At 43.7% G+C, this 69,512-nt stretch overlaps 5 protein-coding genes across 8 annotated transcripts; 3 read left to right on the plus strand and 2 right to left on the minus strand.

The window, feature by feature from the left end:
- Positions 1-4,094: 4,094 nt before the first annotated feature.
- Positions 4,095-9,126, minus strand: C3H1orf131 (chromosome 3 C1orf131 homolog; the record flags this gene model as incomplete). Its single annotated transcript, XM_035320699.1, has 6 exons — positions 4,095-4,423; positions 5,213-5,265; positions 6,251-6,337; positions 6,965-7,060; positions 8,141-8,197; positions 9,088-9,126. Coding segments are annotated over 6 exons (462 nt in total), but the record flags the coding sequence as incomplete, so codon positions are not given.
- A 203-nt stretch (positions 9,127-9,329) lies between these two features.
- On the plus strand, positions 9,330-30,282 carry GNPAT (glyceronephosphate O-acyltransferase). 4 transcript variants are annotated; one of them, XM_035320549.1, is made up of 17 exons: positions 9,330-9,342; positions 9,840-9,909; positions 12,354-12,545; positions 14,374-14,550; positions 16,031-16,160; positions 18,573-18,700; positions 19,147-19,222; positions 19,801-19,952; positions 20,042-20,172; positions 20,837-21,060; positions 23,349-23,594; positions 24,578-24,657; positions 26,994-27,134; positions 28,084-28,183; positions 28,291-28,384; positions 29,552-29,613; positions 29,786-30,282. In XM_035320549.1, the coding sequence occupies exons 2-17, from the start codon at positions 9,853-9,855 to the stop codon at positions 29,827-29,829; spliced, it is 2,034 nt and encodes a 677-aa protein (XP_035176440.1). In that variant the 5' UTR covers positions 9,330-9,342; positions 9,840-9,852; the 3' UTR covers positions 29,830-30,282. The 4 variants fall into 4 exon arrangements, with proteins under 4 accessions (XP_035176440.1, XP_035176441.1, XP_035176438.1 ...); XM_035320550.1 differs by having other exon boundaries at positions 12,357-12,545; XM_035320547.1 differs by lacking the exon at positions 9,330-9,342 and having other exon boundaries at positions 9,565-9,909.
- Positions 30,283-30,489: 207 nt separating this feature from the next.
- Positions 30,490-35,659, plus strand: PDCD2 (programmed cell death 2). The gene is made up of 6 exons (XM_035320551.1): positions 30,490-30,823; positions 30,908-31,156; positions 32,183-32,368; positions 33,376-33,491; positions 34,401-34,517; positions 35,236-35,659. The coding sequence occupies exons 1-6, from the start codon at positions 30,526-30,528 to the stop codon at positions 35,413-35,415; spliced, it is 1,146 nt and encodes a 381-aa protein (XP_035176442.1). The 5' UTR covers positions 30,490-30,525; the 3' UTR covers positions 35,416-35,659.
- Positions 35,660-36,601: 942 nt separating this feature from the next.
- On the minus strand, positions 36,602-46,399 carry TBP (TATA-box binding protein). Its single transcript, XM_035320552.1, has 8 exons — positions 46,272-46,399; positions 44,774-45,015; positions 43,785-44,116; positions 42,580-42,667; positions 40,489-40,580; positions 39,113-39,280; positions 38,722-38,816; positions 36,602-37,785 (listed from the first exon to the last, which is right to left on the minus strand). The coding sequence occupies exons 2-8, from the start codon at positions 44,825-44,827 to the stop codon at positions 37,706-37,708; spliced, it is 909 nt and encodes a 302-aa protein (XP_035176443.1). The 5' UTR covers positions 44,828-45,015; positions 46,272-46,399; the 3' UTR covers positions 36,602-37,705.
- A 63-nt stretch (positions 46,400-46,462) lies between these two features.
- Positions 46,463-52,740, plus strand: PSMB1 (proteasome 20S subunit beta 1). The gene is made up of 6 exons (XM_035320553.1): positions 46,463-46,591; positions 47,432-47,539; positions 48,887-48,968; positions 49,405-49,534; positions 51,027-51,133; positions 52,455-52,740. The coding sequence occupies exons 1-6, from the start codon at positions 46,485-46,487 to the stop codon at positions 52,638-52,640; spliced, it is 720 nt and encodes a 239-aa protein (XP_035176444.1). The 5' UTR covers positions 46,463-46,484; the 3' UTR covers positions 52,641-52,740.
- The last annotated feature ends 16,772 nt before the right edge of the window (positions 52,741-69,512 follow it).

Here is a 69,512-nt window from a genome sequence, read left to right on the forward strand (position 1 = left end):
TCACGTAAGTGTAAAGGTCAGACTGGGCGGGAAAGTTAAAACCTTGTAACACGGTTTATAATTACCTATCACACTGGTGCGGCACACCTCTATCAGGCAGACAGACACCTTGAGAAGGCCTGAACACTGCTACGGAGGTAGCACACTCAGACCCTCCAAAAAGGCACTCGTTTAAGCTACACAACCTCAGTGAGCACCTGTTAATAAAGAAGAAAGCATAGTGACACAGTAAGAGCAACGCTGAGGAAAGAAACAAAAGCCTGGCCACGACAAACAATTGGGAGTAAGCACAGACGAGTGTGCAGACACCATCCGTCACAGTGGTAGTGTGGCTTGGTTCAGCGTATGTGGAAAAAGCAGTAACACGGTCACAGTAAAGGGCATAAGAAGGAGCAGATAAGAAAAATGCAAAGACTTCTCCTTTTCTCCCTCATTCTGCTATCCGACCGCAGATAACAGGCAAAAATCAAATGGTCCTTGCTCTTCCTTGCCTGTAACAAATCTGTTATTTGGTCAATACTGACTTTCATGCATCAGTACATGCCCCCAAAACAACTGTTTGCTGGTTGAACATCCTAAATAACAAAGCATGTAAGTGTAACACATTCTAGTCCAGAGAAACATTAAGTGCATAAAAATAAAAGGTTCTCAACAGTTTAGTTAGCCAAATGTCAGTCATTATCATTTTTGTTAACGTGTCCAGTAACAAAATTGGACTAAAACTATATTTTACTGAGAACACGATGCTGAAAGTAGGTAGCATGGCCAACTTAAGTCACCTTGATAAGGTGATATTAAAAAGCAACGTAGCACCCTGTAACAGCAACTTTTTGTAATGCATCCAATGCATTACATGCTTACAGGTGTGAGAAAACAACACCCTGAATAAGCTTTTACTTTTTTCTAAGGTTTGATGTTCCATTGTCAGCTTGGCATTTTCCTTCACCTCTTCTTTAACAGCACTTAGAAAACCCGAGACCAGGACTGCATTAATTAGACATTCCATTCTGACCAAAGTTCTCCCCTAAAAACCTTTTGCGAGCTGTGAAGGTAGAAAGTGAACCCTTTAAATTATCTAGGCTGAGTCAAGACACAAGATTCCAAATAAACTAGACCCAAAGCCAGATAAACAGCACTTTATCTAGAAGTGGGCACTGTAAAACCAAGCTCAAGGATCAACCAGAAATTAAAAGATACAGGCTATTCTGTAACATCCAAAGCACATCTTCTGCCTCAGCAAGTCTGGATGCTCTCTGTTCAATCCTGCTCGGTGATTACACCTTCACATGAAATCACGACTTGGTATTTCCCCAGTCTGCATATTCAGTAACCAGATGGGATTATTAATTCCACTTTGAATTTGCAGCCAATACCGAACAGGAAGAAATCCAATTAAGCTATTATCAAACATGATAACAGTGTTTAGCAATCCAGCTCTGGAGCCGTGTGGGAAGGGGAAGGGTGTGCAGAAACACTCCCTTCCTCTTTTTATCTTGCTCTATTTTCCCTCTAGGCTTGCTCCTTCCCTCTTTCTAGTCCTCTCTGTTGGCACAGCATTATCTCCAGGACTTGAAGGTAAGGTGGAAGGTACGGGGAAGAGAATCACAGAATCACAGAATTTCTAGGTTGGAAGAGACCTCAAGATCATCGAGTCCAACCTCTAACCTAACAGTCCCCACTAAACCATATCCCTAAGCTCTACATCTAAACGTCTTTTGAAGACTTCCAGGGATGGTGACTCCACCACCTCCCTGGGCAGCCTGTTCCAATGCCTCACAACCCTTTCAGTAAAGAAGCTCTTCCTAACATCTAACCTAAAACTCCCCTGGCGCAACTTTAGCCCATTCCCCCTCGTCCTGTCACCAGGCACGTGGGAGAACAGGCCAACCCCCACCTCTCTACAGCCTCCTTTAAGGTATCTGTAGAGAGCGATAAGGTCGCCCCTGAGCCTCCTCTTCTCCAGGCTGAATAAGCCCAGCTCCTTCAGCCGCTCCTCGTAGGACTTGTTCTCCAGGCCCCTCACCAGCTTCGTCGCCCTTCTTTGGACCCGCTCAAGCACCTCGATGTCCTTCTTGTAGCGAGGGGCCCAAAACTGAACACAGTACTCGAGGTGCGTCCTCACCAGAGCCGAGTACAGGGGGACGATCACCTCCCTAGCCCTGCTGGTCACACTATTTCTGATACAAGCCAGGATGCCGTTGGCCTTCTTGGCCACCTGAGCACACTGCTGGCTCATATTCAGCCGACTGTCCACTATCACTCCCAGGTCCTTCTCTGCCTGGCAGCTCTCCAACCACTCATCTCCCAGCCTGTAGCTCTGCTTGGGATTATTACGCCCCAGGTGCAGGACCCGGCACTTGGCCTTGTTAAACTTCATGCAGTTGACCCCAGCCCATCGGTGCAGCCTCTCCAGATCCTCCTGCAGAGCCTTCCTACCCTTGAGCAGATCGACACACGCACCTAACTTGGTGTCATCTGCAAACTTACTGAGGGTGCACTCAATGCCCTCGTCCAGATCATTGATGAAGATGTTAAAGAGGACCGGCCCCAGCACCGAGCCCTGGGGGACGCCACTAGTGACTGGCCTCCAACTGGATTTGACTCCATTTACCACAACTCTCTGGGCCCAGCTATCCAGCCAGTTTCTAACCCAACGAAGCGTGCGCCAGTCCAAGCCAAGAGCAGCCAGTTTCTTGAGGAGAATGCAGTGGGAGACAGTGTCAAAAGCCTTGCTGAAGTCAAGGTAGACCACATCCACAGCCTTTCCCTCGTCCACCCAGCGCGACACTTTGTCATAGAAGGAGATCAGGTTCATCAAGCAGGACCTGCCTTCCATAAACCCATGCTGACTGGGCCTGATCGCCTGCTTGCCCTTCAAGTGCCGCATGATGACTCCCAAGAGAATCTGCTCCATGAGCTTCCCTGGTACTGAGGTCAAACTGACAGGCCTGTAGTTCCCCGGGTCAGCCCTCCGGCCCTTCTTGTAGATGGGCGTCACATTCGCTAGCCGCCAGTCAGCTGGGACCTCCCCCGATAGCCAGGACTGCTGATAAATGATGGATAGTGGCTTGGCCAGCTCCTCTGCCAGTTCTCTCAGTACCCTTGGGTACTGAATGTGAGAAAGCATCCCTTTCTGTGCTGTAGATCTCCCCACCTCAGGATAATTTCTTATCTTGGGAAGGGAGCAGCCTCTGGTGCTGCTGTTCTCGTGCTAACTGTAAGCTGGCTCAGACATCATCACTTGCTAAGGTCAGAGCTCACCTTATTCAGGCTCCTGGGAGGCAGCTAGGAAGCAAGCTTCCCAAACCCTCCTGGATAAGCTGAAACTCAGTGAATAACAAATCAATTTCCAATGGAATCACAACCTTCAGAAACAAACAATACACCCACAACAACAAAAACAAAGCTAGAGAGGGCAAAATTGTTTCAGACAGACCAAATTGCTGAAATCCAAATAGCACAGAAACTTCAGTTTTGACAAAGATTTCATGGAAAAACCTTATGAGGCACGTGAACACTGATCAAAACAAACATGAGATAACCGCGAACGATCAGGAGCTACTGGGTGTCTATGCCTCATCTGGCATTTGGCTCAGGGCTTGAATCTTGTCTGGTTTTGTACACTCTCTTACATCACTACCACCCCCAAAACCACCATCTGAAACAGTGACTATTTGGAGTTCTCTGGAGATATACAAGTTGAGTTTCTAACTCTTACCTGGAACAAAACTTCAGAAAAAGCTCATTTTCGTTCTCAAGAAGGTAATTTTGAAGCCTTAAAAGGCTTTGCTGGGCAGGAGAACTGTCTATTGTGCAGCTTCTCTACCCGCTAACAATTCAGATAAGCGGAAACAGATGTATGCCTCTGAAGTGTTTAAACACATAAGAACACCTACTTCATGTTCACAACATAAAAGTTACTGTTTTTGTCATATTCCTTCCAGATGAAAGCAAAGAGCTATATATTTTAATTCATTAACTAATGGATTAAATTAATATTCTGCTTAGAGCCAATAAGCTGATTCTAGAAAGTGAAATGAAGTAATGTTTTCTTTAGCATGTATTGACTAATAAAAATAGCCTGTGCAACCTTCTTAATTATTAAAAAGTCTTATTTTTATTTACAAAATGGTAAATTCTCATATTCCCCCTAAGAACAAATGGAAGACAGAAAAACCTGCAACAAAAAATAAGGTACAAGAATTACAACACGTTGACAGGGCAAGGGGCTATGTTTTGGTGGCAGTGTGAATTCCGTCATGGCTTTTGTCCATTTTGTTCTATATCATAAGTTCATTTGATAACTTTAGATGATTTAATTTTCTTTATGTCACCACTTTGTAGAATTAAGGTTCCATCTCTGAATTTTCCAACTTGTCCTGCAGGCCAAATGCTAGGCACTGATTTTTTCCCCTTGGCCTTCCTGAAATATGAGGGGAGGAAGAAATTAATCAAGAGAATCACAGAATCACACAGAATCACAGAATTTCTAGGTTGGAGGAGACCTCAAGATCATCAAGTCCAACCTCTGACCTAACACTAACAGTCCCCACTAAACCATATCCCTAAGCTCTACATCTAACCTAAGCTCTACATCTAAACATGTAGAAGAAACAGCAGAAACTCATGAAAATGCTCAACTAGGTGAAAAACATCACTTATATGTGCAGTCAGTGTTGGTATTATGGAATACCAAATCAGAGCAGGTAGCAACCCCAGAACACTGATTACCATTTGCCATCCAAACCTGTAGCACATTACAAAATGAACTACATTAAAACAAGAGTTTAAAACCACAAAGACTTTCAGATAGACAAAGGAGATAAAGAGTTTCCCATGTCAGTGAGCCTGCTGCACTATAATTAAGGTTGTCACTTTGCCTTCCAAGCCTCTCTGTGTTGTAGCTTGTGTTTTGCAAAAATTATTTCTCAGTGACATATTGTAGGTCCCCACACAGGGATTTCCATCCATGCCACCTCCAGCTGCAGTCTTAAACATGCTGGAGCAGAACTGACACATTTTCAATTAAGCTGCATACCTAAAGCCTCTGGAGCTGCTAGACATGGATCAAGGTCATCATTTTGCAACAAAGAGTTCTGCAGTTTGAGAAATTTGTGTGTGACTTGTGGTATAAGACCGTGAATAGTTACACGGGGGCAATACACTGGGAAAGCTGTATGAAATAAATTTACCAGTCTTAAAAATGTCTCACCTCTCCTTCAGGTCTTTCTTCTTCTTCTTCTTCAGAGAATCTCCTTTGTGTTCCTGTGTTTAAAGATACATATTTTAATGGCAAAGGAACTGAGCATCTTGGCTAAACAACTCTCTGCACAAACACCACACAGCTCTTTTTGCTTCACAGGGCAGAATACATTAAAACAGGCTGGGAGACCTGACAGGACAAGTGATGCAATGCATCTGGAGGCACCATGCCCAGAGCCCTTCCGTCTTCTTGTGGAAAGCACAGCCCCCTCATGGCCAAAATGCTGCCCCTGCCACGTGAGGCCGTGCAGATCCGGCTACATGAGGGGAGACCTGCCTTTCGGGTTTGTGATAGATCTTCGGGTCAAAATGTCTACTTGTTAGCAGGCAAAAACACCCAGCTGCCTGCCTGAGTGTACCTGTCAGACAAGAGGGCTCGCCTGTGTTTGGCTGTGCACTGGGTTGTGCTTTAAGCCATGTGACAGAGGAGGAGAAGTAGGTCCCCTGGAAAAGAAGGTGGCAGGAGACAGGCTGGTGGAGCAGAAACCTGCCCTGCAGCCTGCTCCCACCTACAGCAGAGGCAGGGAACAGGCTTGGGGCCAGACAGGCCATGCTAGGGGATGGACGCAACAGAAACCTCACCCTTGCTTTAAATAGTGAGCAGGATCCTAGATGGAACTGTGCTGATACAAAACCAGCTGAAGATCTGGCTTTCTGTGGTTATTCAATATGCAACAAATGCTATTTGGAGGCAATTATTTTTTCTCTTGAGAGGCATGAAAAAATAAATAGCTGCTGATTTCATGTCATCAGTCTACCAGCCTCCAAAGATGAAGTCCACCACAGCGCTGACCAAGTTCTGCACCTTCCATACTGCCCACAGCCAACTTTGACTGATGAGGTGAGTCCTGCTGGAGTCAGGAACCCACTCCATGGGGAGCAGCACGTGCCAAGCCCAGGCACTCCTCCTGTGCCCAAGGCATTATCTGTCAGGCTCTTGGGCTAGCTCTTACACGCTGAATTGTTGAAGACAAAATTTCACACAAACCTTTCCCTTATCATCCTCCTTCGCTGCTTTTTTCTCTTTCATTTTCTCTTGATATGTCTTGTAGTTGATGTGTTCCTTTTTGGGGGGCTGCAGAAAAGATTGCGAGCAATACCACTGATGAAATTTTCAAATAGGTTCAAAAAATATTCACATTTGCATGGAAATGATTTTTCAGGTGGTGAGGAAAACAGAAGACATGGTTTATTTCATTTTGGATAAGAGGAAATGACTTAGGGTAGATACACAGGAACATAAGTTTCTTGGCAGAGAGGGATGTTTATGCTATGTAGCAGACCTACAGAGCTTCCACAGTAACACCAAGCCTGAAAAAAACTATAGTCCCTTCCCCACTCCCAAAGACCTAAGAAAACTGTTAACTCATTGGGAGAGAGAGGCTTTAAAAAGCTTCAGAAGAACAAGTTCCCCCTCCAGCCATTTAGTTTTGAATGGTTTGATTAAAAATTAGTAAGTGGTGTTTTCCATCCCAATCCTATTTCACCTAAACATCTCTGATAACACAAGCATACCAATATTCCAGATGTCTATAGAAAACAGACAAGACTGAACAGAAAACGTAAAGTCAGCATGAGGTGGGAGAAGGGGCACGGGATGGAATCTGGTGTTTTAAAGTAGTGCCAAAACCCCACAGTGTTTATCACCTTCCTGCATTGTAAGAGCTGGGTCACCTCCAAGCAAAAAACAAGCAAGAATTACCTTGGCTCCCAGCATGATAGCCCGTTCCCGTTCCCATAAACGTTGCTCTTGCTTCTCGTAGCCAGTGATTCCAAACCTGTGCACTTCCAAGCGAGCCTAAAACATCATAAAAATATTGTAAGCATTTTGTAATTGTCCGACCCGTTGTAAAATAATACTTGACAGACCACAACAAAGTCACGCTCCCAGAGAAACCTTGGCTAAAACCTGAACTCAGCACTCTATAAAATAATAAGGAGTTTTGAATTATACTGCAGAACACTTAACTGCTGTCCATCTAGGACAGTAAGGACTAGCAGAGGGTCAGCATTTGATTCTCACTTCACACAGAACTGGACACATGGGAAGGACCTACTTGATATAAAAGTGAATCATGTCGTGCTGTACAGATGTGAGCAATAGAACATGCTACCCACAGCACCCAGCAATTGCAGAGCGCTCCCATTCCTTGGCTGCAGAGCACTTGATCAGTGAGCAACACAGATGGACATATGGTGCAGTGGTTCAGCTACGTAAATATACGTACACATTTGACACTACACCAGAACTCCTTGGCAAAACCAGCAGTGAATTCATAACCTTTATAGAGGTAGTAGTTAAAGCCCCAGTGTTTCCAGCAGTACCACACTCCACGCAGAATCTCCACTGGAAGAGAGCACGACCCTGGGCAGAGATCGGGCATACAAAACAACTTGCACAAATCTGCAAACAAATCTGTAGCTAAGAAGGCCTGTGCTAGTTACACTTATAGAATAAGAACAAAAAGACCAGTGGAAAAAGGTAATCTGTTATTTCAAAAATGGAGGCCAATCTGCTTTTTTTTTTTCTCTCTGTTTCCATATGGGATCAGAAATGCAAATTTAACACCATGTGCCTAAAACAGCATATGCTACACATTATGGGTACTCACATAGTTTTACACTGCTGATGTACAGTGCACCTCCTCAAATTATCAGGGAAAGATCAGAAAGAAAGGACACGGAGTTGTAACGTGCCTCTCTCTATACAGAGCTGTCCGCACACTCCTCCTCCAGCACAGCACACAACCGAAGTAACATGAAAAGATAACCTTTTCTAGCAGCGTTTCTCCTTGGTCCTACTGTAGCTTTCCCAAGCATATAAATACACACACATGCACAATAAAGCGCTGAGATTTGATGCACCCTGGTGACTTACTTTTTCAAAGTTAAATTCTTGCTTGTTCGCACTTTTCTTTTCAGCCACAGCTTTGGTCTATTAGCAAAATAAAACATTTTCATTTAAGATAATAAGTAAAATTAATTTAAAAGCTGATTATGATAGTACTTTAGAAAGCAGTGAAATGCTAAAATGGGTGGTAGTGGTATCTTTTTCTGGCTTTACTACCTTGAGTTATTAAAAGACAAGTCTCAATGGTATTTTAATATGCAGATACTGTAGGGTCTTTCTGGAATAGCCTTGCACAATTTGCGGGGTACCATTATAGCCCAGAGCATACAGCTTTGTGCTGCACTTTTCACCTAGACCATCTGCTAAAGCTTTCAAACAGCTTCATAAGTCAGAGAAACAGTCAAATGAATAGCTTCAATTCATTTTTATAACTTCAAGTTGAAATTACATTTTTAAAACCGCCACTTGTGAGCTATGCATCACGCACGCCTTCATTTCAAAACCCGTACCAAAGGTGCTAAGGCATGAACTTTAAGTCATTAACGCAAAGAAAAACGTCTCCAAAGGAAGCAGTATCTACAAAAGGTAGGTCCCATTAGAACCACCTCAACATCTTTAGAGCACACTTGTTCAAAGCGAGCCCGGCTCTCGGTGCCCCACGGGCTACGGGCCTTTCCACCCTTAGGGGAGAAGTTGCCACCTTCGGTACCGAGCCTTTCAGAGATGCTTCGGCTCGCACAAAGCACACAGGGATAGCTCTGAGGATCTAACGAGAAGCCACCTTTGTTTCTCCTACTTTTTAAAGTCTAAAGCCACGTGTGTCCCAGGCCTGAACCCGGGGAGCAGGTGCTGGGCCTTCTCCCCGAGGTGGTCCTGGGGCGGCTCCGGAGTGCGCAGGTATAAAAAAAAAAAAAAAAAAAAAAAGTAAGAAAAAAAAAGAAATACACGCTTCAGGATCCGTGCCCTGGGCCTACCTGGGGGCCGCTCTCGGGGCCCGGCCGCCCCTTCTCCCCCTCCTTCCCCCTCCTCTTCCTCCCGCGGAACACCACCACCTCCACGGGCTGCGGCTGCGAGGCGGGGGGCGGCGGGGGGCCGGCGGCGCGGAGCTCGTCCCGCAGCCCCACGAAGAAGCCGCGGGCGCCCCGCTGCCCCCCGGCCGGTCTTCTTCTTCTTCTTCCTCCTCCTCCTCCTCCTCCTCCTCCTCCTCCTCGTGCTGCTGCTGCTGCCGCCTCCGCCGGCTCCTGGCTCTCCTCCTCCTCCGCCGCCTCCTCCTCCTCGCCCCCGTTGCCGGGCTCTTCACCTGCGCGGGGGAGCCCCCGGTCAGCCGTCATTCCGCTCCCGAGTGAACACCCCCCGCCCCCCAGTCCCTCATTTCGGGGAGCCCCCGGCCGCCCCCCGCTCACCCACCCAGGTCGTAGAGGGCGCCGAGCACCGCCTCCAGCCGCCGGCAGGGCTCCCTCGCCCCCATGGCCGCTGCCTTCCGCGGCGGGGCGGGCGGAGGCGCCGCTTGGTCCCGAGCGGCTGCCGTCAGCCCTAAGATGGCGCCGCCCATGGCGCGGCTCCTCCGCCCTCCCCCGCGCCCGCCCCAGCGCTGCGGGCAGCCGGGCCGGGACCGGGGCCGGGGCAGGGACCGGGGCCGGGGCCGGGGCACCGCGGGGCCATGGGGGCCGCAGCCGCAGCGGCGGGGTAGGGCGGGCGAGCGGGGCGCGGCGAGGCGCGGCGGCGGCGTTCCTGGCACCATGGCGGCAGCGGCGGCGGTGCCCGGGCGGGCGCGGCGAGGGACGCCCATGTACTCGGTAGGCTGCCCGCGGGGGGCTGCTCGCCTCGCCCCCTCGCCTAACCCGGCCGTGTTCACTCTGAAGCGGAGTGACGGCCCCCGGCGGCGCAGGGGGGGCTTTGGGGATGGCTGCAGGGGCCGGGCGCCCCTTCGGGTTCCTGTCCCTGGTGGGATTGGGGTGAGGGGGCTGGAGAAAGGGGGGCGAGTCCTGGTGTCCGCAGCGATCCCCGAGCTTTGCTTCTGTGTCCCCTGGTGCCACACCGCTGCATCCCGAATGCTCCCGGTTTATTGTTTTGGAAGGCAGAGGCGTTCCTGGCTCCCACCGCCTCGTTTCGGTACTCTCCCGGTGCCCCCGTAGCCACCTGCCCCGCTGGGCTCTCCGGCTGGAGGTTCCCGGTTGTGGTTTCTCTCAAGGAGCTCTCAGCCCACGCTGGGAGCCCACGCAGCGCCGTGGCTGTGGAGCACGGAAGGAGCGATGCTCTTCTTCAGTCGTTAGCTCCCTCAGTGCTTCGTCAGGCCAGGACACGAAAATAACCCTTGCTGCGGGAAGAAATCCGTGGCAGGTCAAACCTAGAAATATGACATGGAGACGAGTGGCAGGGAGGTGACTTTTCCTTTGGCCGTGGCCTTGGTGAAGCCCCACTCACCGGGGACGCGTTGTGGAGCGGCTGTAGCAGTGCAGCGGCTGCCGATGTGGCTGCCGATACCGGGGCTGAGGGCTGGGTTTCTTCCTTCTTTGTTGTTTTATTTTTTGTGTGTGTGTTCTTCTACATGGGTTTGCACGTTGTAGGATTTAAACTTTGGCGATTCCAAGAAACGTGGCTTAGATTTTCTGAGTAACGTCTTGCCACGTACTGATCTAAGCAGCTGCATGCTTAGAGCCGACCAGTATTTGCTGAGGCTATTTTGAGCTATCTTTTTTACTATTACAAGGCATAAGTGTTTTTTTTTTTCCCTGTTTTATTTTTAATCAGGAGGGTTGATATAAGGTATCAAGGCAACAGATGACTAATACAAACTAATTCCAGTCTCCTTGTCAGTTTGTGGCTTACATGGCTCTTGCAAAATATCAGCCAGGTGAAAACTATGGAAGAAGACAGATTGAGAACTGTAATACTAAACTTCCACAGTATCTTGTGCTGATGAATGGACGGGAGCTAAATGTTTGCTCTGTCCTCACTTCAAATGTCAGCTGCTTTCGATAATGTTGCTGATGTGGCTGCGGTCAGCCAGCACTGAAAGCTGACTCCCTCTCCTGAGGCTGAAAACCTGGCTGCTGCTGCTGGGCATTTTGCTTATCTGTTCCTGGTGTTCTCCTGGGCGTTTGCCAGCCAGGCTTTCATCTTGAGGCCAGAGAAGGTCACTCTGACAGCCCGTGAAGCAATGTGTTCTCTCCTTCACTTTCAGGCTGGTTCTGCACAGGTTGTATAGAGGGAGAGAAGACAAAATGAGTGGAAGGGGAGCCTGTGCTGCCCTTCAAGTTGTGCTGAAGAGGAAGACATGGGCATTTTTATCTTAGTGCCTTCTTCTAATAAATGTGCTTAATCATAATCATTTCCTTTACGTTTGTGTTGAACTGAGCGTTGCTTGTCTGATGACTGCTGTTCTGAAGTTTGGAGGAGTATGATTTAAAGACTAAGGGGTCATTCACGTGATCTGTGCTGTGAGAGGAGATAATAGGAGACATCTCTCTCTGGCACACGGGATGCACACTGACTCAAGGAGAAGAGTTTTGTCACTGAGATTTCTTCAGTGGGATGGATCCTCAGCTAGCTCTGGATGCACTGCTAGCTTTCCTGCTTACTAGAGATGTTGGTCACTCAGGGACTGCACTCTCTTTATAACTCTTTGCGCACCATGTTGCGTTTTTGGTCTTCGTGTGTCTGGTCGTAGTTTTTTGGTTCTGTTCCTACCCCGCTGTGTTTTCTGTAGTTTATGTCCAAGCCTGGTGAAATCCAGCAGTGATCACCAAGGTCCCAGATGCAACTTAAAGCGGTAGGGATTAGTTCTGGTGTTGATGATTGTGTTTTTATAATGTCATGCATGTTATTGCCTTCATGCAGCTGCAAGAGTAGGGATCAAAGCTGTTTCAGTTAATACCTCTTAATCACGAGGAGGCTGGAGGCAAGGCATTTTAGCTTTAAAGCTTAGGTGTTTCCTCAGCCTCTTCCTGTTGGACAGAATTAAGTAATGTGGCATGTGGTGATCTGGGGACCTTTGCAGGGGGAAATGGTTGTTTTTGTCTTTGCTTTCTTTTGTTTTTAGTTTCTAATTGCAGCATTGTTCCAAGCAGGCAGTATTTATTCATGCACTCAGAGCATGGAATGGAGACGTTACAGAAAGCTTAACAAAAAAACCCCACCACATTGCAAAAGTTTTGCACGCTATTATTTTACCGTAGTAGTCAAGCAGATCACTGAATCACGCGAGACAGTATCTCATTCTTTATTTGTATGTTCCCAGCAGAAAGAGCTCACGTCAAAGAAAAGGGATGAGTTTGAAGATATCTTGGAGGAAAGGCGATTGTCCAGTGACTTGAGATACGCAATGAAATGTTATACTCCTGTGATCTACAAAGGACTTTCACCTTGCAAGCCAAGTGCTATTAAAACTGCTGTTCTCCAGTCAGAGCAAGTTCAGTATGTTATCAAGCAGGTGAGTCTGAACACTGAGCTGTAAGACAAAGTAGATTGAACAGAGCCAAATTTTGTGTGGCAACAGGAGAAAAAAAAAATATTGCTGGTCTCGTCAAACACCAGAGCTGTAGTTTGAAAGTAACTCCAATAAATCAGTAACTAGGGAGCCACCCTCTTCTGGCAGGAAGAACAAATACTGGTTTAGTACTACAAAAAGTTGCCACTGAAGCTGTTGTGTCGCAGTGTTTTTATTTTCTGTATATGACACTTTACATTCAACTTAACCAATGTGCTTGACTTCTTTTTTTTCTTTTTCCCCCTCCACTGTCCTTGATACAGAGCAGCATTTTACTTAGTAGAGGTTTTTGTATTTTGAGGATGTTTTGTAGCAATTTTATAGGCTAGTGATGTATAGATGAGTCAGTCATTGATACATTCCCTAAAATGAGAGTTACATTTCATACAGAATTCCTTGAATTAGAAATACTAAGATGGAACCATACTTTTGTTTTAGGAGGAGGGGCAGCTGCTACTTCAAATGAACAGTATGTTTTCTATTCAAAGTAATATTTTGCATTGTGTTGAAGTGGCTGAAATAAGAATGAATTAAAGAGTACATGTTTTCAGTATTTAGGAAAAAAAAAAAATAATCCAGGCCAATGGAAGTCTGTAAGGTGTTTCTGCTAGTGGGTGGCTGCCATGATGTGTGCATATATGGAAAGAGTCTGTGTTCAGTGTGATATATCAAATCTTGTTATGATGTAACGAACTGAATTGTGATCTACACGTTTCAGTCTTATGGCCATCATGAATTAAGATTAAATTAAAAAAAAAATAACCTGTCAACTAAAGCATTTTCTGAAAGGATATGTTTTACAGAAAATTTGTCAGAAAGATGTTTTCTTCTGAAGTGCTGCTTTTCTGATGGAAAATGATTTTGATATAAATTTTTCAGACAATTTTCAAGTGGTTAACGGGTGTTAGTCTTGCCATTGCAGTTGAGTTCTCAGCTTTGGACTAGAAATTACTGAAAGTATTGCTGACCTCTAAACTGAGCTGTGCTGTTTGGGAAGCTTTTTCTTCTGTCACTCTTCCTCTTTCTTCTTACTCCATGTTCTGTAAAAGTCATGTTCCTCATTCCATAACAGCAAAAAACCAAACTTTTCAGCTAAATATTTCTGTATTTAGGAGAGAATATAAATCTCTCCTCCTATATAAATAGAAGAGATGACCATTATTTAAGTCCGTTTTAAGAAACTTCAAAAGGGAATGTGTGTAAGAACAGAAAAAAGAACATTGATATGCAAAGCTGGTAGAGACAGTGCTTTGTATGCATTTCAGCTAGCAATTGCTACAGTAACACATTACAAAGAAAATCAAGCTTGACAGGGCTGAGGTTCTTCAGCCAAGTCTGAAAATCCAATCCAAATGCACTTCAGAGATTTAAATATCTCTGCAAACATAAGTTTTATTTTACTAGATAAAGAAAATCGCACAGGCTTCTTTAGACCAATAATCTATGAAATATTCTTAGAACTGAACCTCCTCCAAAGATGCTACGGGCTAAAACATTCAGATGGTGTGTTTGGGGTGGGGGGAGGAATGTTGCTCCCCACCCCACGTTGACAGCTAAGCTCAATTGATTTTGAACGGCTTTAACTTGACTTTTGCTTGCTGGTTAACAACAAACAGATTCTGTGAGATTAGATGTATGCCTGTCCCATAAAATAAAATCTTGCTGGCTATTGCATTAGTGTTGGCATAATTGCTGTGGCACATTGAACAATGTGCACGGGCAAGGAGAAGGGAATCACATCTGACTGCTCTTTTGTTTGTTTTCTCTTTAGTTAGCAAAAGAGATGGGAGAATCACCCGATATCATTCAAGAAGAAGCCACAGAAATCCTGGATGAGATGGGTCACAGTATGCAATTAGGAGCTGTCAGATTTTTTGCCTTTACTCTGAGCAAAATATTTAAACAGCTTTTCCAGAAAGTTTGTGTGAATGAAGAAGGAATGCAGAGAGTGAGTACTGTTGGGGAAAAAAAAAAAAAGCTGTAATATTTTCATGCTGGTTGCTTAGGCGAAGACTCCAATCTTCACTTCCATTTAAAAAAAAAAAAAAAAAAAAAAGAACTCAAAAAATTTTTTTTTTAAAAAAAAAAAAAGTCTGCACTTGTGTTTATTGCAGCTTTTCTGAATAAGGGGGTGGGGGGGGTAGACAGATGGACAGATGACATGTAAGCTTTTGAGTCAAACAGTCAGAAACTTTTTTTGTACACTTTTCCAAATGCTTCCTGTGGTAAGGAGATGTTTTGCATAAAGCATCGTGCAGCTTTTGCAGAGATTATACAGGCCTTCACTTGGGATACATTTGGCAATGAGGAATATACGATCTGTAAGATTTAAATATATATATATATATTGCTTGTGCCATGTATTCTGATGCTTAGAAGGAATCAGCTTAAAACTTCTTAGTAGGGTAAGAGTGATGATGATCTTGCAAAAGTGAACTGTTCACATTCTTTGTTTGCATTTTTTTCAAGAGGGTTGTCATTAAAGGTAAATAGTTGTGAAAAGAAGACACGTGACTGTCATCCTCTCTCTCTTGTTGCTTTTTGTCACTTCTGTAATTGTTTTGCCAGCTCTTCAGGAATTTGAATTCCTTTTTTTTTTCTTTATAAAAAAGAAAAAGAAAAAGTTCTCTGTATGACTAATTTTGATCAAGTGATTTATGAGATGTAAGAGATGAGAAACCTTTATTTAACAGTTTTGTTTTGAGAATACTTTGACTTCTTTTCTTTTAGCTTGATTTGCCTTTTAAAATGGCCATTAATACAGTACATCCTGGAAGCAATTTCTATGTGGGGCAGAACATGACAATAGCTACTTGAGCAGTAGATAAATAGAAATGCTGGAACTGTTTTTGGAGAGGAAGTATGGTATGTGTCCAAGAATATAAAAAGAAAAAGTTAGAGTAAGTTTTTTATCGCCTAATTTTATGTGGCTGAGTGAATTGGCTGTTCTGCAAAACCTTCATACAGCTAAGATCCATGAAACACTGTGTACCACTTGAAGATGTCTTAAGTTTGCCCCAGTCCGGTGGGGATTTGTTGTCCCCTGTTTCACTGCAGATTGTCACCCCTCTGGAGGAAGGTACAGTCCATGTCCTGCAAAACTTAACAATGTCAACCCTTACAGCCCCTACTGGGCTTCCTGTTCCCATCAAAAGGGATTTGGATTGTGCCATCATGTAATGAGGTGGCCCTGCCTTTTGAGTCCTGTGGTGCCTACAAATCACAGGTTGCTGTTCTGGAAACTACTGCTCAAATTTCCTATGGCTCCATGCTGAAAAAGATATAAAGTATGTGGACAGAGAAACCACCCTCATCAACAGATCAGCTTTTGTTTGTCTGAAGCTGTGTGAAGGTTTGTATTTGCAAATTTCAACAGTTGTTCCGCAAACATTGGAGCAATATTGTTTGTTCTGGTTTTCTTTTTTCAGCTGCAGCATGCCATTCAAGAGCACCCAGTTGTACTTCTGCCCAGTCACCGAAGCTACGTAGACTTTTTGATGCTGTCTTACTTGCTATACACATATGACTTGGCTTTGCCTGTCATTGCTGCAGGAATAGGCAAGTATGTTGTTTGAACGGTGTTTGCAGGATTCAGAGTGTTGGTAGCAATTGGTCTGGTATCTGTTGCTATAAATACTTGTGTTTAACTTCTGTTCCAAAAACATCTTGTGAAAACCCCCTTGGATTAGATATTTGCAGTGTACATGCCTCTCCTCTGTACTGAGTGCCATCAAAAGTGATTTTTTTCATGGCAAGTGCAACCAGAAGCACCTCACCTGCAGACCCAAGGCTGGGCAAAGAGATGTTTGAAGCAGACTTTGATATTACTTTCCTCGCACAGAAACAAGCAAAGACTTGGCCATGAGCTCCTGTGTACACAGAAGGTTTTGCAATACCTGATACAGTTCTAAGCACAGTCATAGTAGCCAGATATGAAGTGCCAATCACCTGTTGCTAGTTGGTGGTGTGACCGACTCCCTTGAAAGCACTGGCAGAACTTCATTATGCGAAGTGCTGCGAGCAGAGCTGGCTGAGGAGCAGAAGTCCATGTCAGAGGGAAAACTGTGAAGATTTTGAACATAGTTCAAAAGCAATTGAAGCTGATTTTATTTGTGAGAAACGGTTATTGAAAACTAGCCGTCAGTATCTTCTCAGTCAATGTGCTTTTTGAAACCCCTGTCTCTATGGCAGCATTTAACCAAGAAGCCTGATCTTGGAAGTCAGGAGTGTCAACCAAATCTTCTAAGCAGTCAGGTCTTCTAAACAGGCAAGCTAGCAAAGATCTGGGAACCCAGTACTCTAGTTTACTAGATCATCTCTTGTAAAGACTGGGGAATGAATGAGCCTAGAATAAACAGATAAGATGCTCCTACCCCATGTCATTTTTGTCAGATGAACAAATTTTGCAGTGCTTTCAATGGAAAAATATGTGAAAACGCTCCCATCAACCTAAACTGCTTTCCATTTTCAGATGATGATGTTTGATATCAGGAACTTTGTTTTGAGCCTCTCACATAAAAGGTGTCAGATTTTTGGAATTGTGTTTTATTAAGTAAGCATCTGCAATGGTGAGAATTTGCGGATATTTTTTTCAGGTCCGTATTATGCTTACCTTTCATCCCATTAGAAATAATGGGGGCAGGGGTGATTTATGCCATTTTCTGAAAAATTTCACCTACCGTTCTTCTGATGCTGTAATATAGATTGGACCAGATGGCAATCTTTCAAGGGTGCAGGCTAGATCCTTACTGTCTTTTCCAATTGGGAGATTAAGAATACCGGTAAAAAATCAGTGGAAGCTGGGAGAATAGTGAAGATGAGGTTCTGCTGATCTGTGAAGTAGGGGTATCTTTCCTTCTGTGTGATGCAGGTTAGCTTCCGGTGAATTGGGAATTTGATGTCTCATAGCTGCCTTTATCAAGGTGCTACAGCTACTTACCTGTCACGTATTATTCTGAAACCGCTCACATGCTGATGTAGGTATTGGTGTAGTGCTTTGTTAACTTTTGGATTAGACCCACTTTAAGTTTGGGGCCTCAAAGCGGTATCTACAAATACTAGTACTAAAAAAGGTATTGCATGTGTGTATTATTTTAAGTTCCTCAGGTGAAAATATATTTCTCTGATTGTAGTCATGTGTACAATGTGTTGTTAGAGGTTCACAAGATGGGGTACACAAACTAACTCAAGGTGGCTGTGCTGAGTCTCCTGATTGAGGAATAAGTGCCTCTGCCTTGTTGTCATTTGGTTTCATGTAGCATACACCTAGATCTGTGGGGATTTGCTGCTATTGCCACCCAGGGTCCTGTAGCCAATTTCCTTTTATCTATTTCTCATAGTGAGTGAATCTCCATTCTGAAATGTTTCATTGATTGAGGTAGCAAGAAGGCTGAAGCAGCAAATGGCTGGCTGCTGTGTAGGCTCAGTTTACATGCCTCATGAATAAATTTAAGCATTTCCTAGTTTTGGCAAGTTAAACACTGGTTATGATTGCTTGAAACTGGAAAATTACCTAAAATTTTAGCTGATGTAGTCTACCATTCCTAAATTGATGAGTCAGGCTCTCAAATGGTATAATGTAACATAATTGGTCAGTTAATTTCCATGGTTAATTTATGTGTCTTCTGGGATACATTCAATGGTAACTGAAGATGAGTCAGACAATGTACTTTATATATATATATATATATATATACACAGTCTTCAATATGGCTGAAATCTGGGCATCTAAATTATCGAAACAAATTGCTCTGAGTGCTCTTTCCAAAAATAAAATATAAAACATTGAAAGCATCTTATAACTTGACAATCACATCCTCCAAGTATTTGCAATAACAGAATCCTTGAAAGAGATCTCCTTTATCCTGGTAATTGAATCAGTTTATTACAGAAATTGTTTGATTCTGCTGAAAGATATTAATCAATAAGTTTTGTGTTTGTGGTTTTGTCTCTTGTTGGATTGTTTTTCAGATTTCCTAGGAATGAAAATAGTTGGTGAGCTGCTGAGAAGGGCAGGTGCCTTTTTCATGCGGCGTTCCTTTGGTGGGAACAGGCTCTATTGGGCAGTTTTTGCTGAATATGTAAAAACTATGTTAAGGGTAAGTGAATTACTGAACTCTCAAAGTGCATGCTTAAGAAATACTGTATTGCAGTGATTCATGTTAAATATGCATGACACAGGCAGGAGATTGAAAGTCTTCACTGAGATCTGAGGAAATGGATTTTACCTCAGAATTCATGTAGATGAAGAGCATGTTTGCAGTCTCTTCCTGCAGTTCATCAGTGGGCGATAAACTGCCAATCTTCAGTTGCTTTGGCTCATGTGCCCATAACTCATAACAGACATATTCTTATTAACATAGCTGTATGTTGTGGCAAATACAGTAGATGAATACAGGCTTTGAAATGACTGAAGTTAGAGATGCATGACTTCCATTAAAAAAATGCTTACGATTTAAGTATTTAAAATTGTTTGTGGGCAGTAAAGATGAAATGTTTTTATGTTTCTGACAAGCTTTTTTGTTTGCTTCTTTTACTTTTGTAGAATGGTTATGCCCCAATTGAGTTTTTTCTTGAAGGGACAAGAAGCCGCACTGCCAAGACTCTGACTCCAAAGTTTGGTAGGTTTGTTGAAAACTTGGAATTTTTTATTATTAATAATGTTTTTCGTAGTTATTCCAAAGTTCCTTGTCTAGGAAGGGATGTTGAAGTGGTGGGAAATTGGTGAAGTCTGTCAGAGTAGTGGAAAACACTACAGTTTGATTTCCAAGGCCAAATAAAGAAGGGCAATTCATTCCTCTTGCACTCTCCTGCTTTCTTTCCCATTGTGTATCTAATTGCATAACTCTTCCCTCTTTCCTTTCTAGAAAGTAGGCTTCCCCTTATCTGCACAGAAGTATTTTAAGCTGTTTGTAAAATATATGGGGAATCTTTAGGAACATGATGATGAGCAAGTGCAGAGAAATGCTATTGAAAAGAGCACAAACAGCTGTCCAAATGCATTGCTTACATTTACCTTCTGTTAAAGCTTGGACAGTGTCTTCTGCTTCTGCTTAGTGAAAGAGAGAACAAACACAGTGTTCACCTATTTACAGTTTCTAAAACTTATTTAACTTTGAAAAAGGTATCTTGCAGCTGCTTTTCCCTTTTTGAAAAAGACAAATGTTTCACTTTTTTTTTTTTTTAATCCAATTTGCAGGTCTTCTCAGTATTGTGATGGAACCATTTTTTAAACGTGAAGTCTTTGACACGTACCTTGTTCCCATCAGCATCAGCTATGAGAGGATATTAGAAGAATCTCTCTATGCATATGAACTCCTAGGAGTCCCAAAGCCCAAAGAATCTACATCTGTGTGTAAATTCCTTAAGAACAGAATATAGGTGAATGTATACATATCTTGCAGCACTAAAATTTTATTTTTGCTCCTCCCGTTCTTTAGGGGTTGTTAAAGGCCAGAAGGATCCTCAGTGACAATTTTGGTACCATACACATCTACGTTGGCCAGCCCGTATCACTTAGAACATTGGCTTCTGGGAGAATCAATCTCTGCCCATATAACTTGGTTCCCAGGTACCACATCTTTCCATGATTTATGCACAGGAAAAACATTTGTTTAGTCCTAACCAATGTAAAAATAATTTAAAAGTTCTTTTTTAACTTTGGTTTTGATTTCTCTCCTCTGCCCTCCTTTTGACCACTGTAGATGTTTTGTCTGTGCTCATAGCTATCATGCTTGTGACCGGCTGAAACAGGTTGTTAACTTCCATTGCTTTGTTCTAGGTTGAGAACATGCCATTTTAAAAGTTTATGATGATGTATCAGTCAGGCGAGGCTTTGTTTTCTGAGAATTCAGTGGTTTTGTTACTTAAAAATTCTACTTTCTTTCCCTTCTTGCTTTATTACTGCAAACAGTTTTGTGATCGTGTACCAAGAAGATGCAGCTATGGCTGGATTGGGTGGGTTTGCAATTTGATATATGAAATTATAACTCTTTTGAATGTTTTTGAGGATAGCAAGTGTATAACATCGATACAAAGTTCTGTTTCAAATATTGTTGTGAATCTACTGATGTTTTTCTCTGTACTATGTAGTACATAGGTAGAATCACCCTCCAGACATTTGGTGCTGTAAAGTAGTTATGGATTTTGGAGCAATACAGAAGAAATCTGTAATATAAATCACACTCTTCCCTATTTTGGAGCTTTTTAACTTTGAACTGCATGGTTCTTTTCAGACATCTTCCACAAAAGCCATCTGAGGATATCCAAGAATTTGTCAGTGATGTGGCGTATAAAATGGAGCTCCTGCAAATCGAAAACATGGTTTTGAGCCCGTGGGTGCTAGTTGCTGCCGTCCTGCTCCAGAATTTGCCAGCTATGGAATTGGAACTTCTAATAGAGAAGACCCTGTGGCTGAAAGGCTTAACACAGATTTTTGGAGGTTTCATTGAATGGCCTGGTATGCACAGAATGTATTATTTCTATTTCTTTTTTTTGTTTACGGAGTATAAATTATCTTTATGTGGTAGCAGTGTGTAGTGACACCTTTACAAATTGTTTTTGTAAGTGCTGAGTCATAAATGGATTTTAGGAAGTGCCAAAAATGATGCTAAAGTAGAAGGTGTTTTGCTTTGGGGCTGTAAAAATGCTATTCTGAAAAACAGTTAGGTTGAGACAGGACAGGTATTTTACTGTTATTTCCTGAAGTGTGGAATGAGGGAGAAATTACAGGCTGTTTATAATGTCTTCCTTCAGGCTAAGTCCCAGGCAGTTAATTATCCAGTCTGCAACAGTACCTTGCTAAAATGCTACATTTGTTGCTTGATATTGACTGTGAGTAGGTACTGTGATAAAGAACTAGCCTAAACAAATGTGTGAAATAAATAAAACCAAAACTATACTTTGACTATTTATTTTTAAATTTGACTTCATCCTTTTGGGGATGCAGTGATGACTTTTGAGGTAATGGCTTCTGTGTTTTTATATTATACACAGACATACATAAAAATATATATATGTGTGGAAAGGTTGATTCTTCCTCCTCTTCTGAACAATTGTTTTAAGCATCTCTCTCTGAGCCAAGGTGACACAGGTAACTTGTGTTGGAGCCTCAGGACATAAGTGGATAAGCGGGCAAAGAAAAATAGTGTGTGGTGCAAATACCTTTTCACTGCAGGTGTGTTTAAACTATGGATCTTTGCTTTTGTAGTCATGCATATAATCAAGGATCACTCTCAGTATTGCAACAGAGAAATATGAGCAGGCCAAAGTTATAACAGAACTCTCATTTCTGGAAAAATACCACTTCTCCTTTCAGGTATCTTCACCGTAGTAAATACGGAGGCGGTCTGCTCCTGCCAGACTGTAAAAGGAAAAATGTCATGGTGGTGCTTAAACGTCATTTAGAATCTTACTGCACAGTAAACTGAAGAATATACTGCATTTGGGTTTGCTTACTTATTTTGTTTTCTTAGTAACAATGAATAAACTTTTGCTTTAGTAGAGTTGCAGTCAGAGAACGGAATATAGGCAAGGTATTGAGATAGAGGAACGGCTTTTGTTTGAGTGCATTGGCCCTGCACTAGGTGTCATTTGCATAGAAACAGAGTTTGTTGTTTGTTTGGTTTGAATTGTCCGTAATTTGAAAGAATAAATATCTTAAAGGTTAGTTTGGAGACGTCACCATGTCAGCAGCTACATGCATCCTGTCCGTGCTGTTTCTACTGCTACCATGCCGGTTGGTTGTTACAAGCAGAACTTTTGCTTAGGTATTAGAAATCTTATATTAAAAACAGGAAATGAAAAATGACTTGCTCACACTTCTTATTATTACACTGAGAAACTTATGAAAACATTGGCAAAGCTGGAATACAGTAGGCTGAAGGAGCAAATAAGGTGCGAGGAGGTTCTACGTGAAAGCTAGCGTAAGGGGAAAATATGTTTTTGTTTTCCAGTCAGTCTGCATTGATTTGATATGTTTGTGTTGCTCTGGTCATGTAAATGGTATTTTCATGTTCGGTTAACAGTTTTTATTGCTTCTTTCCTTGCTTGCTAAAGAGTTCACAATGCAGGGAATTTTGGTAGTGATTAAAGCCCAAGATATTCTAAAAAGATGACTGTATTTCTAGACTTGAGATGCTGTTCTTCATCTGCCTAAAGTTCTTTGAAGGACTTCTTTATAAAAAATAACAAACCGTAAAACCACCCAGTTCCTTGCTTTAGACTTTGTAAAAGGATTTTAATGAAACAACAATATACTTGGGTTTAAGTGAAAGCTATTTCTTTTTTGAGCAGGTATATTATGCACTGACCCCTCTGTTGGGATTTTCTTAAACTTATGATGAGGAGTTCCTTGTTTATGAGAATTGAGGAGAAAAACTTGTGCATCTGATTCAAAAATTACAAAAATTACAATGTCAGAAATTCCTAAGTCTAAGTGTTTCCTTAATGACGACTGTTTCCATCAAATAGTTCTAGCCTCTTTTATTTGGAGGCGCAGAATCTTTGTTCCAGAGACAAAGGAGTTATTGTTATTGTTAGCAACTGGAAGAATTTGACAGAAATGTCTGAAATTTGTTATCTCCACGGCATACAATGCCTGGGCCAAGAACATTTTTCTAACCAAGTGATTGATGTAATAATTGGTCCTAAAAAATAAAGCTTGATGAAATACTAGCACATTTTAAACAGGTTCAGCAGAGGCATATTCTCTTTTGCATTTTCCTGAGTCTTACATTTTCTTGCTAGATAACCTTTGTGCCAAAAAAGCAGTTATGTCTGCCCTTGCCCTGCATTCCAACATTGCTCACCTCATCAACGGCCATGTGGTCCTCAATGACAAAGGAGAGGAAGATGGAGCCATAGGGGAGATTGTCTTTAAGCGAGCTTTGGCCATCCTCATGTGTGGTACCTACAGAAACCAGTTGCTGAATGTCTTTGTGCGTCCATCTCTGGTGGCACTTGCCTTGCAAATGACGCGCAGCTTCAGGAAAGGTACGTTTGGGTAGCTTGGGGAGCCCTCTGGCTTTGCTCCCTGTCACGTCCTCCGTGAGAGGAGCAGGAGGTTCCTGACATTGATGGTGGGAGCTACTTGACAGTGGTGTGCCAGGACTCTGAATAAGGTCCTGTGGCATAAATTGGATGTGCTGGGCGGGGGACGACTTTTTTTTTTTTCTGCCTTTTTTATTTACCCCGTAATAGTTTTGAAAGGAGGCATATTCTGGTGAGACAGCAGACATGAGGTGAGTCCAGTTCTTGTTTACACTGTTCTGCAGCCCACAAGTAGTTGAGTTTAGAAGAATATATTTGGGAGTGCTTAGGTTGCTTCCCTTGCAGTATACATTATGAAACTGACAGAGGGTGAAATGGCCCCAAAAGTGGCAAAAATCACCTCTTGTATTTCAGCTGTTAAATAAAACTATGCTTGGAAGTATCTCCTGCCTCTCTAGCAAGGCTTCATTTCACGACAATGTAAAATAACCTACAACCATTAAGTTTCTTGTTTTGATGGCATTTAGCAGACCTGCTTTTTAGGTTACACACAGCTCACATTCACATACAGTGCAGCCAGTTCTCAGCCTTTTTTTTTCTTCCCAGTGCTGTTCCTGAAGTGTTTCAGTGCTTTCCAGAACTCATTAAGTAAAATTTCAAAATATATACCTTGGTTTTGTGCAGCATCTCACTGTGGTATTTAATGCATGTTCTTAGAAGCTACAGTCCCCTGTTTTTTCCTTTGGTAAAATCTGAACCAAGTACTTTGACTACTTCCTGTTTTACTGCAGTGATTTCTATTGTATATGTACTTGTGGTTTTAATGTCAAGTTCAAATTTTGTTTGAAGTAGACATCCTGTCTAAAATAAGGAATAACAATAGAGTAAATATTCTCTCTAAAATAAGGAGCAAATGGCTTTTCAATGTCATCCTTTTAAATTATGTTTTTTAAAACAACAATACTTTACAATATTTTTTTTTTCAGAGGAGGTCTACAGCTGCTTCAGCATCTTGAGAGATGTGTTCTCTGATGAGTTCATCTTCTTTCCTGGTATTTCATTGAAGGTAAAAACATCCTTTATATAAAAATACTTATCGTCCACAGCACAGCCAGTTAAAATAGCATCTGATTTTGGGGCTCTGCCTAACAAGTACCTTGTGATAAATACCTACAGAGATATCAGCTTGATCTGTAAGTGGGAGGGAGAATTTAAAAGAGGGTCAGAGTGGAGGTAGTCATTAGGTTAGTTGCAAAACATTGTGTGAATCCACAAGGTTGCATATGCAATCTTTTTTTAATTCCTCCAGTGGGTTAAAAAAAAAAAAAAAAAAAAAAAAGCCTGAAACTTCCTAGTTCTGAACTATTAAAGTGAACTGTAGTGGAAGTTTGGCTTTTTTGTGTAAAAACTACCAATCTTCTAGAATGGATACAAAAATGAGAGCAGTCTATTATTATTATTATTAATAACAAAGTGTAAATAGTGTCCTGTTCCTCTGCAGTTATGAAAGATATTTTAGGCTGTGAAGAAAAAAACGTTAATGTAGGTCTAATTGGATTCTTTCACAGAGTGGGTATGTTCTGTCAGCACAGAAGCAAAAGAGGAGTTTTCATTGAGGTTATGGCAGGGTCATTTTTCCTTAAAGCTCTTGCAGGCTGTGTAGCAGAGGGGGCACTGCTGCTCTTTCAAAAAGTTAAACTATGGGTCCTATACCAATTAATGACCAACCATTGTACGTCCGTGTTATCTTTGACAAATAGAGTATGCAGTTCTAAATTTAAGTCCTTATTGTCTTCTGGTTGATTATAGTCCTTGTAGTGCAGCTGTGATCGGCTGCTTTGTGGAGCACTATACGTGTGGTCTGTGATGGTGGGGCTGCCGGAGCACTGTGCCAACACCCAGTGCTTGTGTGTTAAAGCTCATCTCTGTACCAACTCTCCTCCAATGCGCAGCAAGGCTGTATCTACCTCTCTAGCATTTATATAGCAGCTAGTGTTGCTCTTAGACCTTGAAATCTGAATATTACAGTGCATATGTAAACTTTTTTCTTGTATATAGTGTTGATGGCTTTGAGCCCTTTTAGATTTTTATTACTGGCATTTACAGTGTCTCATGTAGATTCAGATATTACACTATGAGCACTAGGAAGGAAGTACTTACAGTAGAGCCTGATTTAGACCTCTGCAGATGAAATCTTACAGAGCTAGGAAGGTACAGCCTGTGAAGGTTTTTGAAGCGAGAGCCTTCCAAATTGCACAACAGTGTCCCTAGTGCAGAGTCTTAGGGAAGCTTGAGTTGCATTGTATTTGCTTGAAAGCAGCTTCCCCTCATTTCACCTGCCTTCCCATATCAGCATTACTGAGACAAAGCCGGTATTGTTCATGCGTGCTGCCTTATTACAGCACTCAGTGTGTCTGCACGCTCTCCTAAAACAGCTGGACGCAGAAAAGATGTGAAAACTGCAGGCAGTACTTTGCTCCCTGCAGGACTCGCTGTGTCAGTTTGTGCGCGTCCTGCAGGGTTGGACCTGTCTCTGGTCCAGCCAGCTTGAAACGCAGGTGAGCACAAATTTATTAGTGAAAATTGTTTTGACATCATACCCAATGCAAACTGGTGCAGGTGCAGTTTTTATTTGGGATTAAAGCACATTAAATATGCTTTTTATCAGATGTTAAGGCTAAATATCTGATAGCGATATTTAATTGTGATCTTTCCTGCATTAAGAAAGATAATTTTCATAAGAATATTCAGGATTTGTGACTATATTAAAATCTCAGCAAGCTACCCCTCTAGTCATCCACGTGTCTATCATGTCCGTTCCCTCCCCCTCTTCTCCTCTGGTAATGGAAGGAAAATAGTTTTGTCACTGACGTTTCCATAGCCTGTAACTTTTGGCCATTGTGTTGCCTTTTTTGTAGACAGCAGGTCAGTGAACTATGTTAGCACTTATCGCTAACAGTGCGCATGAGATAAAAGCAAGCCCTAACTTAAAATAATAATAAAAATAATAATAAATCCACCACCATCACCAAACAGAACTAACAAACAAAAAATCCCTAAAATAGACAACTTGTCCGTATTCTGACAAAATCCAGGGGGAGTACAAGCTGGCTGCTACAATAGCAACCACAGCCTCTCTTAAGGTCCTAGGCCTGTCGTGCTTCCAGATTTGCTCCATTTAAGATCGTGTTCCCACTGCCTTTTTAGAAGGGTATTTCTGGTATATAGGAAAATTTTGGTTCATGTCTCCAGAGAAACAAAGTGAGAAAAGGAAGAAGTGTTGTGCTTTGTTTTTTGTTATCGTGGTTTTGTTTTGGCTTGTTTTTTGTGGTTGGTTTTGTGGGAAAAGGTCTCTGTACTTGCTGTAGATGTTAAACTTTCAGTTGTGGTTCTCTCTCCCAGGATTTTGAGGAAGGATGTTTTCTACTCACAAAATGTGATGCGATTCAAACAACTCAACAGGAAATCTACCTTACTGACAAAGGAAGTGTTACGGTATCTTTCTTGTCAGCTATGTTCAGACCTTTTGTGGAAGGTTATCAGGTATGCTGTTTTCCAGAAAATTATCTTTTTTTATCCTGAGTTTTATATGAAAAGTAGTAGAGTGGTGATAGTTCTGCAGTACAAACAGCGACCGTTTCCATGGCTGGGGAATGGAAGAGTTGAGAAATAGCAGTAACAGGTATCTTAACATCACCTTCCCTCCAGGAACCTGATTCCACCTTTTGGCTTGGACTTTTCAAAATGACTAAAGCAGTAAGCTACTTTGTAATGTGATGAGCTATTGTGGGTTTACAAGCTTCACAGGGTGTATGCTGCTGGCAGGCTCCATTGCTCTTTCCTAGAGGAACTCTTGCTTAACTCATTTTGTGGGCTGTCATGCCACATGCAGAAATGAGGTTGTATCTCAGATCTGGTAGGTTGTTTGTTTGTTTGTTTTTAAATATAGAATTGTTAATTGCATTGGTTTCTCTGTAAATTATATTATTTTTTTCCCAAAAGTTTTAATACAGCTAAACACTTACAGTCCTGTAATACGTAACCTGAAGGCTAAAATCTCTGATATGTCAGCATAACATTGGTGGGAATGTAGATGTTTGAACCTAGTAGATGAGGGAACTGTTAATGATCTGGTGTATGACTTAAGCTGGTCTGTACTGATTTGCCTGATTTTATTTCTATCTGTAAAACAGATAATGCTTTGATAAAATTATACTGGGTTTGATTGCAAGAACAGAAATGTGAAATTGATGTCTAAGGTAACCATTGCGGTAATGAATGCTGAATCTTCTTTTAATATTAAGATTCTCATGCACGCTAAACAGTAATAAAATTTTCAGATGTGCTATTTAATGAGACCTTTTGAGTTCTTCTCCTAACTTTTCAAAGTGTAATAACGTTACTTCCTTATGGGGACATGTTTCTTTGTAACTAATAACACACTGACAAGCACAAGGAAAGAAGTGCTGATGTTTATTTTTTTAAATGTTAGTTAATTTTCAGATACCTATCAAAGGAAACAAAAGAAGCCTTTACGGAGAAGCAATTTGTACCTGGAGTCCGCAACTTTGTTTTTCAGCTTCTTGAAAAGGGTGCGTACAGCTGTCATGCAATATGATTTTACAAGCTTTATCTGTTAATGAATAGTGTAAAAATTTTGTGTTTTTTTTTTTTTTTTTTTTTTCTGCCTTCTCTGTAGGGAATACGCAGTGTTACGAAGCGCTGTCTTCTGACATGCAGAAAAACGCCTTAGCAGCTCTTGTGCAAGTGGGTGCAGTGAAGAAGAAGAAAATGTAAGTAACGTTGGCTTTTTGGTATATAAAAGACAGTGTGTGGTCTCAGTGGAAATTCTTAATGACTGAGCTATGAGCATTAAGCAGTGCAGCAGACACCTGATGCCCTGAACATCAGTCAACTGAGGGTTGATTGGATTTACCTGAGTTGTGGCGAAGACCCAGGTAGTTCCTTTCTGTACGCATTGTGGAAGCAGAATGGCTTTTGTCAGAGTGAAAACCTCCCGCGGGACCCAGCAGCAGAATTTAACAACTCACTACTGGGCTTCTTCTGACTCCCTTTACTATACCTTTTGGTTTTCAAAATCTTTGCCAGGGCTTTGATAAGCAAATAGAACAGCCGTGCTTATTCTGTGTATTATAGTAAGCCTCATCAGGCAATGTAAGCAGTAATCAGGAATAGTAATACTTTTTGTGTGTTTTGGCACTGACATCTCAAATCAATCCAAATGAAAGCGTAGACGTTAAAGTTATTTAACACAGTTCCCTGGCCTAATATTAAACAACAGCTATGGTTATATAGAAACATAGTTACATATATTTATGTTATCAGATTAATTTGTGTTGAGGTGGTAGTTCTTGTATTTAAAAGTATAACCATAGAAGACCCTGCTACAAGTCCCCACATTGTCTTGACTGTTTTGTAGAACAGTGTTGGCAGCTGATGACCCTGAGCTATTTTCTTATGTGTCTGTCGAGGAAATGAATTGGTTAAGGCTTGTATTGCTCTTGGAAAGCGCACAAAGTGCCGTTGTTGTATGTCCCCCTGCTATGTCATTGTGCTAAATAAATGTCTGTGGCGGAATTTCCCTTTCAAGTAAATGGAATAAATCAAGTGCAGCAGATTTTGAGATCAGCTGAAGGTTTGATTCAGTTTCAGAGATACAGTCTTGAAAAGTGTACAATTCAAAACAAACATTCTCTTCTTGCTGTTATCCCCAATAAAAAATAAGGGGAGAGGAAAGATAAACCCTAACAATCCTGGAGATTAAACAATTTGTTTAAAAGTCTGCCATGACCTGAAAATTGGCAAGTGTGCTGGTAGGATGAAGAATATGATGACATTATGAAAATGTCTAATTCAGATTATTTGTGTGGAAATGACTGAAATAAGAGAGATCCATTGAAGAAACAGTTTTGTGGTTTTTATTTTTGTTTTAACTGTAGGTCCAATGGATTCACTTACAGTGTAAATCAAGAGGCTGTTAATAAAATCCTGGATGTGTTTGGTAAGTGTCTTGAGCGGACTCTAGTTCATTTGAAGAGAACTTCTCAAGTTACGAATGAGTTTGGACAAGGAACATACATGAGACCTGGTGTTTTTTCCTAACAGTTTCTCAAATAAACCAAAAGGTAGTTTAATGGAGTAATTGCAATTAAGTGATTTTCTTCTTTTGTCAGATGCCAGGATACCTGTACAGAAGCCTGTGGCTGCAAGACTCTAAGTGGTTTTTGATGCTGTGACTGGACTGCTGGGGGCACAGACCACCGTCGAAGCGGAGTGGGGATGGCAGCAGACCAAGTTCACGTCTTGTCCGTCTGTCTGGGCGTTGTCAGCGTGCCAATGTGCGAGGCAGGAGCGGGTGCCAAGGCTGTGGAAGGGTGGTCTTCACCTGGGGTACTTCCCCTAACCGCTTAGAGACTGTTGCTGCCGGTGGTTAGCGTTGTATTTGTATACTTACCTGTGGTTTGCTTTTTAAAAAATGGATTAAACTTTTTTTTTTTTTTTTTGGTGGGGGGGGGGGGGGGGGATACCTATTTAAAGAGAAGCGCACAGTAACGGCTACTTAAATACATTTTTTAGACTCGTAACGAGCAACGTGGTCGGTTTCTAGTATTTCCCTGAAGCTGTAACGGGGGAACTGAAGGCTGAACATTAAAGCGAGCATTCAGACGAACGCGTTGCCGGCTGCCTGTGTGCGGGACGAGGCCCGCGGATAAAACACCTCTCCGGAGCTGTGCATTTAAGCACCGCGGCGGCGTTCCGGCCGCTCCACGGCCGTTCCGAGTCCAACCGGGGCCGCTGGGGCTCCCTCCCCTCAGCGCCGGGGCGGGGCGCGGAGCCGTTGGCGCGGCGGCCGTTGGGCGAGGCGGGGCTGCGCTCGGCTGCCTGCCGCCGGCCCCTCCGCCCCGCCGCGATCATGGCGGGCGGCGTGGAGCTGGGCTTCGCGGCGGCGGCGGGCCCGGAGGACGCGTGGCGGCTGCGCAGCGCCTACTTCCCCAGCAAGGTCGGCGGGCGGCCGGCGTGGCTGGGCGAGGACGGGCTGCCGGGCCCCGGCGCCCTGCGCTGCGCCCGCTGCCAGCAGCCGCGCGCCTTCCTGCTGCAGCTCTACGCGCCGCTGCCCGGCCGCCGCGACGCCTTCCACCGCAGCCTCTTCGTCTTCGCCTGCCGCAGCGCCGCCTGCTACCGCCTGCCGGGCCCCGGGGGGCCGCTCTGCGGTGAGCCGGGGGGGCGGCGGCGGCGGCGGGGGGCTCCTCGCTGCCCGGCAGCGGGGCCCGACTGAGCGCCGCCTCTCCCCGCAGTGTTCCGGAGCCAGCTGCCGCGGCGGAACCGCTTCTACCCCGAGGAGCCGCCCCCCGAGGATCCCCCGCCGGGCCCCGTGGCGGCCCCCGCAAGGCTCCGCGGCGGCGCCGCCCTGTGCCGGGTCTGCGGCTGCCTGGGGCCCCGCGTCTGCGGCCGCTGCCACCGCGCCGCCTACTGCGGGCGCGAGCACCAGGCGCTGGACTGGGGGCGCGGGCACCGCCGCACCTGCGGGCAGGCCGGCGACGCAGGTGGGTCCCCACCGGGTCCCCTCGCCGTGCTGCCGGGCCCCGCTGGCCTGGCTGTGAGAGCACCGGGGGCTGGTGTGGTAGCGCTGGCGTAGGGCTCGGGATGGAAGGGCCTGTTCGGGTAGGGGTTGGCTTCGGGGATGGAGGAATGTGGGGTCTGCGTTGTGCCTGACAAACTGTGCGTGCCCTTTGCGGGTTGCTTTTAAAATGCCTCCTTCATAAACTGTAAAGGAGCACACGACGTGATGCATAAAGGATACCGTGAAGATGAATAAAATACTTCAGGTGTGCTGTTTTAGAAGAGACCCTTTTCTTACACCAGCCCCTTCCTCTCTATCGTCTTGACCACGTTTGTTTGCGGGACCTTCGAAGGACAAGTACAGTGTTAGAAGTGTTTAATGGTGCGATGTAACTTGGTGAGCGTGTGCTGTATCTCTGTTCAGGCATTGCACTAGTCCCTCCAGCTTTGGCTGCAGGAAGTGGAAGTAAGCAGTAAGTAAAAAAAAATTCATACAAATCAAGTTACGGGTCAGGCTTTTGAATCACGTAACCGAAACAGTGAAAATATGAAACAGAACACAACTAATACCATCATTATAGAAGGCATCTTGGATGCATCTGTGGAAACTTTGTCTACTCACCACATGCAGTGGAAAAATATGAGGAATGGTATGGCCTCAGGGTACCTGATGCAGACTTGACTTGTGTGTATATGCCCCTTATAATGGGATATGCACAGAGGTGTCAAACTATAGTTTGGGATTTTTTAATGCAGCTGCTAATGCTGTCTGTCTTCCATGTCACATGGATTTACAAAGGTTCAGAGCAACGCATCATCTACTAGGTTTTCTACTCGTTAGAATTTTTCTTATTTTTGTATCAGATTTAACAATTATGTAGATTTTTTTTTTCACCCTTGCCATGTTTGGGCTGTATTTTTGCCACGCAGCTTGCTGTAGTTACTTCTGGGGAGGAAAGCATGAAATATGAATTGGCATTGTGAAGTGGTGCCTGTTTTCTGCTTTGCAGATGACTCGGAGAATGCAATTCCAGGCAATGACAAATTCCTGTTTCCAGAATATGAGATTTTGATAGAACCTGAGGAACCAGAGTTTCCTGCTGACAGCAGTGTTGATCCTGATGATGACAAAGGAGCTGCAGGTACATCAAAGGAAGCGGAAGAACAGGAGGAACTCAGAGTTAGTAGCACTACAGGTAAGAAACATGACACTGCAATTCTTTGTAACGAAGCCTGTATTACATCTTTAAAATACCACACGCTGTTATTTTTAAGTGTTCCATCTAAACTGCTGGTGACAAAAAGCTACAGTCAGTAGTGGTGCAAGCTTTTTGTATACATCCCATAATATATGGTGCATTTATGGGAGAGACTCACTGGGCCCCAGCCCTGGGAGTTGTCAGAGCAGCTGCTGCAGACAGCTAGGAGCATACCGTGTCCTTGTGTGCTTTCCTCAAGTAAGGAAAAACTCGAGTGAGATAAGCAGGGCATCTGCTTCTTTCTGGACACTGCTGGAATCAGGAGACTGAGTTAGAGGCTCTTGGTTTAGCTTAATACACGGAAGATAATTCACGAACCTCCTTGTCTGTGCCAGAAGGAAACTGCCCTGATGTTATCTTAGTTGCCCTTGAATTCAGAATTTGAAGTGCAGGCCCTTTCTCCTCAAAATGAATGTGTTTGCAGTCACCACACAGGCTTTGCACACACCCAGGGTTTGTGGTGACAGGGGAAAGCTGCTGGGTTCCCAGCTGTCCCTAAAGCTGTCTAGAGGCTGCTCGATGCTCTGCATTGATGCGAACGTGGGAGGGCTGTGGCAGGAGTGTAGCAAACGCCCTCCTCAGCAATAGAAGCTGAAAGTCTGTCCTGTGTGCAGCATGGGCGGCCTTTTCCAGATGTCACATTCTGAGGGTTCAACACTTGGTGATCCCTGCTGGAAGCCATAAACGTTGGTAGATGACATCCTTCCCTTTCTAATGTGCAACTACCAACATCTATGGCTAAAATGCTACTAAAACTAATAAACGGATGTGTGCCAGGATCTTAGATGTCACAAATCAAAAACCGTCTCTTAGAGTGATGTACACTGGGAATGGCTGAGAACAAAATACACTTAGGGATGCAATATTGTTTGTAGTTTTTGGCTGTCTTGTCTTAACCTGTAATGTTTGTGGATTGTTTTGTTTGCTTTTTTTTTCTTGCTTAGGTGAAGCGTGTCAGTCCTTAGATGAAGAAACACTGGAGGCAATGGCAAAACATGAGACTGAAGAAGACAAGATCTTCCAGATGTTTAAAGAGAGAATAGCTGCTGAACCAGAGCAGGTCAGATGTGACAGATGTAGAACTTGCACATTCTGGCACAGCGTTGTTCTCCACCTGTTTCACTTTCGTGCCTATGATTATAAACAGTGATGGAAATGCCTCCTCATCCTCTACACACTTTAACATAGCCTAATCTTCTGTGAGGGCCAGATCATATAAAATATCAACTATTTAAAAGAGAAACACGGTTCCTGCTTCCATTCAAAGGAAACACATGAAAGGAAATCCATTAAAGCAGAGGAGGAAGAAGTCTCTCTGTCTTTTAGCTTGTAGCTCAGGCGTTATGGTGCACATCTAGAAAGTAGGAGACTCTTGAGTCTCTTCCCTCCTCTGCTTGGGGTAGGTACATCACCGCCTTCTCTGGCCATCCCCATGCTGACTGGTCTGCGTAAGTGCCCTCTTGTTTATAATGCCCGATTTGCTATATAAGTATTTAGATAATAATAGAACAAAAAAGAATATGAATGTCTGAAAATACTTGATTGGACATTAGGACAGTCCCCTTGCGTTTAGACTCAACTGCAAACAGAAAGAGCTGTGCTGCATCCCTGACTTGTCTGTACACTTCCACCTACTTATCTATCAGTCTCTCTGTCTCCATCTCAAAACTAAAATACCTGTTCAGTGTTTATGGGTCCCTTAATTAGAGAAATACAAACTACAATGATCTAGGGATAAATTGCACTGAAGGCTACATGAATACTTACACAAGTTTTCTTAACCAGTTGAGTCATGCAAAGAACCAGTTTTGTTTAGAATACTGCATTTGCTGCTGATTGACTTGGTACTGCTTAAAGGATCAGACTCATTTCTGCACCCATCTTACAGCTTCGTCTATGACGGTAACCACCCGTTTTATAACCAGCTGAAAAGGCAGTCTTGATAACTTAACCTTCTGTTTAATTCTAGATTATTAGATACTGCAGAGAAGGGGAAGGCCCAATCTGGGTATCAGGGGAAAATATTCCCAAAGAACAAGATATCCCAAATTGCGAATGTGGTGCCAAAAGGGTATTTGAATTCCAGGTATGTAAATTCGTTTAAGGGTAATACAGGTAATGTAGTTCAGACTTAACAGGTTCTAATTGTATAGGTATTGACTTACGCTTAGAGCAAAGGAGTTGAAGTTGCTACAAAATAATGATGCTAATTTGTACAGAGCCCATATTTATTATTGCACTTGCTTTTCCCTATAGAATTTTCACATTTAAAAAGTATGGTTCCATTCTCATCATTTGTACCATGCATAAACTGGTGCACTTGTGAACATGGAACCATCTTTTAAGTAACAGGAATCTGGTATTGTTTATTCAGAAGGAAAAAAAAAAAAGCATTCAGGATGTGAATTGGAAATAATGCCTAGCTGGAAGTATTGAACTGTCAAATTTTAAACACTAGAACCATCTGCATGTCGATTGCACTTCATGTCAGGCAAAGATGAAAAATGTAATTATGAACATGGTCAAAGGGAATGGAAGGTGGATTGTAAGCCAGGCAGCACTTAATCAAATAAAACTTCTGTAGGTAAAATAAGTAGGGCCATGTGTTTGATTCTGCGTGCATCTAATGCTCTGTGTCAGGCAGGGCAAATGAGGGTTGTTTTTTTTGAGCTGCTGTGTTACTTAGTTTTGACTGGGATTCTGGTTAAGTGAACATAAATAAAGGCAAAGCCTTAAGTTGGGGGAAGAGAGAGAGTATAGAGCTGTGGGCTACCTCTAACCCCCCCCTTTTTTTTTCCCTGAAGATCATGCCACAGCTCCTGAACCACCTTCAGGTCGACAGCCTTGAAGAGAGCATTGACTGGGGAACGCTGGTGGTATACACATGTGCTGAGAACTGTGGGGATGGAAATGAGTACCTTGAGGAGTTCATATGGAAACAAGACTTTTCTGCAAGCTCTATTGAATTTCCATCAAGTTCCTAAGGTGCATCATCTAAATGTTACCTTTTCCTTGTTTAGTGCATCTGTGCATTTCATTTTGCAAGCAGGTAACTGAACTAACATCAGTGACACCTGTCTATCTTGTAACAATACAACTACTTGGAGACCTTGACAGCCTCTTTATGGTGTTCTAGAGAGCAACTACAACAGGCCAGATGTACTTATTAATTAATTTTGGTTCAAATCTCAATTCTGAATGTTTAAATAAAGGTGAGATGTTTTTGGACTGGTGTCTTTTGTTGGCCACTGAACTTTAATGTTTGTCTGGCAGGGTTTTCTTTGGGCTTCTCAAAAACAAATTCACAGAGAAAAGCAGACTGCGGTAAGGTCATTTGAGTGCTTATGCTCAGCAGGTGTACAGCAGTCACAGCTAAGGTAGTAACTGCTTAGCCTTTCAACGTGCAACTTAAATATGCTTCTTTTTCCAAAAGGTACACTGAATCTTAAGTGGCAGTTGCTACACCTTGTAATTCTTGGTAATTCAGGGTAAAATGATCAGTTTGACTTAAAAACATTAACAGAGTTTAACTATTTCTGCATGCTAACTGGCTGATGCAGAAGCAGCTTAAACACGTTCTGGGATGGCTGGCTTTGCCTGTCTGTTACCTACTGCTTGTGGTGGCAGATTTTCACTCTGAACTGTGTCTTAACGCTGCTGTCTTCAGTGAGGTTTAAAACAAGTGCCTCCTGTGGGGATTATTTTGGTATTGGATTGCTGTATAGCTGAGGCAAGAGGAAAAGCAAAATTGTAATGTTTAAATTACCATAATGGTTGCTTAACTACCCCTGGGGCCAAGAGCTATGTTTGCAGTAAAGATCAGGAAAAAGCATGGATGGTGACAGAGTTTGCTTAAGGGCAGTCAGGAATGCTGGCCAGCTTACAGTGTGGCACTGACAGCGATGCAGTTCTTGGGTGGCTTGCACTTACCTTGGCAGAGCTACGTTACTGAACGCAGGCTTTCTGATAGGATCAATGAAGACTAAGGATAAAGTAAGTTCATTTCAGACTTGCAAACATTATGGCAGCAAAACCAGCTACAATTTCATCTTCTATGGAATGAAACATCAGTTTCATTAAGTAAAGAGACTGTGGTTACATTGGGGTTAGTTTTAGGTAAAAGCTGTTTGAAAGAATGTGCAAGTCAGAGAAAGGTTATTACTGGAAATGTACTGGAGAAAAAAAGTTTATTTTTAGTTCTCAGCCCATTAAGCTTCAAGCACAGTTCAAAGGGAAGATTATGTACATGCTGACTGTAGTCGGAAGGGCTTTGACATTTTACAGGAACACTAATATAGTGAGACTGGCATAGTTGGGAAAATACAAAAGTAACTTAAAGCCTAGAAACTAAGCAAGAATCTTTTGTTCCAATTCACTCAAGTGTAGCTATTTAAGACTTGCATAAATCTCATCTGTTGAATGTGAAGCAACACAGACTTGAACACAAACTTCTTTAACCACTCGTCCCTTGCTTTAACATACTAGAAATATTTGAGCTAAATGTTGCCAAGGATATGGCTACTGGTAAGCAAGCCAGAGTACTGTTAAGATTTTCCTCAAACTCACAAGTCATTTACAGTAGTGTATGTGCTATTTTTGAATCTGGACTAAATCAAAAAAAACATTTTCAATATATTTCACTCTACCAGCTGCGTCATTTTAAAATGCATTAAGACAGTTCCGGTAATCGTATAAACAGGGTTTATTGTACATGTGGAGCTGAAGGAGGAAAGAGGAGGAATATATATATTATATATATATGTACAGTGAGCCATTTTCATTAATAAATTTATTCTGTCTTGCTTAATACTGGAAAGAGGGAATGTGTCTGGCACAAAAAAAAAAAAAAAATGAAGAAATTTAAAAGCTTAAGTTCTTAAAATTATAAAAACCATGGTCTTATGGAAGGAAATTAAAACATATATACATGGCAACTTAAGTGGTTTATACAATGACTGACACAGTTGCAGTTGTCTTTTAAACCAATTTATGGATTTTCTATTAATAGAACTGGCATTAAAACTATTTAAAAGCTAGAATATAAATAAAACTTGAAGAGACTGCTCCAGGAACAGCCCAGTAAAGCAACTCACAGTAACTCAGTAGACGTAATCAATATAATTCCCCTTGAGCATCAGGGAAGTAGGCACTAACTGGGAAATAGTCCAAGTCCTGGTGTTGCAGTTTCACTGAAGTCCATCTCTCGTTACTGCTGTGCCATATGCAATGCCTTTTAAAATGTACCCCCAACTTCTCTGAAACTTGTAGAAACTGTTACGTTGTCTTTCTGAAACCCTTTAAAATAGGATAGATGTTTTCAAACGCTTCATAGATTTCTGCTCGAACTTTAGCGCCTAGAAAAAGAGAGGGAATTAGGTCAGTTTATGCTTTTCTCCAGAGTTAAATACTTCATTTTAGCCTTTAGAATGTTTATCTGAATGCAGCTTTATGTACATGATCCCTAATTTTTACATCTATTTTTTAAATACACATTTCATATAAAGCATATGTTACCAGAATAAACAGTGAAAAAGCTGATAAATAAATAATTAAAAAAAAAAAAAACACAAAAGCTTTCCAGACTTCCATTAGCCTCTTTGCACTTATGCTATACTCACAAATGAGATTTTTCTAGACAATTTCTGAGACCCAACTCCAAAGCACAGCCCATACGACGTTTCTGCAGAAAGGCCTAACCAGCAGTGTTTTCTTCTAGAGAGTGCAAACCCATGGGGAAGCAAAGTCTGGAAACAGAGGGTGCTGCAGAAGCCTACCACCTGTCATAGTGCAGGGCCATGCTCCTCCTTTCATCTCTGAGCTGCATTTTCTCCTACACAGTAGGGCTCAGCGCAAGGGGAAAAGGAAGGGTGGAGGTGGAGTGCCTGAGGTGAAGGAGCTCCTAGAGCTCAGCCATCTCCCCTTCCCTGGCTGCTGTGCCAAAGGAATATGGCAGCAGCCCCCAGCCAAGCTGTTAAAAAGCAGTCAGCTCAGTCGTGCACCTAGCACAGGGAAGCAGGCTTTCAGATTTGCCTAGGAACGTTACCTGTGCTCTTCACAGCTTTTGGGGCACCTGCATTCCCAATTAGGATTCAGGATCGCTGCTTATATGGATTTAGCCAAATCCATGTGGTTTGCTTTGTGGGATCTCATCTGCAGAACAGCACTAGCTGTTCTTTCCCAGTACTGTCAGCTTTAAAGGAAAGCAACTAGCCAGTTGCATGCTCTTGGTATCACTGTTTGTAATACAGTCTAAATCCTACCCACTGGAATAAAATACCATCTTCACTTACCAGTTAAAACCACTTTTCCAGAAACAAAAATAAGCAGAACAATTCTTGGCTTGATCATTCTGTAGATTAAGCCGGGAAACAATTCTGGCTCATAGCTGCAAGAGAAGAGAGTCACAGGGTTTCAACATGCTTGCAGACATGTCCTACCCTTTCATCTGCAGGACTGTTAGAAGTGGACAGAGCAGGTGTAGACTTCACTGAAATTTGGAGAGAGCAGCAAAGACAATAATTCTGATGAGCTGATATTGGGCACCATCAGGTACACCAGAGGCAGAGCAGTGACAGGAACAACAGTGTAGTTTCCTCTCTGGTGTAGACATGATCTAAACAGAAGCCACTCTAAGCTAGTCAATATGCAACAAGAATGAAACATGGGCAAGCTTTTATTTACCTGCTGAACTGCTGGTGTGTGAGTACCAGTCCTTCTAATCTGATAGGAAATTTCACATCACAGCTGCCCACCATGTTCTGAATTTTAAAATCCAAAAATTTTGCAGGAAAACCCAGTTTCTGAACAACTCTTGCGTACTTCCTTGCTGCCAGTCTGGATTGTTCTTCACTGAAGGGAGAAAAAGATACCTGCTTTATTTCTTCAGTTAAGAATCAAATAGCTTGAATCAACTTGAATCAAATAGCTTGAATCAACTTGAATAACTTGAATCAAATAGCATTAAACCACAAATATTTAACAGGAAAAACAAATGTAATGTCGGGACAGGGAGAGGAGTCACATGCAAAATGTTTACATTAACAACTAACACTAGTTTTTACGCCTAGTTTTGGTACTACGGTCAGCACAACTGACATTGTATTCACTGTTCATGAAGCAGCAAACACAAAACTGAAAAGCCGCGTATTCCACAGACTTCGTATTCGTACCTGAGTCCCTCCAGTAAGTTATGAAAATTGTTACTTAGGCTTTCAGTGTAAAACAACTTTGAATTACTACCACTACAAAATACTATTCCTACAAAAATCTGTAAACTGCCCAAATCATCTGCTTGATTCAGCCCAGGCACCCAGACCTGGGCTTAACACAACTGCACGGCCTTACTTGCTATTGCAGAACTCAGATTGCTTCAGTTTTGTGACCTTGTGAGGATCTGGTTGCTCCTAAGGCAGAGTAAGACAACTTGAATTTAAAGCATTCCCAGGCAGAGAAAGCGTTCCCTGTAGGGCTCTGTTCATTCATCTCTGCCCATTAGCTTATTCCTTCTGGATTCCTAAAGGACTTCTTCAGAGCAGAATTTCTCTTCTGCCCACTGGAGTTAAGCTTATGTTTAGTTTTCAATTCTCATGCTTCAATGATCACATTAAGAACAGATCAGGCTACAGGGACTGGAGACTTGGAGCTCTTGGCCTGTGATGAATGAAACTATTCAAATACCCAATCACTCTTACCCTGCCACGGCCCCTACAGTTTAAATGGTTTTAGTGGTCATTGAAGTCCTTCAATTATCAGGACAAAAAATAGATGATTGCAAAGCCAAAAAAAAGTGAATAATGGTCTCCTCAGACAGTTTATCAGACTGTATGAAAGAGCTTCAGAAACACAACTCTCATTTCCTCTTTAGCAAGTCCTTTTAGTCACAAAAGGACATTTTGTAAATAACATATACATCTGTCTATTTGAAATTATTTGGGAAGCAAGCTTAACTGTATCTGTCTGACTTTATATAAATACTATATTCAAGCATCAGTATTTTAAAAGCATTATGGTTTCAAAGGAGAAGACAGCTTTAGTTTGCTTGTATCAGCTAGACATACCTTTTTGCTCCTGTGCACACCATTTTTCCGGAGCTGAATATAAGTGCAGTAGTACGTGGTTCTCTTATTCTCATGATCACAGCAGCAAAACGCTGAAATGTGAGTGTTGGGACTATCAGTGACACACCGCTGTAATCCAAGCCCAAGTTTGCATAACATACAGAAGCCATTGCAAAGAAATATGAAATTCAAATATATTTGCACATCGCTCATGATTCAAGCATTTTGAGTAAATTTTAAGTAGCTTCCCACACATGCAGAGGTGGAGTCAAAGAGGAAGGATTTTTTCTGTTGCAATCCTATTTTATTAAGATCATCTTTCATTACTAAGCATGTGACAGAAAAATACCGCTAGCATTTGCGACAGAGTGAAAGACACAATCTTAATACCAAGTTTTCCCTCCATGTCTTGAAATTTGATCTGTTAGGAGCAGGATGGAAGACTAGGCAAATATTTTACAATCCATTTTGTTTCTTTACCTTAAAATTTGGATACTGTTATATTACTGTCACACAACAGCCGGAAAGTCAGAAGCCATGTTCTGGGAAGTCACCTCGACCACCAACTACAGTGTAACACACCAGCACACTCAGCTCTAGCTTTGTGTTTTATGTACTGTAACATCTCTACCTGCATTTACACATACTCTTAAACTCTGAAGCAAACTGTAAACTGATCTGGGCATCAGACACAAACCCCGCTGTTTGTTTGGTACATGTAACTTGGACCAATTCACCACGCAGTCCCAAAAATGTTCTGCTGATACAGCCAAGGCAGAAGCGTGGGTTACCTAACAACACATTTGACAAACCGTGGCTTAGATAATAGAGCCAAGCAACATCTTTTTTCGTAGATGAATGCACTGACTAAAAGTCAGGAGTGTATTACATAACCCTTCTTTCTCCCTGCTGTGGAAAACAGCATTTCCATATTGATCACTCTGGCCTACAAGTTTACACAGACACCTACCCTGCCTTAAATGTGCTCAAATTTTTGCCTACTAGCATCTTACTCACATGTAATCGTGTAACAGCATCACTGGTACAAACTTACAGTAACAGCTATTTGTTATATTTGCCTGCATGCACACTTTAACTGAGCAGAGTTCAGGCAAACCGTGGCAAAATCCCACCTCCTAAAACAAAACTAACACATCCCGAGAAAACCAAACTCTTCCCAAGGCGAGCCGATTACACAACATCTACACTTCTGTTAGACATAGTGTCCGACTACTGTGATTGCAAGGATAACGTTTCCAAGAGGAGCCACCCAGAAGAAAAACGAAGTGACAAATTTTCTTGATTTGCTGCTCCAGGGCCTCTGCTGTAGTTCAAAGCTTCCCAAATTAAACAAACCCCACGGCTTAAGTCACTGCTGTTCCAACCTGCTAGTTAGAAGCAGTGGTCAACTTGGAAGAAGACATGCAAAAAAAAAAAAAAAGTGATTTTGCCATTCCACCAAACCTAGCCATCAGGAGCAAGGAGATGGTAGGAGTACTGGGGGACAGCATGAAAGAAGACAGCTTGGGGGGGGGGAGTGAGATGATAAAACAACCAGTAACTGCACTGCTGCCACAGGGATTTCCAGGGGAGCAGCTGGATGGCGGAAGCCACGGCACACGCAGAATAACTGTGGCTCTGGCAGGAGCCCAGAAATTGAATTCTTCCTTCCGCTCTCCTTGTTGGGAGACAGGGAACAAGCCGTCAGCGTCAGACATTTTGTGGTAACATAAAAAAGGAACTTTCTGAGCACAAGCAACAAATATGCCCACATGAACAGTAGCTCAGGACAACTTCACAACAAAAAACTTTGCCAGCATGTTACACTGTTAGTTAGTTTCTTCCTAAATATGCTGATATTTCCACATCTATCAAATTACAACCTCATGTAAAACATAACTACATCAGCATGAAAACATTTCTTACTGATTTAAAACAGAAATCTTTAAGAAACTTAGACCCTTCTGTTAACTCTGAAAAATCTGCATATATACGATTTTTTTTTGCATTTCAGCTATTACGACAAAGTACGCCCAAAACCTGTGCTTCTGACATACCTGTTATTGGTAAGTTCTAACATACTGCTCTTACCTTGGGATTATATTCAGCATTTCGGGCACGAAGCGCAATGGTTTTCAGGTCAAGCTTGCAGCCAAGATTCACCGTGGACACAATATTCCTGAAGACAGTTCACAAAAATACATTTTAAAAGTAAACTAAAGAATGCATGCATCTTACCCATTTTAACATGCTTGACTCGTTTCATTTTTTGTTTTATTTAACTGAGTATGACACCTTTCCTACTGACAGTAGGAAACAGTATTTTGGCTCAGGAACCTCCTTTTTTAGGGCATTATCTCCTATGGCATGATTGCCGATTCCTCCTTTTCTGCCAGCTATGATGAAAAGTGTCTCCTGAGAAAAATCTATATTTTAGTTTGGCTGGAAAAATTGAGTTTGAGAGCTCCTTCCCCCATCTGTGAAGCTGCTGGGAACAGGAGAAGTGCAGTAGGAATAGAGGAATAGTACCAAAAGTTTTCCTTTGTATGCTCTTCAGGGAGGAAGAAGAGCTACAGGACTAAGTGAGAATGCACTCACAGATAAACACCTTGCCAGGTGGCAGGAAAGAAGGTCTCCAAAAAGTTTAAGAGAAATGACTAGATGTAAAATTTCCTTTAACATTCATTTTCCAGGAAAACTCTGAAATCTAAAGGTCCTCAATGGGATGGAAGTGTGTGTGGGGGAAAGTACTAGGAACTCTTTCAGTGCAAAAGTCACTCTGATTATCATCCATTTCTCTTTGGGCCTTCCATAAGTTGCTGCAGAAGTCTCTTTAAAGCTAAGGTTCAGTGAAAACACTTTCATACCTGAACCTCAACTAGTTCTAGGTTGTTTTTTTCTTCCTAATCACCAACTCAACTGTAGTAATGAACTAGAAAATGGAACGTGTAATATTAAAAACCATTCAGCACTAGCTCCTAGACTAACAGCTAGTTTCTTCCCCTCTACACTTCTAATTTCTTTTCAGCTGTGGAAGTTCCTGTAATCTGCTTTAACCTCTAACAAAACTCTATGCACAGTGAAGTGGAGATTTTTACTTTTCTGTGAACCTCTAAGTTACAAGTAAGAACGTATTTCAAGGTATACTTATTTTAAAACACCAGATTATCCATCCAGATTATTTTATAAGTAAAGAACGATGAACTCTTAGAGCGCATGCAGTTAAAAGTTACAGTGCTGATAAATTAAGCATTAAAAGTCAAAGCACGTCCTGCGGAAGGACACAGCACACTCACTGTAGCTGCGGCACTATCCCAGAGCTCTCGGATGCTGGTGTCGCAGGAGTTATGGGAGTCATCGGAGTCATTGGAGAGGGGTACAGAGGTGTGGTTCCCGGTAGGGGGGCTGTGGTAAGAGTCTGTGAGTGGAAGAGCTGGGGGGTTTGACCAGATGTTCCCTGCGTCGCTTGCTGTGATGTAGACTGCTGCGCTGCTTGCTGCTGCTGCTGCTGCCGCTGCTGTTCCTCAAGGATGGACAGGCTGTTGGTGCTTTGGACAGGCTGCGGAGTCAGTCCTGTGCCATATGGCATCATTGGGCTAAAAATGGGAATTCCGGGAGTCATCGCACCCTGTGGAAAAAAGCACGAAAAAGAAACCACGAATCCTGTGGTGATCCATTTTGCTTTCAAGAGAAAAAGCTTGAAGGAGTAGTCTAAAAATAAACCATCTTAGTTGATCATAATCAAACCTGAGGCTTATTAGTAACTTGCTAAAAACAGAAAACCCTTGGAAGATGCAGTTATTATAGAAAACGAAACACGACCACCACCGCTATGTCAGTTCTAGCACTGTTTGTCACCAGCCAGTGATGCCAATATGTTTCTCACAGTACCTTGCAAGCATGTCACAAATTTGACCCACAATTTTTACTTAAAATCACTTGAAGACTATGCTCATCAAACCAAATGCACTCATAGCACAGCTGTAGTCCATTACGTATACGGTAATTTAAAGGGTTCCAACAGCAATGACCAAAATTAAATTAACATTTACAACCTGTCTGTCATGCTTCAACTTAAGGAAAACCAATACATCTGTATGTTTCTCAAACCTCTAGATATATAAATCAAAGGTTTTACAATTCTGCTTTTAACTAACATTACGCTACGTGTAGTAGAGTTGTTCAGATATGCAAAGAAAAAACCTAGAGATGACATGCAAGAAATAGCAGACACTTTCACAAAGCAATTCAGATCACGGTTGCGTATTAAATCATTCCTTTTTACCTGAGGGGAGGCTAAGCCTTGAGCGTAGGGTGGCAAGCTGTTGTTCTGATCCATGTTTCCAGTTATTTCTTTGGTAAGATCAGAAATATTTCCCTCAATTAACTGAAATTAAATTCAAACCGAAAGGGTTTCTAACCCTTTAAAGCATTCCAGCAAAACAGCTTTTTAGCCAAGCTGAAAATGTTAGGAAAACATCCACTCCAGAGAAACGTGTGTGGCGAGTCTGAAATACTAAACAGAACCTGCAAAAAAAAGAAATAGTATCTTGAGAATAATGGCTAAGCAAAAAGCAAACCTATCAGCTGATAAGTTAGATAAGAGACACCCACATACAAATATATATAAGAACCCTCACCCACGCACGCGTGCACATACACACCGTGTATACAACAGCCTCTCTTAGGCACACTCTGCAGACCCTTGAGGACCTCTGGAAGTCCCCAAACCCCCTTCACAAACAGCTCGAGTCATTCAGGCTCATTCTGCAAGCTTTGCTTCGGAAAAGCATTGATTTTTTTTAGAGCTGAATTCCACCAGCTACAAACGGACAAGCTTAAAACCCCGCGCTGCTTGTTTGTCTTTTCCTGGGCAATTTTACAGCTCGGGCTTCCAAAAATACTTATGCTTCTAGGGGGAAGCACATCCCTGTTCAGACCAGGACTAGGAAGCCTCCTCTTCCGTCCGATGCTGTAAAACGGAGCTCTATGACGTGCACTGTGACGTCACAGTTCCAGGGGTACCCGTGCAGCGTACGCGTGATTTGTGTGGTGTTTTTTTTCCCATATCGTATCCGTGTTACCCGCTATATCTCTGTGCTATGGAAATAACCAAGGCAGGTGGAGAATTTAAAGGTTATCATTTGGTATCGAGTACTTTTCCGTTAATTTACACTTGCTTAACGGGATACTTATTGTTTGCAGAGCCCCAAGGTCACTTTTAGGCCAGAGGCGGGCCACCAGGAAGCCACTACACCCGCAGAAGGCCTAACCAGGCTTTTATTCATTATTTTCCAGGTCTGAGGGCTGGGAAGGGCGCTACCCCCGCGGTAAGACACACGTTTCCCCCTGCGGCCCGCAGAGGCCCGGACCCGCGCTGCCGTCAGGCGGCCGACCCCGGGCTCTGCCCGCGGGGGGCAGCGGGCGGCCGGCCCCCCCCGGCACCGCGGCGGGCTCTCGGGGACCGCCAGCCCCGGGGCCTGCCCCCAGGCACCCCGGCCCTCACCGCCGCCACAACCCGCGCGGCTCCAGACGCAGAGGCCGCCCCGCTCCCCCCGCCGTTACCTCCCCGTTACCGGCCGGCAGCGGCCCGCTCCCCCCCGCCCCGTTTCCCCGGCCGCCCCTCGGCCCCGCCGCCATCACGGCCGCGGCCCTCCCGGCACCAGCGGCGGCCGAATTTCCCTCCCGGCCCCCGCCCCCGGCTCGGCCCGGCCCCAACCACCGCGTTCCGGGGCACTGCGGCGGAGGGGGAGGGGGGAGGGGTGCGCGGGGCCGCCCGGTACCTGCCGCGCCCGCCGCCGCCGCCGCCCAGCCCCGGCGGGAGCCAAGCTGCGCCCCGCGCCCGGCGCGCCCCGATCGCGCCACTTCCTCCGCGCCGCCTCCGCCGCCGCCATGTTGGGTGAGGGCAGCGACGCCGCCGCGGGGCCGAGCTTCCGGTGGCGCGGCCGCCATTTTGCCGTGAGGCAGCAGCAGCAGCAGCGAGCCGGTACCGGGAGATGCTGTCGGCCGCCGGGGGGATGCTGCCGGGGCTCGGCCTGGAGCTGGGCGGCCCGCGGGGGGCTGCCCTGCAGTACCGCTTCTCGCCCTATACCTTCAATGGCGGGTGAGCCCTCACAGGGACCGGGACCGGGACCGGGCCGGGCGGGCCGTTGCGTGTCTGCGTGGGTTTGGTCGCGCCCGGGGTCCCGCAGCCCTCGCGGGTCGGTGCGGGCGGTTTCCCCTACCCGCGGGGCTGGGTTCCTACAGCGCTCGGTAAACCCGTTTGGTAACGGTCGTGCCGTTTGCTTCTGAGTCCGTAACTGGTTTGAAAACTGCCTTGTCATAGCTGTTAGAGGTAGGTGGCGCGTCAGGGTGCGTGGCCTGAGTCGGCAGGGCACAGCCAGGGTACCCTTCTTTAGATATGTTTTTCATAATGCCTGACTGCTTTTTAAAGGACATCCGTTTATTACTTATCGGTAGTATGCGTGGCAATCACAAAGTTAGCATGTGGAACTGAGTAATATAAAACAATGTCAAATTGAAAGAGCGATGCTAATTCAAGAGGTAATTTAAAGCAATATTGGTGCTTGATACTTGGCTGGAATGTTTTTGCTAGGAAAGCCGAGCAGTTGTAGAAGGTTCAGTCTTTCCTTGTCACACATCTAAAATTTGTAGTAAACTGTGTCAAGTTTTTGTATTACAGATTACCAAGCTTCCATATGATTTATAGTGAACATACAGAATCACGTATGTTCTCTTCAGCGTGTAGCATCTTCTTTCCTACAATCCTGGATAACGTGCAGGGAAATGTGTAGTGGGAAGGATACTAAGGAATATAGTAAGGTGTTTGACACAATGTGAGTCTGGTTAGAAAGTTTTTACCTTGTCTGTTCATCTGTTGCCTATAAAAAAGAAAAAAAGCTGTGTCACAGAAGTCACGATTATATGAACATTGTTTTTTAAGGACTGTGTTGGCGATTGCTGGAGAAGACTTTTGCATCGTTGCCTCTGACACACGACTGAGTGAAGGTTATGCAATTCACAGCCGGGACAGTCCAAAATGCTACAAACTGTAAGTCCATACCTTGTAAGAACTGAAATGGAGGAAAGACTGGTGCGTAGTGATGAGCGTGTCACCTGCCTGAAATATCTGCAGAATTCTTAGGAAAAAAAGGATAGTAACAAACTGATTTCCTGAATCATGGTGACTCTTGCTGCGATGTGCTGTTCCAAATGCAGTTGGATTTCTTGTTGTGTGTTGTCGAATTTTGCTGATAACAATGTTTTTAGCGTGGTACCAGACTTTGTGACATAAGCTAGGGCCTTTTTTTTGGCCCGATAATCAGAAGAACTTTTGTCTTAACTGTAGCAAAACTTAGTTCTGTATTAAGAAGTTCTGCTTTGCCAGGACAGGAGTGTGCCTACCGCTGTCTGTTGTATTGTGTCACTCTAGTCAGCCATCCGTGACTTTACAGGGTGTTTATTTTCAGAGAGGCAAACCTGTCCGTAGTTCCATTTTTTTAAATTTCTATGTTTGTTGTATGCTTATCTTGACTCACCTAGATAGCATCCTCTTGGTTTCCAAAGAATATAAACAACATGTATTTTTAATGTAGTAGGTATTTACCTAGTAGGCTGCCATCAGCTGTATAAACATTTTTTTTTTGTTAATGACACACAATCGTATGAGCTGATGTTTTTCCCGACTAACTTCGTACTGTGTCTTTGATTCGCTTTTAGTACCTAAATGGAAATTGCTTTGGCACAATCTGTGTGCAGCACATGGTGAACTTGGGTAGTTCTAGTGGCAGTGAGAGACAATTTTGAAGTTATTTTGAAAGTGACTACTGAGTGTTAATCCTATAAAATGTATGTCAGTGTTTGTAGGTTGTCACCCGTTTATTAGAGTTTAAAATTCAAAAGTGTGTTGCTGTGGTTAGCATTTATGAAATGCTTTGGAACTGAACAAAGAGCTAACCTACCTTACCTCTGTAGCCAGGTAACTTTTGTTGTGCTGACACAGAAAACCACCTACAGTGTAAATGTTACATAACCATCTTAAAATCTTAAAGCAGGCCTCTGGCCAGATGGAGTAAAACCGGGTTGATTGATACAATGGAGCTAGGTAATAGCTAGGGTTAGGGGTGCATGAAGGAGTTAAGCATTTTTTTTTTTGGTCAGTCTTGCTGTGGAAGTCGGTAGACTGAAGAATGACATCTGTGTGGTCCTGCGTCCTTCCCAAGATGTAGGCTGCAGTTTCCTTTTAGGTGCAGTAAATATCTGTTACTACATTTTAGACAACAGTTTCTGATCTTGTTAGAGAAACCGGAAATATATTTGATGTTTTCATAATCTACTGTGTAAGAAGGTGGTATAGTTCATAGGAAGTCTAGGATCACAACAAAACTTTGTTTTACAGAACAGAACGAACGGTCATTGGATGCAGCGGTTTCCATGGGGACTGCCTGACGCTTACTAAAATCATTGAAGCAAGATTAAAGGTAGCTAACTCTCCATGTATTTAGAAACTTACTTTCTTAGTATTGCATTTGAGATCCGTGGTCTATTTAAATACGGCTTTTGCTGTTTGCCCTCAAGTGTTTATATCACCACTATAGCTGTATTGCTAGTGAAAGATCAGGCCGGTGAAATTGATGCTGTGTTCTTACAAATGTAACGTCACAAATCCAAAGGATGGAAGCACTGAAGAGGATAATGTTAGTCAGGCAACATCTATTCTTTGCAAAATCTCACAGAAATACTAATTTTGGCTTGTAATAAGACTATTGTTAGACCAGTGTGTTTTTGCTCCTCTTGCTAGTTGATCATTCTGCTAAGCCTCAATCTCTTCTTAAACAAGGTTTCGAAAGTGTAATCCTGACTGAGTATAAAATTTAGTGTGTGACTTCTTTCTTGGATGTGGTGTGCCATTTGCAGATGTACAAGCATTCCAATAACAAGACCATGACTACTGGGGCTATTGCAGCAATGCTGTCCACAATTCTGTACTCCCGACGTTTCTTTCCTTACTATGTTTACAACATCATTGGTGGACTTGATGAGGAAGGTAAGACTTAAAGAGACCAAATTTCTGCAGGTTGGTAGCTGTCCTTTTGTGTCTCAGGTGGACTGAAGGAGTGACAAAGTTTACATTACTATTCCGAAACCCTGCCTTTAGGTATTGGGTGCTTATGCAAGTGAAATGCATATTGTGCATCTGAACTAGTTTGCTGTACTAACTTGACCTTCCATTTCTGAGGAGCCTAAAAGTCTGAAAACAATGTTACAAACAAAATCTGCTAGCATTGCTTACCATTCATATTTTAATTTAGACCGGAACGCTGTATTACAACAGCTTTGCTGGAATTCTTAACTGCCTCTTTAAAGGAAATGTTAATAGTAGAACTGTATATATTTTATTCATGCCTTTCATTGTGGTAGAGTTTCTTAAATATGAAGACTTACTCCAGAGAGGTTCCTCTAAAGAGATTTTTAAATGTTAGCTAATCTCTAATGAAAACGACGACTTCTGTATGGAAGCTATAGTGCAATGTACAGGACTTCCTTTGTTCTTGTCCAGTGATGTGGCTGAGCTGCTAAAATCACACGTTCTCTGACTTTGAGAAGGAGCTCAGAGGTGGTTGTGTCTGGATAACCTCAACCATTCCCCATGTTTTGTTGTTAACACAAAGTTATACTGCTTTCCTAGTCTTGCTAAGACGTGTTTACAATATGTGGAGTCTGGAAGGGGGTTCTTCTGCCCTGCATAACGGTAAATCTCAAATTATGAGGGTGCTGCAGCATGCAATTAGAATCAGAGCACAGGTTTGCACACGTGGATCTGGTAAGATTGATTTCTGATTTAATGCTACTTCCTGGATCTGCACTAGCTTCCTTGGGGTTGCTCAGCTACCTGTGCTGTGCTTCTCAAATCAGGTGCAGCCTGGTTGCACAAAAAGAATGAGGGTGGCCAGGTGCTGTGTTTTCACCAGAATGTCCTCATGAAACCCTGATGCTTCAGAGTCACAGGGTGTCTACGTCTGTAATGCTGTACAAGCTAATAAGCTTTGCACAGCCTGGCCTGACTGCAGACAGAAGCGTGTCAGAGAGGAGAGCATCATCCCTGCTTCCAGCAAGACACTGCAGGGACATCCAGGCATGCTCTCAGGAGGTAGCTCAAGAACTATGCATTGATGGCTAAAGTGCCTCTGTGCTGGCTTTAGGACAAGCAGAGCTCTTTGTGCAGCACTGTGCTTTAGCACATTCTTCTGCGTTGATTATTCTGCATCAGGACTTCTGTGGTAAGTACCGTAGGCAACACCTGTTAGAGCATGGTTTTAACTTACATCTTGAAATAACCTTGTGTGTGGTAGCAGACCATGGCCACAGGGAACCTACTGTGCCAAGTACTGACTGCCTGTGCTGCGGTATTACTTTGTAAAGGTTTGCTGGGATCTCTGGTGTTGTAGGGACTGCTTGTGGAGAGAACTGGTTTCTGATGTAAATCTGTATTACTACTGAGAATCTTTTTGGATTGTGATTTATTTTTTTTCTCTAAGGGAAGGGAGCAGTCTATAGCTTCGATCCAGTAGGCTCGTACCAGAGAGATTCTTTCAAAGCAGGTGGATCGGCAAGTGCCATGCTACAGCCCTTGCTTGATAACCAGGTAAAATAATCTTAGTGCGTTTGGTTTTTATGATCTTGGTGAAGATTTGTGACATTCAAATTAACGTAGCTTTACTTTTGGGGAACGTTACTTCTGAGAGAAAGTTTAAATGTATTACAGGTAGGATTGTTAATCATACCTAAATAAATGTACAAGTTGTGTGCTTCCACCCTCTCAGGAGAAGTCCAAAAGTGCTGCTTTTGGATTCTGTTAAGGTTTTTAATAATCTACAGTGGGCTCTCTATTTAAAATACAGTTAAATCTTTTAATTGAGAAATTGCTTCCCACAGAAGATGATTGTTTTTTTTTCCCTTGTCTGATAATGTAAACATGCCTATTACTTAGCATGAAATAATTCTAAATTAAGATGATAGAATTAATTGGGGTATATAATACATTTTAACACCTTAACATATCTCTGCTTGAGATTCTCAAGTTGTGTACAAGACATACACTGTTTTCTAAGAAAGTTCTTGCATAAAGCTGCTGAAATTTACTTAATTATATCTGTCAGATATTTGAATATCTTCATATTTAGTTGAAGCTGTTAATTGTTGAATTAGAGAAATACCAAAGCATTTTTTACTCATTTGGTTCTTAGATATTGGTGCTGGTATTGCTAGTCAGTTGAGCCTGATGCCAACGCAACTTAAGTGCTTAAAAAAGCAGGTAGCACTCTTAGATTTTTTTTATTTTTTTTTCAGCTAAGAAAGGAATAGCATCTTTCTAGTTTCATTAACAATTAAAGTTTCTCAGCTTTGTTTCAGCTTCATTACCTGGAGACAATAAAACATCTTATGTCACAAATTGCTTTGTTATTTTTTGTAATTTCTGAGTTTGAGGCATAGTAAATGACTCTTCCAATTCTAACATATTTAATAGGGCAGATCATGCTGTAATATGGGCTGTTATTTTAAATTCTGGGTGCATTTAGGAATACTTGCTTTTAAGAAATCCTTCTAACTATGAAATGAATGGAGAAGGGGCTTGTGTGCAGTTCTGATGCTGCTAACCCAGTGAGAAGTTACTGAAGAAACAGATCAGTATCTTGTATATGCTGAATATTAGTAGGAGAGGCTATGCTTCCTTTATACTGGATCTGCTTCCGTTTACTTAGGTACGAATATCAGCATTGGTAAAGTTCTGATCACACAGCTATAAACTGTATGGAGGACTACTCTTGCCAACTTTGGGTTTTTAAAAGAGACTAATCATTTCTTTTTAAGCTGTCTAAATCTGCTTGTTCTAGTGCAGAGATTGAAACAGCTTTCATGCTAGATGGCACGTACTTCATTTAAAAAGCGTTTTCATCTCTTCTTAGATTGGCTTCAAGAACATGCAAAATGTGGAGCATGTACCTCTGACCCTGGAAAAGGCTTTGCAGCTGGTTAAAGATGTCTTTATTTCTGCTGCTGAGAGAGATGTGTACACTGGTGATGCACTTAAGATTTGTGTGGTCACAAAAGATGGAATTAAAGAGGAAACCATCCAATTACGGAAAGACTAATTCAGTTTGCATACAAACATGTAATCTGTGGAATACAATTTAACTGTATTGTGAAGATGTTTGTCTTATTAAACTTTTTCAAGAAGTTTGACTACTGTAACGCCGAGTATTTTCTGTCTTTGGTGGAAGTGATAGTGGTGTTCCTGGTTTGTGTTTTTTCTGTTGTTTTTTAGAAACCCAAACAATTTGTGGCAAGGATGATATTAAGTGTTTGTCTAAGTCAATTTGGTTCATCTCATCTTAATCTATTAATCAACCTAATTACATTGTCAATTTAATCTTCTTCTTGCAGTCCCATATGCTACAACATGGAGGATTGTGAACTTACTAAAATTAGATTGACAGCTGTTCTGACGATGCTTTCTGTTCAGCCTTGGTTTAGTGAGAAAAGCATTTGTTGTGTTTGTTCCTGCTGTCTGCTCCATACTTCATAGCTTACTTTTCCCATCTTCTTGTTTATCTTTCTGACATGCTGTTCTGGCATTTGACCTCTCTGTATTTATTTACAGACGATAAATCTGAGTTGGTTGAAACAAATTTATCTGCATAAGAGGGAAGAATGTTAAATGGAACCTTTCAAAGTTTAGTCCTGAACTCAGCATCTTGACTCACCTCCACGTGTATTTGGTTGATGTCCAAAACGGAAGCAGCATCCTTTTCTGGCTTCTGATGGATAATAGCTTAGTATGGAGATTCTTGGAAGCCTGTTAACGTTGAGGGTGAAGGAGGGGCTGTCAGTCCTACTAGCTTTTGATTCTTGGGAAATTGCATCAAGCATAGACAGTCAGATTCATGGAATTCTGGCTTGTGTACCAGGACCTTCAGAAAAGCAGAGATGAGTAATCAGTGGCAAAATCATGTCTTGTACAGGAATCTATTCAGTCTCTACCCATTCAGAAAAGGATATGTAAAGTATCTCTTTGCTTGAGGTGCCATGCTTGATCTTTATAAAAACAATTCTGCTGGTGTGTTTGAGCCTGCAATAAGCTTGTGGCTTGTTTGAAGGTGGCTGACTGCCTTGTGTGCAGCATTGTGGGTGTTGTGCAGCTTTTTTTTAGCTTTGGCTAGTCTTCATCGATGATGGTAGTTTCAGGCTTTCTGGACAGTTCAAATAGCAGGTAACTTCTTGAACCCCAATAATGAAACAGGTGATGCATTAAAAAGGACTCTGGATGTGTTTACTGGAGTGGCAACTTGAGTGCTTTGGGAAACTGCTACTGCTCATGAATACCCTTGACCACTGGGTGCCACTGTTGGGCCGTGTAAGGAGGGAATAGCTCATCCCAGATGGTTTGGTAGCAGTAAAAACCATCCCGAGGGTGAGCATCACTGGCTGAAGTCGCTTGATCCCACAAATCAGACCTTCCAGGCACATTCAAGTAATTTACAGAGATGCTGAAGATTATTTGCAAAAGCCATCTTAAACGGGCACAGTTAGTTGTAAAACTGATTGTGTAGCTACAGGCTGTTCCTTACTGAGCAAATTGAACACAGTGGAGTAATTCCAAGAACTAAAAGCTTGCATTTAGTTAAAATGCAAATCTGGAACGCCAAATTAAATACACACTGTTGCTTCTATAAAATTAAGCACCTTAAGCTCATCTATCGTTGATCCCAATTTTATGCTGAATTGCTCAAGTGTTTTGCACAAAATTGCTGAACTCCAGTGAAACTGAGTAGTACTAAAGTTGCAATGAAAAGCAGCTCATGATAACAAGTTGGGACGCCTGCCTTTTGGACAGGTCTGTTTCCAATATGCAAGATCTAAACAGTTATTAAGGAAAGGCAACAAACAAGAATCTTATCAAAAACATTAAATTAATTCAGGTACAAATTAGATGCCAAATGTGTAGGAGTTGCACTGACTCAATATAAAATATTGATTTTAAATTTGGATGCTTTGTATATTCAAAGGTAGTTTATGTGAAAACTAAATGCATGTCCAACAGACCTTAAAAATTACTTGTTCTAGTTTGAGGTGTCTAGGCTTGTCTGTTGTTTCAGGAGGAGCACAAGGTGATTTGAGTGTTCAGGTCATAGAGGAGATACAGCAAGTACTGGAGATACAAGTTTTCTTGCTACTGGGCATCAGTGCTGTCTGGTTTGAGCAGTGGTGCAGACGAGATGGCCATTTTGTGTCATTTTCAGTTCTGTGGAGAAGGTCTGGCTGAAGAACCAGCAGGGGATGAAAGCTTTTACGCCGGCTTATTGGACTGGATGGAAATACCAAAGTCATTTTTTTTTTTCAGAAGAAGGTAGTGCTGCATTGCCTGTGTGGAACAGTGTGAAACCGGTGACGTGGGAAGGTTTGTTTCCCAATGTTTTTAACTTCCCTATCTGTGCCTTGCCTTGATGTCGTCATCACCACTTGTGCTCCAATCTGGGAGTTGCGGGAGTGACAGATCACATGTAAGAGGAAACGCGTTGAGGCTGCTTAGCCAGAAGTTGCTTTTTCATTAGTGTTAAAACACATTAAAACATTACAGGTATCAGATGTCACATACAGATAAGGTATCAAGAGGCTAATTCAAAATCTATCAAGTTATTTAGCTTTGTTTGCAAAGGTCACATCATCTAGAGCTGGAAGGTAGGAATACCCTGACTTTTTGCAACCCTCCTTAGTTTTGTGCTTGTATTTGCTGTGTATAAATCAGGTCAGTAGTCATGTTGCACTGTCTACAATGCCTATTAATGTTTTATGAAGTACTTTGAGCACTATCTCGTTACAGAACTGCCCAGGGTGGTACACTGTGGCGGTACAGCTAGGCAAAACAAATAAAAGAATGAGAGTAAAATAATAAGAATAAATATAAGAATACAACTTACAGTTCCTAGAAGCAGAGGTCTGGGGTTGGCGGGCCTACTTGGTTAGGGATGTGATGTCTTTCTTAGACTTTTATGGAAGAGAAGGGAGAAGAAAAACGTTTGTCTTGCAATACCCTTTCTTAATATTAAGTTACATGTGTATTTCAACAGCGAGCTGTGCTGCAGAATTTGGTTAATTTTGGCGTGAACACTTCTAACCACCTTGATCAAATGCTTACAGGTGACATGGTAAAAGAAGAGGAAGTGCACAAAGCTGCAACAGCTAGCTCCTCTTCGTCTGGAGCAATACTAACCAAGACCTTAAGATGGCAATAGCTAGCTGCTCTAGCAGACCTCACCACAGTTACACACGGGGCGGGTAAAAATAGTCATACATACTTTACCAGTTTCCCACTGTAACATGCTTCGCAGTAGTGTTTACTGAGGGGATGGGAGGCTTTATTTTGATCTCAGCCAAATGGCAGCACCCTGTTGCTTATATAAGGGACTGCACAGGGTCAGAATCGCCCCTGAAGACTAGGTTTGTAATAAAGTAGATCTTGCTTTATTTTAGACACGTTTTCAGCAGGATTGTTTATGTGTCAAATCCATTTTGTGTACAGGGGAGGGGGCTTGTTATTATGGAAAGTGAAAGTGCTTGACAGGGCATGTATATTGCATCCATGCTTCTAGAGGTAGTTCATTGTCATTTCTGCATGGAGACTAAGTTTAATTTCCATTTATGAAGGTGATCTTAAGATTGAATCATAAAATGTTGTTTTATAGAACAAGCACTGGGCTTTCTCACTCTACAGAGATGTTTCTTCTTTTTACAGAGAGAGATGTCTGCAACACTACATGCCTCTGTGAGGGGGGAGGCAGGAGTGGGCTGCTTCTATTTTATTGCCGTTTCATGGGGAAAAACAGCGATATGGGAATTATAAAACATGATTTGAAGTATAGGAGTCTGAAGTGATCCTACTGCAACTCACTCCATTCCACTGTTTATATACTTACAGGGCAAAGCTGTAATTTCCCACACTTGGAAAAACTTTTTTTTTTTTTGATACCACAGAATTACCCAAACTGGAAACCAAGAAAAGTAGGCTTTCCAAGTGCTCTGCTGAGTGATTCAAGAATTTACAAACCTAAGCTTAGGGAGAAGTGGAAGGAGCAAGTAGGGAATGATTAAAAAAGCATTCCTGTGAATCTGAGCAAAATACAAAATAAAACAGTCCTGTTTCTCCTGAGGCTAGTAGAAGATAGTTTTAAGAGCATACAGTAGCTGCTGCCCTGTTCAGGGTTCCTGATCTGGAGTTGGGAACCAACTTTTGACTGAAAAGGATTTGGGAGTGACAGCTTTCAAATTCTTTCTTTCAGTCTGCTTTTGTTTAATGTGAATGTCCTTTGCTTTTAGGCCAACTGGGGCAGTTGTAAAACAGACAACATGGCACATAGGCCTGCAGTTAACCAAGACTTGTCTCTAGACCTGCCTTCTGAAGACAAATTCCTTTTGAGAAGGGGTTTTGTCTGTGTGGGTGCACCACAGTGAGACCAGCCTTATATTTTTTCAACTCTAATATGTAGTTAGTTTAATTGTATGGACCATTTTATGTGCACTTCCTTTTCTAAGCAATCTCAACAAAGTCTTCATAATTACAAAAACATGGTTTAACAGAAAAACAAACAAAAAAATCCTCAGTATCTTTCCTGTTAGATTGTTCTTGGCCCTGTTCCGAACAGTTGCTGGCGGAGTTCAACTTCACTGTTCGTTTCAGAGGCTCAAGTGAGGGTAGGGATGGACTCTGTCAAGCTGCTCAGCTTTGCTGTAGCCTGCAATAATTAATATTTCCGGCACAAGACAAATTAAAGGGATATTAGCAATGGAATAAGGATGGCATCCAAAATGCAACCGGTTGCTCTGCTCTTTGGCCAAAGAACCCTAAAAGGGGGGCTAAGCAGGGTTCTCATTCTTGCCGAAGAAGAGAAACAAGATGTAAAAGACTGGGAGCTGTAGTACAGCATTATAAACACTTTGCTCTTGGTGTAACGTTTACTTGGCTGACACCTCTGAAATTTACCTATTTCTGCTGTTTAGCTTTCTCTGGCCACAGGGTTTTGGTGACCTCCTTGGTTCTAGTCCAAGAAGTCACTGATGTGCTGACTTACCTGTGTGCCCACCCAAAGTGCAGCAGGCAAGGTGGCTTAGTCCAGCAGGGTCACAGCTCCTCTGGACCGATGCCAGGTTTAAGCAGGCCTTGTGCAAGAGAACTGTAACCAGCTTGGCAGCCAGGTCTGGTGGGTCACCAAGCTGCTTATTGGGCTCTCTTATTGCCGTGCTCTTGTGTTTGAGCCACGGGGTGGATCAACGGAATGCTGCCTCTCTTCTCCATGACCACCTGGGCCACTGATGGAGCCGTACCTGGGAGGTGAGGATGCTGCAGAGTGCCTCAGGAGCGTGTCCCCTACCAGGAGCCCGTCCTCAAACTGCTTATTTCTGTTTGCAGCTTGCTTCTGCAGCCTTTGTGGAGAGCGTCATGCACTGAGACTGTGGGGAGGGGAAGAAAAATAAAAGAAGAGGGGGAAGCTTTTTCTTAGATTTTATACGAGCAACCATTTTGGAGAAAGCTGCATTCCAGTGTCACTGCCTTGCGCTTGATCTGAACTTTTCTTGACATCTACCCTTGAATGCGGAATGGTTAACACAATCTCCATTAAGTCCCATGGCAAACAAACAGTTTGGTGCGGCTGGTATTTGTTTGCTAGTTGCAGACAAGTCGATCTCATTAGAACTGCATTTACAACTTCTGCCAAGCATTTTGAAACTGGTTGACATGCTCAACAGCTGCCTGAGCCGGAGCGGCATTCCATTCCCCGCCTCCATCTTATTAGCGCAGGGGATGGCTTGATTAATCACAATTAGATGGGATTTTTAAAAATGAAAGATAATTTGTCTTTGGAAGAGCTATGCAGTGTGTTTTCATTCTCTGATTTAAAATAAGCCACAAAGTCTGAGGTTTTATGTCCTTTTGCAAAAGCCAAGAGAAGTGCTCACCCTGAGCTAACCCACAAAATCTGAAGTAAAAGCATTTTAAAGGGTGATGCAAAGCATTTTCAGCTGGTATTTAGTGGGGCTTTTACATCAAACTGCTTTTAACAAAGCACAACCAAATGAGAAGATTTCAGTGGTGACAGAGATTTTTCTCATATAGCATCGGGAGGCACTGTGTGAGGTGGGGGAAAGCAGAACCTTGCTGTCCACAGCCTCTTAATATTGCAAGCTCAGTGATGTTGAACAGAGTTCACACAAGCTCATGTAAAGGCTGGTCTGATGTGTGGCTCAGCCTGGGATATGTGTTTGTTAGACTGGTGCATAACACTGTTCATCTTATGTTCCTTAAATCCCCAAAAACATCACCTGGGCAGCTGGTGTCTCCTGGCCACCAGCCTGTTTCAGCCAGAGCACGCAGTTGGTCACAGCTGAAGCATTTCCACAGGAAGGTGATGGCCCATTTTCCTCCCCCAATTTCTCCAGGCCCTGAGCACAGAGCTATTGAGCTTACAGCCTCAGATAGACAGGCTGTTGATTCAGCACAGGCTGTTCCACCCAAACTATCAAATGGATTTGTTTTGGCTATGCGGCCTTTAAAGTCAGGGACTGTGGTAACCTTCACCTCTGCTGGGACACGACTCTGTCACAGGGGAACTCTTCACCAGACTCAGCGAAGCACCAAAAAGCCAAGATCCTCTTCCTTGAGCAGCTGGGAAGTCACAGTGACCAAAACAGCATCTACACGAGGGTAGGAAGGCTCTGCAGGAGGATCTGGATAGGCTGCACCGATGGGCTGAGGTCAACTGCATGAAGCTTAACAAGGCCAAGTGCCGGGTCCTGCACCGGGGGCGTAATAATCCCAAGCAGAGCTACAGGCTGGGAGATGAGTGGTTGGAGAGCTGCCAGGCAGAGAAGGACCTGGGAGTGATAGTGGACAGTCGGCTGAATATGAGCCAGCAGTGTGCTCAGGTGGCCAAGAAGGCCAACGGCATCCTGGCTTGTATCAGAAATAGTGTGACCAGCAGGGCTAGGGAGGTGATCGTCCCCCTGTACTCGGCTCTGGTGAGGCCGTACCTCGAGTACTGTGTTCAGTTTTGGGCCCCTCGCTACAAGAAGGACATCGAGGTGCTTGAGCGGGTCCAAAGAAGGGCGACGAAGCTGGTGAGGGGCCTGGAGAACAAGTCCTATGAGGAGCGGCTGAAGGAGCTGGGCTTATTCAGCCTGGAGAAGAGGAGGCTCAGGGGCGACCTTATCGCTCTCTACAGATACCTTAAAGGAGGCTGTAGAGAGGTGGGGGTTGGCCTGTTCTCCCACGTGCCTGGTGACAGGACGAGGGGGAATGGGCTAAAGTTGCGCCAGGGGAGTTTTAGGTTAGATGTTAGGAAGAGCTTCTTTACTGAAAGGGTTGTGAGGCATTGGAACAGGCTGCCCAGGGAGGTGGTGGAGTCACCATCCCTGGAAGTCTTCAAAAGACGTTTAGATGTAGAGCTTAGGGATATGGTTTAGTGGGGACTGTTAGTGTTAGGTTAGAGGTTGGACTCGATGATCTTGAGGTCTCTTCCAACCTAGAAATTCTGTGTGTAATCTGTGTGTACACACAGGCATTCTCATGCCTAATTTAACCCACCAGACCCCTGCACAAACATTTCATAGAGGTTTCTGGCGGTTTGGTTTAAACCCTCTGGTTTACGATTGGTGTTTTCAGGAAAGCTGCCCTCATTTTCGCTCTGCGCAGACCTGGAGCTCTGCGCTCCCGTTCATGCTCCCAGTTAAATTTAGCTACAGTGCTGCAAGTCATCATCCAGTCTGAGATCCCAGTAGCAGCGTTCCCTTTGAGCTGCAGTCTCAAAGCCACCTGATTGCTGATTTTAACTGAGCAGCTCCAGCTGGTCTCACTGCAGAGCACGGCAGTGTGGAAATGGCCTGACTGATGCAAGTGTCACCTCAGAAGCTGCTGGATGAGTCCACAGGGAAGCACGTTCCCCTCAGCCTCTGCATCCACATCCCGACCCACATGCAGGCAATGGCAGCCAGCGTGGCTCTAGCTACAGTGTTGGGCTACAGGATCGCTGCCTTGTAAGCACTGATTGTGTGGTTTAATGAGACAACCCAATTAGATGGCTTGACAGACCATCACAACAGTGACGCAACTGAGCTCAAACCCCATTACAGAAGCAGGAGCATTTCAAAGAAGTACTTTAAAAGAAAAGTCACAGAATAGCTCGCACACAGCTCTGCAAACAACAACATCACCCAGAGGCTGTGCAGAGCAAGGAGAAGGGCTGCGAGCGTCATGACAGAAAAAAAAGACGAGTCAAAGAGAATTAATTCTGATGCTGATGTCCCTTGCTAACACTCAGCATGGACACAGCCTGGATTTCAGGTACCATCTATGGGGTATAACTTCTTACATAAATCCCATGGTATTAATCCAATGCTGCCTACAGAGAGTTATAGCATAGCCTTTGCAAAAATACGCATGTACAAAATTGGTTATGCCAGGATGTAAGTTATATTGTCCCACAGATACTCATAGATGCTCAGGGCTGCATTCACAGATCCACGCCCTTAAGGCATTTCCTACCCAACAACCAGAGAAAGGGTTTTATCACTCCCCCCCCCCCCCAAATTCAGAGGATCAATAAGCCTAGATTTTGGAATTTCCTCTCTTCTTCATCCCTGAGCTGGGAATTGTTCATAAATCACCTACTGCCCTTCCTGGCTTGCTCTGAGGCTGGCCATCCCCACAGCCTTCTACGGGTAATCTCGGAATGCTTAGCAAAAAGTCATGTGTTAGCAGGTTGAACCCAATATTTTAAACTTCTCTGAGCCACAAGGCAACTAACAGTCCTTGTCTGGTGACCAAAAGAGAGACTAAGCCCAAGGTCCAGCAGGCTCAGCAAACCTTGCTTGTCAAGGCAGAGGACATTTTACAAAACTCTTCTTTCCAAATGAGCCCCTTTTGCTCCTTTTTACATGTGTCGAGGAGGATCCGAAACTAACAAAGAGGGGAATGTAAGTTGCTGGCCACTGATACTACAGCGGCTTTTCACCGTTATTTTCCCTGGATTAAAGACCCCCCCACACATCCCACTTGAACTGCACGACATGCACATCAGAGAAGGAAATCTCAAGTCCTGAGCTGAAGCTAAAAGCTGAGGCTAAGGGGTAAAGGACCTTTCCAATGCTGCTGACAGGCACAGGCTGCTCAACATGGCTCTGTGGAACATCTGCTCTGCTCCTGTAGATGCTGTCCTGGTCTCTCAGCCCACCCTACTGCTAGGGGTTACTTCAAGAAGCCGTGCACAGACACCCCCCCTGCCACCAGCTCTACCTGAGCCCCGTCCCTGTGGGTGGGATGCCCTTGCTGAAGGCTGGAGGCACTGCACTGTGGCTTTGCTCCCAGTGCCATCAGCCGTACTGCAGCTGGAGCTGTGACACAGGCCACCACAGCCTGCAGGCTGGTTTCCCCCCCTGCCTGCTTTCCATGTCAGGATAAATCCCTTTGTACCAGGAGAAGCTTTGCTGCCAGCTCTGCCAGCCTCTCGGGGGGATACAGCAGACGGCCGCACGTCAGTGGGAGTGCTGCCGTAACAAGCCCAGACCGAGCTGCCCCTGCTCTTGCAGGCACAGAGCCTTCAGGAAGAGCACGGATGAACTCTGCAGCACCAGGAACGTGTCTGTATTTGTTTCTGCAGGGGAAAATATCCTGTCAAGCAACAGGTCATTAACACATAGCTGGCTAAGTTTTCAATAAACCCATGCACAGCTACTGCAGTGTTAAATGACAGCTCAGTGCCTAGCAGTGGTCCTAGTAGGGAAATCAAAGGACGTCCCTCTCCGTGCCACAGCACAGACATCGTCCTGGAAACTCTGACATGTGCTGCGATATGGGATACACTTCAGGGACAGGCGATAAGGCTGGACAGCATGGTACAGACCAGAAGTGCGGCAGCTGGAGAGCTTGCTGTAGGTGCAGACATGTAGGGGCTGGCAGGGGAGACAGGCACCTGGGGCTGCCCACGAATGCACACCTCAGCTGTGCAGGATGGTGAAGTGAGATGAGGAGGGCCATGCATAGCGTGGACATGAGTCTGAGCCTGGAGAAAGGGGATGCAGCTCTGTGCTCAGAAGTGTGTCCTCTCTGAAACTGCATTACAGACAGTGGCAGAGCCACTGCTACCCGGAGCTGGGTGGGCAGCATGCGCATCCACCATTTTCTGTGTAGCACAGGTTTGCCCAAGGGAAACAGCTGAGTGTGGCAAAACAAACATCTTGCCTTCCACAACAGCTCTAGATCCAGAGGCAGCTCAGACCTGTGCAGGCATATGTCAGGGTGCGGGGGGGAGGCCAACGTGCTCTTGAGAGCACTTTGTGGGCGTGACATGAGCCCACAGCCATACGCTGCAGGGGGCTGCCTGCGGCGCGCACAGCCAGCACCCTCCTGATGGCAGGTTGCTTGGGGCTGATCTGGGCATAACGAGTGCCACATTTCTCAAGGCTCTACTCCCCACACCCATCATTCGAGTGACTTAAATATGAACTTGAAATAATATGTGCACAGTACAGTGCCCCTGCAGCTTTTCCCTCATGCCCCTGCACGATGCCATGTCACGGCACCTCAGAACACAGCACCGCTTGACAGAATTTGCCCCGAACTCGCCTCGATTTGTCACCATGGTGGTAGAAAGGGAGAGGCCATCCCTTCTCGTCCCCCCTCACACAGAGGGTCCCCCGGCCTGTGTGCGGAGGAGCGTGGCCGCAGCCCCCAGCCCTCGCATCTGTAAGGGCCGGAGAGCAGCGTGCTGAGGTGCAGAAATCAATGGGCTGGCGGATCAGAGGGCCCGGCCGCACCGAGCAGGAGCCGCTCCGCGTGCACACACAGGGGCCGAACATCTGTCAGGCAAACAAAAAGCAACCCAAGCGGAACAAAAGAGAGGATTATTTTCACTCAAGTTCTTCTTCAGTCGCAGCAGGCAACGCTCAAGCCGTTCTCGCATTCAGACACTAAGGCCTTATGGGGTACGGGCTGTCCGGGAAATGCCAAACGCTGTTACCAGAAGACAAAAGAGTGGGGGAGAAGAAGAAGAAGAAGAAGAAGAAGAAGAAGAAGAAAAAAGTAGATATGGAAAATGCAGACTGTGCTGTTGGATTGGATTGAGCGGGGGGGCGGCGGAGGGGCACCACTGAGGGGTCGAGGAGAGGGAGGGGAGGACGGGGCGGCGACACGCTCAAGAAGATGGTGACAGTCCTTGGAAACACTGGCGAGCACATCTGCTGTGCCACCAAGGCACTGAATGCTGCTGCTCCACTCTGAACTCACCCAGAGGGGCAAATGACCCGGGATCAGCTCGGGAGCAGTGCCCGTGCCTCTCCCTTGCGCTTGGCACTAGGTGCGCTCACCTGTCAAATGCCAGCCCACAGCATCGCACCACAAAGGTCCACGTGTCAGTCTCAGGAGTGAGTAGCCATGGAAGACACAGGGTCTTGATGGCATTTTAGGGAATATTACACAGGTGCTTCAAACCAGCTTCATTTTACTAAAACTTATTTGTTGGGGGGTAGGGATATAAAGTGGAATGGGCATGTTGAGCTGACCTCTTTCACTGCTGCTAGACAAGGAGAAAATTAAACTTCTCAAACACTTCTGATTTCCAAAGGCAAAGTTGCAAAATGTCACACAAAAGATCTGCACGTATACATTACTTGTACTGCCTCCCTTTCTTCTCTGCTCCTTTGGTTCTCATCCAGCTTCTGAAGGAGTCATTGTGCAGGGACAACCAGGAGCAGATTGCTTTGGTAGGAAGGAAGGGACATAACCTTCCCTATTTCACCGCACAACATACTATACTGGTCCCTTACCATAAAACTTTTTATGAGGATGCTGTTTCTTGTATGAAACACTTTTTTCTCCTGTAAATGATCAACTTTTATTATTATTATTATTTATCAACGTATCATCAAAACGTCTTTTTTCTGCACCTTCCCCCAAAAGCCCAGCTTTATAGTATTAGTTTTATGGCTTCGGATACTACTTGCACATAGTTCAAAGCTTGCAAAGAATAACCAAAAAGAGAAAAAAAAAAAAAACTTGAATGTTTTAGCTTTAAGGAAAAATATTGACTATGGACAAATATTAGTAATATCCTAACCACAAGATAAGAAGGTATTGATTTGCTGTTGATGAGAACTGCTTGCAAAAGGTAAATAAAGGACTCCTGAAATTCCTGAGACATGACCAAGCAGTCAGTCAGAAATACCTCTTATGAAAGACTGCAGTCTGGAAAGAGCAGCAGCATCCAGGGAAGGCTGCAGGTGAGGAACTGCTGACCAAGAATGGCCAGAAGCAACCCCGGCAGTTTAAGAGCATGTGTGGGAAGCCGACTGCTCCAGGGCTTGGGTCTCTTCCCCATGAGGAAGTTGTGTTAGACTGCCTGTATCTTTACAGAAGATGACAACTCCCTAGTCCAGAAAAAATGCAGGACTGGTGAAGGTTGGATAAGGAGATGTCCAAGGCTAGCTTATGAATTACTTTGTTTTAGAAGGAGAGTTTGATCTTTCTGACCTCTTGTGAGCCCTTTCAGTATCCAGAGAGACAGTCCAGGTGTGTGTGCATGATCTGTGCAGGACATGTGCAGGGGGCTGGTTATGCTCTCTGTGCACAGACCCATGGCTTAGCATGCAAGCTGCCTGTTGCTGCTTGAAACATCTTGAGCAATGCTGGGGAGCTTCCTGGGGCGAATGTAGCCGGGTCAGCAGTATCCACAGTTTGGGGGGGTTTCTTTGATGACCATGAGGTTGTTCCATGGACAAAGATGGCCCTGGAAGACAGAGACCAGGGACAGGGACGTGTTCAGCAGAAGGCTCTCGGTGATCTGGGAATCAAGACTGGTAGAGATGTGCTGAGAGCAGACCTGACTTGTGGGTTTGATGGTCCCCATTTTCTCTGGAGCCACAGAGCACCCGGATCTTTCCTGCAGTCTATCACACCCCTTCTCAAATGGCTTTTAACTGGCAAGGTAGAAAGACAACGCCAATGTGCAAAGTTAGTATGGCTCTGCAGACTACTCAGTGTGTTCTCTCAGGCTGCAGCTTGAGAACTCCTGCTCCAAGGGCCCAAAAAAGAGACAGGACTAACCAGCGTCTCTCAGACAAACAGCTGTGACACGTGCCATCACAGTAAATTCATGGTGGCCGCAGTTTTGACAGACTAAGTCAAAACAGAACTGAACAATCAGAGCAAGTTTTTGTCTTGTGGCTGCAATGAATTCCCTGGTGGCTGCATGAGGCCACTGTTATTGTCTGTGGGAGTCACTGCCCTAAGAGATGAGTTCTTCAACAAGTGAACAAATAACTCAATTAGAAATGAAAGCGGTACATTCCTGAGAGGAGCTCAGCAGCCTCTTCTCCCATTAGCAACAGTGGAAGTTCCCAGGCTCTGCACCTCGCAGCCCTCAATCCCAAACCACGGCTCCTTGGTCTTCCTTTAGCAGATGACATCTACCAGGGAGTGCAACTGATTGCTTCACAGTGACATGCCAGTTTGCCTCTTTCGGGTACCATTTGTTGGTATGTGGCAATGCACTTCTTTTTTCTGGTCAAATTTCAGCCTAGAAAAATAATCCAATTATACACAACAAAATGGAAAGGGCAAGGGAGAGGAGACCAGATTTATGAGTTGATGAATGAGCTTTTTGTTGAAAAATAATTATTGAGTACTCACTTTGTGGGTGAGCTTGCTCTACTGAGGAGAGGGGAAAATCAGTAGTCCTAGGATCTAAAAACAGTCAAGAAATCAAACTCAGGCAATTAGAGGGTGACAGATTGGCCAATCTGAATCATGTGATGAATATGGATATAAAAACTTTCCTCCAAGGTATGAAAGAGAGAGAAAAGTATTTTTGTTAAATGCATTCAGTGGGCATGGGAAGCAGGGACCTCCTGCAAGGAAGAAAATGTCCTTTGAGTGTATGTCGTGGTAATCTCATACTGAAAAGCAGACGGGGCGAAGGAATTGTGAACAGCTGGTGAGTGGCAGCTCTGTGCCAAAGGAATAAAGTGTGGAGGAGGGGGGAAAGCAATTAAAAAAAAAAAAAAAGCTAAAATGAGCTAAAATGGAAACTCCTAATTTCAACAGTAAAATAAAAACCCAAACAGAAAAACAAACCAGAAGTGTGTTGGGAGTGAATTGTCAAACACCAGCTTCCCATGGATCCTGAGCTACAGAAGCCATTGTCCTCTGTTGGGAATGGGAACCATAAAAAACAACAAGCTGGGCTGGGAACGTAACTGCTGTGTGCTCTCACTCACATTTCTCAACCCAAACCAACACCACTCTCTACTGAATACAGGGAATGCTCCAGAAACAGTAAGTGTACTCCTCCTGCCTAGTTGGGGAAATGACCTGTGAGCACTCACCTTCCTTAAAAATAATCCCAATGCTAAAACAAAATAGTGTATTCAGCTCATTATGGCTCTTGGGGAGGAATAAGTGACGGCCCTGTAGCAGGGTGTGGGAGAAGGACCCACAGCCAAACCTGCCACGTGGCCAGCCCCAGCGGAGATGTTTGGGCAGGGAGAGCTGCAGGCGGCAGTGCCCTGTGCCCAGGCACGTGGCTGGCACCAGGCTCTGTGCCGGGGGCTTGAGTTTTCCCAAAGCTGTGCTTCTGCCAGCAGGAAGAGAGAGGTTTATCCTCACCCTCAGGCAAGGCACGCTGACTTTGCCCTGCCTTACTCTGGCATGGGAAGAGTTCATCGGGGATCTGCCCACGGCTGGGGCGAGCGTGGCGCGTGCCGGAGGATGAGGCACAGATCCGCGATTACTTATCCACCACATGGGTGATCAGGTGAAAGCTGGTGTGCCAGGGCAGAGCAAGAGCTCCTGCACTGCTGCTTTTGGCCCCCCATTAAGGATATTTCTCTCACCACTGGTTGTATGGCAGCAACTTTCAAACCCTGCTCAGGAGCCAGGCATGGTTTTCGTACTGGCCTGGGTAAATCTAGATCCTGTAAATGCAGTTCAACACCAACACATGGCCACAACCTCAACTCGGAAGTCCTTAAATCACAGACTACGCGATACCAGGAGGATGCACAAAAAGATCTGTCAATCTCTTCCTTGCACACTGCTATTTACCACTGTTTTGAAATAGATGCATTAAAATTACAGGTATCCCAAGCTCCATGTTAAACTAACTGCCATGTATTTTGATATTCAGAATATTTAAACTTCTGAAAGGGATTCTGCTCATGGATGCGCTCATTGTTGTCAGGGCATGATTGACAGGGGTCTATTTCAAGAAATCTCTTCTTAAAAAAATAAAAGAGAAAACTACCTTAATGGTGAAGCGGGAAGTGACAGCAACAGACAAAAGGTCATTGCTTCTTTGTTCTTCACATCTGAAGAAAATACACAGGACTCCATTGTATGACTTTTCCATGCACAACATTGTCTCCCTTGACCCCATGCACATCTGCAGCCTGAAGTCCTCTGTTATCTCTGGATAACAGCTGTTCCATCACTGATTATTCGTCAGCTCCACTTCAGTCTGCCTAAGGTGCTGTGAAAACTCCCCAGGTTGCTGCGTCTGCTGACGTGATTTCAATATAAAGCCTAAAACTGCTGCAACAATAGCATAAATAATGGATAACTCTTATTTGAAAGTTTGTCGGGTTATCTCTAGCAAGTAGGTCTATACTTCAAAAGTTGCAGTATCTCTTAAAAATCTCATAGAATCCCCTTGTTTAAGTCCTTTTGGTTTTTTATTTGTCTTTTGACAGCAAAAATACAAGGTGAAAGAACACATACAGTCAGCACTGGAGAAAGATGCGAGCCCTTCAGATATATGATGTGCAGGAGCAGAATTCGCAGGACAATTAATTAGTGAGGATTTCCAGTTAAAAGAAAGTGACTGAAGAGATGGGATACGTGCAAAACCCAACCCCTTTGAATGCAAATGTGCCTTGATCTTTATTTGGGGCAGAGGAAGTCATTTCTCTTCTGTCTTCTCACACTTGCCATGGTGACCACAATTCAGTATGCACCTCCTCCCCAGGTAATTCATCTTCTGGGCTCTTCCACCCCCACGCCCCCTGCCTCATTTTCCACCCCTACCACTCCCCAGTTACCAATGCCATTCCCACATGGGTGCTAAATCCCATCAGTCCCTCTGTCAGAAGGATAAGGCTGGAAGAGGATTTCTTTGATCTCTAAGGCTCTTTCATGGGTCGTTTGAGAGGTGAGGATGGAAGAAGGTGAAAATTTCCAGTTTATCAGCAAGGTGTTGATGGCCACCAGATTGCTGGGAACATAACAGAGGACAATCCTGAAAAAAAAAAAAAGCTGCTTTGCAGCCCAGCACTAAGTTGTTAATGAGCTCCTGGTGTAAATTCACAGGGTGCAGGGGCTGTACCTAAGCAGGTGGCTCTGTAGTGACAAGCAGGCCCCTGGTTACCTACTTTGGAGAAAGCTGCACAGGTCCTGTCCCTGAGATCTCCGCATGCTTAGAGTTAAGATTAGCATTACGGAGTCCGCAACATGCTAGGCATATTTCCAGAAGCGTGAGCCCACCTTACAGATGTGGAGGTGCAGGCTACTCTGGGGAGCTAGCCCCGAGTCCCAGTGCCCATGGCTTGTTTGCTGTGTGGCCATCTGTATGGGAGGCTGCTCAGAAGTAGCTGCCCTTTGATCTTCCCGATCCCAAAGGTGCGACGTGTGCACAAATGCAGCAATGTGCCTGTCACAGCAGAGTACTGTATCCCTGGCACAGGATCTACTGAAATGATACGGAGGGACAGAGTTATTGGTACATGTTCAACCTTTGTCCTAAATTCCCCAATTTGATTGCAAAACTGATTTTTTTTTTTTTTCCATGCACACAACTCTTCTTTTATCTCTTTCAGCCCATCTACATCACATCCCTTGCAATTACATCACACTCCCTTTGTCCGGGAGCCAAGAATTTGTCGAGAACTTGCAAAATCCTCATCCCCGATTGTTTACCTGTTTTGTACAG

Source organism: Oxyura jamaicensis, chromosome 3, assembly GCF_011077185.1.
Source record: "Oxyura jamaicensis isolate SHBP4307 breed ruddy duck chromosome 3, BPBGC_Ojam_1.0, whole genome shotgun sequence".
Lineage (NCBI taxonomy): Eukaryota > Metazoa > Chordata > Aves > Anseriformes > Anatidae > Oxyura > Oxyura jamaicensis.

Excerpts from the sequence above, each read along its gene's own strand:
- PDCD2 (XM_035320551.1), top strand. The coding sequence starts at position 30,526 with ATGGCGGGCGGCGTGGAGCTGGGCTTCGCGGCGGCGGCGGGCCCGGAG. Across the intron at positions 31,157-32,182 it reads CGGGCAGGCCGGCGACGCAG|ATGACTCGGAGAATGCAATT; the intron begins GTGGGTCCCCAC and ends TCTGCTTTGCAG. Across the intron at positions 32,369-33,375 it reads CAGAGTTAGTAGCACTACAG|GTGAAGCGTGTCAGTCCTTA; the intron begins GTAAGAAACATG and ends TTTCTTGCTTAG.
- PSMB1 (XM_035320553.1), top strand. The coding sequence starts at position 46,485 with ATGCTGTCGGCCGCCGGGGGGATGCTGCCGGGGCTCGGCCTGGAGCTG. Across the intron at positions 47,540-48,886 it reads AGTCCAAAATGCTACAAACT|AACAGAACGAACGGTCATTG; the intron begins GTAAGTCCATAC and ends TTTGTTTTACAG. Across the intron at positions 49,535-51,026 it reads TGGTGGACTTGATGAGGAAG|GGAAGGGAGCAGTCTATAGC; the intron begins GTAAGACTTAAA and ends TTTTTCTCTAAG.
- GNPAT (XM_035320547.1), top strand. The coding sequence starts at position 9,580 with ATGGCCGCTGCCTTCCGCGGCGGGGCGGGCGGAGGCGCCGCTTGGTCC. Across the intron at positions 18,701-19,146 it reads ATGTAAAAACTATGTTAAGG|AATGGTTATGCCCCAATTGA; the intron begins GTAAGTGAATTA and ends TTACTTTTGTAG. Across the intron at positions 19,223-19,800 it reads GACTCTGACTCCAAAGTTTG|GTCTTCTCAGTATTGTGATG; the intron begins GTAGGTTTGTTG and ends TCCAATTTGCAG.
- TBP (XM_035320552.1), bottom strand. The coding sequence starts at position 44,827 with ATGGATCAGAACAACAGCTTGCCACCCTACGCTCAAGGCTTAGCCTCC. Across the intron at positions 44,117-44,773 it reads AAGGCTTAGCCTCCCCTCAG|GGTGCGATGACTCCCGGAAT; the intron begins GTAAAAAGGAAT and ends TTTTTTCCACAG. Across the intron at positions 37,786-38,721 it reads TGGAAAAGTGGTTTTAACTG|GCGCTAAAGTTCGAGCAGAA; the intron begins GTAAGTGAAGAT and ends CTCTTTTTCTAG.